Here is a 53526-nt window from a genome sequence, read left to right as displayed (position 1 = left end):
GTAAAGAAATTAACCAATTCTAATAAATGTTTTAATTTAGTTTCCATGCTAAGTTAAAACTGTCAATTTAAAACTTTTTAAAAATGTAGTAACATCTGGTTGTAGGAAAATTTAGGAAGGGGGCCCCAGTCAAGCATCTTGCTTAGGGCCCAATCCAGCTCTCAGTTGCCCTGTGTGACAAGTGCACCACCAGAATAGGATTGCACTGTGAAGTTAGAAAGATCATCTGAAAGTTGATCTATTGAATCCTTATTTGACCAGTGAATCATTCGTTAGTTCCTACAGGTTCTGGTTTGTTCCTACTACATTGCAATGCAATGCAGCTGGTTTTAAGAAATTACAACCAGTAAGAACAAACAAATGATTCATTGGTCAAATAAGGATTAAACAGACCAACATTCAGATGATCTAGTTGTAGTAGTGGACAAAGAGCTTGAACAGTGTATACCCTTCTGGCGACAATTCCAACCCTTGTATATATTGATATCAATGAAGCAACTCTACAGACGTCAATACAGACGTCAGTCTATACTCTTTAATTTCTGTAAATGAATGGCAGCATGAATGCCAGGTAGGAAATTTTGTGCCTGTGCCAAAAACAGGGAAGGAGTGTTTATGTTTCTAATACTTGCTGTCCAAAGTCCTTTAGCAGCATTGTGACTGCTTACTTGCAGTATCGTGTAACTTTGCTAGGCGGAACTTTGTTACACCTTATTAAGAACCAAGCCAGAAAATCCAGACTCAGTAAACATCACAGAATAAGCATTTCATCAAGACTAGTTTTGTTACCATGGAGGAGGGGTGCAGAAATGTTTATAACTTTGCATCCAATGTAATGACATGTAGCAAGAGTTGCTAAGGCATTTGCAGAATGTGTGTCTTGAAACTCCTAAATAACATTTATAATTTATTATGAAGAATATGTCAAGGCAATTGAACCGGAAGATGGACAGTTAAATGAGTGCAGTCCTTAGCAGTTTGCACCCACTTTTCTTCTGTCTGCTTCACACTTTATACTGGGTAAACTGGGATTGCACTGACAACCAGTAGTCTTTGCTGCTACAAGCCACTGCTAGGACATCAGGCGGAAGGAGGCTGCCTTGGGAAAATGTCCCTCCCAGATTGCTAGAGAGCCCCAAAACCCATTAAGGCAGGTTAAATGGGAAAATAAAATAATTCTATTAAAAGGCAGAAAAGTCAAAGCAATATTTGCTGAGATAATGTGGTCATAGGAAATGAGCCTGCAAACCCAGAGCCAACCTGCAGGGATATCAAAACAAGGGAGGGGAAACTCCTACAGTCGTCCCCCCTCCCCACATTTGTTGTACAGGTATATGTGAAGATAACCACTGCAAAGGTGTTAGTGATTTCTGTTGACATAGATCATCTTCATTAAAAAGGATACCAAATAAACATCTTTTTCAGACTTAATTATTAGCAGGTTTTTTGTTTTAGTAATAATTGTTTAAACAATTGTACATAACACCAATCATAATTTCTGGTGCACACAGAGAAGCCTCCACCACTCCCTCCCTATCCCACCCCCTCCTTCTCCCCACCATACTTTATATTTCTTTATACCTTTGCTTCTGTCCCACCAGTACCCATCCTCAGGCTTGTACAGGCTTACACCTCATCCCCACAATGTGCAAAGAAATATAGAGCAAAGATGGGGTGGGGAGGGAGATGAACTTGCTCTCATTTTTGCATGTCTTGTCTTTTAGACTATGTCTTTTAGTTCCTTTTTTCTGTTCCTGGCAATCATCCAGCAGTCCATGGACAAGGGAGTGCTGCTCCCATTGAAACTAATGGCATTGTTGGGAAACAGAGATGTTCGAGCATACAGAGTTTTTGTTAGACTTTCTATATAGTGCACAGTTTGTTGGAATACGTCTGCCATTGATATCATGGGGTCAAGTTCCTCATATAGGAAGACCATCTAAAAATAATTACATTTGATGCAATACAATCCAGAGATGCTGACGTAAGAGGCCAATGTTATTTGCTTTGTTACAATATTCTGGATAAAAGGGAAAAGAGCAGTGAAGCGTTTTCCTGAAAGAACTCAGACTATTTTATTGAACTGCATGTTCTGAGGGTCAAGAAGACAATAAGGTTATATTGTCGTGACTGTCAAACAGACCTTACATGTGAGTGGAACACACCCCAGCTTGCTGAAAGTCCCTTTGTGGGGGAGGACTTTCTCAGTTTCTCCAGATGCTTTCCTTCATAGGGCAGTTGTCGTCCTGGCTGCACAGCTCTTGTGCTTTCCAAGCACCCACAGAGTGCTGCAAATCATGACTCAGGCTGGTTCTCAAGATGTTATCCATTCTTGCCAGCTGGCTTCTCCATATTCCTCTGCTCTTGCCACTGGCTTCCAGTCACCCACCCAAGTTGATCCTGCTTATATTTTCAGGCAAGGCAACAGCTCAACCTCCAGACCACACTCCTGCACCTCTCAGCCATCAGAGAATCTTTTAGATCGATAATCTTTTAGCCTAATCCTATCCACCCTGGTGCTGCTGGAACTTGGGTTTGGTCAGCCTAGATCGCCGTGACAGCACAATGGCTGGCAGCTGCAGGTTTGATACCAATTAACTTCAGAGCCCCCACTTGAAGAAGTAAGTTGGTGGAGAGGGCATTCTGGGGAGGATCAGGATGGGGATCAGGACTGGGTAGGGTGTGTCAGAGACATGGGCTGGGGGATGGATACTGGTGGCAGCAGTGGTGCTGATGTCCTATGCCCCCAACATGCTCCCCTTGGCCCATTTGAATTTATGCCAGGCAAAGATCTGGCACTGATCTGAGTAGACTAGTTGGAGTCAAGGCAGAAGAGAAGTAGGTAAGTAAAAATTTTACTTACTTCTTTGTTGCTGCCTGTTACTTGGCGCAGCATGCAGCTGAAGCTGTGCCAGCAGCACAGTGCACTTTGGGCCATCTCAGGATAGGATTGGGCTGTAAGGTTGCAATCCTATACACACTTACCTGGGAGTAAGCTCCACTGAACTCAATGAGAATTTCTCAGTAGACATGTATGGATGTGAAGATGGATACACTTGCCAATCATTTCTGGGACCACCCAGATGCGCTCCAGCACAATCTTGGGTTACCCAGAATTTTGGATGGAAAAGTGGTTTGGAAGGCAAATAGCAGCTTGGTGGTTATTTTCAGCAGGAAATCACACAGCAAGTGTCAAATATGCTTCCCTGCACCATGGTCCTGATCCAATTCAGCCGCCCTCCCCTTTGCAGCTGCTTTTGGCTGAAATGAACAAAAAGCAATGTGGGAATCCCAAGTACAAGATGCAAAGACTCTTCACAGAAATCTCTAGTTAGTGAGAAGAAGGCTGTAAGAAAGTTGCGAACTGCCCAGTTTCATCACTGAAGAATACAAAATTAAAATGAGTTGTTTCCCGTCCTGCCTGGCTTTACTGCCCTATTACTTATGTAATCACCTTAAACCAGTGTTTCTCAATGTTGCTCTTTGTCCTACTACTTCACATGGTCCATCTACTGGAAGGACCACGAGAAGTAACTGGTGATGACATCATCACTTCTGAGTTGGGAAGCCAGAGGCAATGCAACAAACAGCAGTAAGTCACTCAGGACAGGCAGGAGGGTTTTTTTTTGTGTGTAGCAGCATGCTTTGGAGCTCTGCCCACTGAGCAGAGCCTCCTACCACTATTTGTTGTGTCATGCTCCTAGTCTTGCTGCAAGGTGGCAGGTGTCCAGGGGTCCTGCGAGTACCACCAGACACCAATTCAACTACTACTGGTGGTATCTGTACCACTGTTGAGAAACACTGCCTAATGTTGATGAGATAGATAGATAGATAGATAGATAGATAGATAGATAGATAGATAGATAGATAGATAGATAGATAGCCTTTATTTGTTGGGAAAACATGTTCATAGGCTTGTTGGGAAAACATGTTCATAGGTCATAACTAAGGCTGTGGTCCACAAACTTCCCTCTGGCTACATTTTTATACCTTCATGATTCATTTTCTGTATGTAAGAAATGTTATCTGAACTACATTCTTAAAGCATGATATACTGCCACCCTGTGGCTGTATCATTACAGAACGGCTTGACAACCTATCATAGCACAACTTCAGAACTGATGTACCTGCCATGTTGACCAGAACTCATATGACAGGTCATGGCATAGGGCTATACCCCTCTGGTCTCTTGTCCATAGTCAGAGCACACAAAGGAAAACTTTGGTGATGGGAACTATGGAGAAAGGAAGCATACAAAGGGAGCACTTTGCACAACCTGTTGCCCCTCACAACATATCTGGCGAGGTATTAGCTTAGCTAGGCTGGGGTCACAGGGATCCTTGACCCCGGGCTGCACTCTGTGGGGGCCAGCAATGCCGCCACCACTGCAGCAAGGCTGCCTGCTTTCTTTCCAAAGGGGATGAAGCTGCAGGCTTCTCAGAGCAGCACGCAGTCACTTGGAGCAGTTGTGCACTGCTCTGAGAAGCCGGCCACTTTGTCCACTTTGGAAAAAAACTGGATGAAGCAGGCAGGCAGCTGGGTTGCTCAGAAAGGCATGCAACTGTGAGGGCCCCAGCCATGCAGGGCAGTTGCATACCACCCAGGGAGGCTGGTTGCTTTGTATGCTTTTGGAAAAAAGCAAACAAAGCGAGTGGCCTTGGCCCCCCGTGCAGCTAGCCATGCGCTAGGTCCAAATGGCTGCAAGGGGGTAGGAACCGGAATTAACTGCAGTGATGTAAGCACTGTCACTGCAATTACTTTCAGGTGGGTGATCTGGGGCAGCATGGTCCTAAACTATGCCACTGTTTGTTAACATTTGTTTTTTCAGAATTCTTATTGCAGGGACTTTGCCCCAGAACTCCACACAGAAACATCCAAGTGGAACCTCAATTTCACCACCCCAGTAGGGGAAGCAAGGATAATGTACTTTATGCAGGTAAGCAGGTATGCATTGAAGCTGCATTCCTCTCTTATGTCTCACCACCCCCAATACTGGACACTTCAGCATCCTTAAGCCATTTCTACTCAATGTTGCATATATGCAACAGGGACCAAATGTGTACACCTGTGGGTGGGCAAAAATGGGTTAAATGGGTCTTTGCTATATGGTGTTGCCTAACCATTCCTTCCTTTTGCAACAGCTAATAGCAGTGAATGTCTGCTCTTTCTTTTGAACGGCAATTGCTCCAACCATTGTTACTGCTAGCCAAATACTCAGCTGGAACCCTTACGGTTTTCAGGACTGCAACACTACTATATGAGCAGATCAGTCATTTCTCACAGTGGAAACCTATCTGGGGGGGAGGTAATGCTTCGAGCTATGATGTCTCATTCTCCACACGGCCTGTGCCCTCCAATGACATCTCTTCCACAAATATGAAGTACAATCTTGATCTAGAACAGTGCTTCTCAACTGGTGGTACTCAAGTGCCAGTACCAAGTACCATTGACTAGTGGTATTTGCAAGATCCTTGGACACCTGACACCCAGTAGCAGACCAGGAACGCCCAGAAGTAGACCAGGAACAAACAGTGGTTAGGAGGCTCGGCAAGCATAGCTCCAAAGCATGCTTTTCCATGCTCAAAAAAGCCCTCCCATCTACCCTGAGCCTCTTATGGTTGTTTGTTGTGTTGCATCTGGCCTCCCAACCCAGAAGTAAGTGGTGATGAAGTCATTGCCAGTTACTTCTGGTGGTATTTTGAATAGGTGGAGCATGTGAAACAGTACAGGGGAGGACAAACCTTGAGAAACACTGACTTACAGAACATGCATTACTGTGAGGGCTATGTGTGTGTGTGTGTGGGGGGGTTGTTGTCACCAGCTTGTGTCCTATTGTCCTTCCCTTCCCTCTGTTTCCTTATCACAGCAAGTTTCAACCACTGTGCCATGGCACCTTGTCCGCAGGAGTTTGAGGGAGGTTCATTTATCAGTAGGGCCAATATGGGATGTGAACCCCACACTGGAAGTGCATTGTGCCTTATCAATTGTCAAAAAACCGATGGTGCACGTTAACAATTTTAGCACCTTTCAAGTGCTCTGTGAGATGAAAAAGGTTGAAAATCACTGCAGGACACTTGCAAGCCACATCTGTCTGACCCGAAAGGGCCAAACTCAGCCAAAGCCTCAGAGACACCACAGGAGGGGACTATCCACACCCCATGTCCTCCATATCTTCCTCCACTTCAGGACATTAAGGCCCAAATCCTTACCAATTTTCCAGTGCTGGCATAGCTGTGCCAATGTTTCTCAACCGGAGGTAGTCAAGTACCACCAGTGGTACTTGAGGCAGTGTCTAGTGGAACTCGCACGACCCCAGTTGGGTAGCACTCACAGAGCCCTCCTCAAAGTGAATGTTTGTTCCCTTACTGCTGAGCTGCATTGCCCTTTTGTAGGTGCTGGAAAGTGGGTTAGGATTGTACCCTAAGGCTCACAAGAACAGCGTGCAGCAACTTGGAGCCATCACATCTCAGAGCTGCTCAGTGGCACCCCCCTCCAAATGGTGCCCAGGGCATGTACCGCGACTGCCAAACCTCAGACATACCACAGTGTAAATGATGCAGACTGTGACGCCTATCTGAGCTCTGTGGAGAAAGGGTGGTGTGTGAATGAGGCCTGATTCCAAACACCAGAGAGTGAAAGGTGGGGGGAGTAACATCCGCTTGAAGCAGCCTCATTAAAAGGCTCATCATTCAGTTCCAAATGAAACTTTGAAAAGAGGGTGAAATACACGTGTAGAAGAATGGCTCCGTTTTGCTCCCTCCGCCGGGAATGGCTCTGAAGGGAGGGGCCGCTTGCCCGCCTCGCTGAGGTTCCCTGCCAGCCTGAGTGCTCCGCCCCCTCCAGCTATGCCACCTGATGTGGGACTAACGGTCTGCAGTGGGAACAGCGCCTCCCCCCTCAGCTAGGACTCTGACCGGGTTGATGTCCCAGAATGGTGGAGCTGACCAGGGACGGTCCTGCCACACCCCACATCCTCCTCAGCCAGCGCAATGAAGCTTTGGATGGAACACTCCTGGCACATGGAGGTTTCAGCACCATCCTATCGCGGGGGACCCTGGTCGGAACGCCTACAGTGCTGGACGCGTCACCCAGCACAGGGTCTTTTCTCCTGGCAGTTTGCTGGTGGTGCTCTGCAGTTTTGAAGGCTGCGAGCCCTTTAGGGACTGGGGGCCATTTAGGGTCCATTCCTATTCAACTACAACTGCAATGCAGCCCCAAGGTGAGGGAAGAAAACGCTCTTGAGCTTCAGGAGGCCTCCCTGACTCCCAACCCTTTCACAGGATGCAGCGCATGCCCCCTTGGAGCAGCTCTAGCAGTGCTGAGGGCTGGGCAGGATCCGGCCCAAAGTCCTTCTGATTTGGTTCTCTGAAAACCACTTTGTGGATGTTTTGTTGATAAAGAATATTAAATAACATTAATGTTATTAATTTACAATTAATCTTCATATTATATAAACACATTGCATAAATATTAAGTAATATTAACATCACTAATGAATGATTAATAACTAATAATAATATTACATACATAATATTAACATCATTTAATAATATTAATAACATCATTTAATAATGGGTAATAACCAATGTTTATACTATTAAATAATATTAACATCATTAATATTGATTAATAATTAATATTAATATCAAATAAATATTACATAAAATTATATAAACAATATTAATAATATAATTAATAGTCATTACTATTAATAATATTTAATAAATAAATTTATTGCTTGAGTATTATATAAATAATGATCATAATATAATTAATGAATAGTATTAATGTTGAATAAATATTATTATATATTATATAAATTATGATCATATTAATTAATAATGCTTGATAATTAATACTGATAACACCAAACAAATTTAATGTAGTCTATTAATTATTAATGAATAATTAATACTACTAATATTGAATAACTAATTAAATTTGTTGCATAGAATTATGGACAATATTCATAACTTTATTATTAATTATTTAATATTGATACTGTATTATTATATTAATGATTGTTAATGTATTATTAATTAATATATATTTATATTAATTATATATTATATTATTATATAATATATATTAATTATATATTATATATAATTAATTAATATATTATTAATATTGTTAATGTTGATTTTAATAAATATAAATTTTTAATTTATTCTTAATTGTCTGTTTATTAGTTGACGGTGATGATTAATGATGGGTTATGAGCAGCGCAGCTTCTTCGACGCCTGTTCTGTGCCTGCTGCTGCTGCCGCCACTGGGGGTCGCCGGCTAGCCCCGCCCCGCGACCGTTGCTCTCTGACGGTTAGGCGCGCGCTCCCCGCCCCACTGCGCATGCGCGTGCTGCGCGCCCGTGAGCACCGCCCCTCGGGGAGGGGGGAGCCGGAGGACCTTCCCGGCATGCCCCTGGGCGGCGGGGGGGGCGGTGCTCCCCGTCTCGTTGGCGGGTGACGCGTCGGCTCCCTGTCGGCGATTGGCCGGGGCCGCTGTGCGGCCTTGCCTGCGGAGGGAGGGGGAGCAGCGGCGCAGCTACGGTTGCCGAGGAGGGACATGCGACTGGAGCGGGCCGAGAGCGGAGAACGGCCTGCTTCCTCCTCCCCCTGTTGCTGCTACTGCGCGAGGGAGGCCCGGCGCCCCCTGCTCGGGCCGCGCTGACCGCTGCTGCCCACGCCCACAGGTGCGGAGGCCGGGAGGGCGTCCGCGGGAGACAAAGGGAAGGCGGCGCGCGCCGCGCTCGGGCCTGCTGGGGAGGCGGGCTGCAGCCGCCGTCCGCGAGGGCGTCGCCGCGTGGCTTCGGCCGGCCCTCGGGGTCCGCTGACGCTGGCTGTGGGGAGGGTAGGACGGATAGCAGGAAGTGTCTCTTCGCCCGGCGTCTGCTCGGCCCGTGGAACTCCCTGCCACGGGACGCGGCGGCGGCGTGTTCCTGGTCTGTGGAGCTCCTTGCCACTCGATGCGACGGCAGTGTGTTCGCGATCTGTGGAACTCCTTGCCAAAGGATGTGATGGCGATGTGTGGTTACTCTTATAATAAGGAATAAGGAACGCCTCGCCACAGGATGTGGTGGTGCTGTGTGTGATTAGTCAGTGGAACCCCTTGCCACTGGATGGGATCGCAGCGTGTGAGTGGTCTGCAGAACCCCTTGCCACTTGATGCAACTGCAGTGTGTTCGTAGACTGTGGGACCCCTTGCCACAGGATGTGGGGATGGCAATGTGTGGTTTCTCTTCGGAACTCCTTGCCACAGGATGCGGTGATGGTGACTGATTTGGATGCCTTTGAAAGAGGGTTGGACAGGTTTCTGGAGGAAAAGCCTGTGGAATTCCTTGCCACAGGTTGTAATGCCAACGTGTGAATAATCTCAGGAACTCCTTACCACTGGATGTGGTGGTGGCAGTGTGTGATTAGTCCGTGAAACTCCTTGCTACTGGATGGGATCGCAGTGTGTTCGTAGTCTGTGGAACTCCTTGCCACGTGACGTGACGGCGGTGTGTTCGTAGTCTGTGGAATTGCTTGCCGCAGGATGTGAGGGTGACAGTGTGTGGGTAGTCTTTGGAACTCCTCGCCACATGATGTGGTGATGGCGACTAACTTGGATGCCTTTAAAAGGGGGTTGGGCGGATTTCTGGAGGAAATATCTGTGGAACTCCTTGCCTCAGGTTGTAATGGCAGTGTGTGGTTAGTCACAGGTAACAAGCTGTGATGGGTTTGTGCACCCTGCTGGTTTTAGAAATAGTCTACTTCAGGAGGCCAGATGTAAGGGAGTGGCAACAGGATGCAGGTCTCTTGTTGCCTTGTATGTCTCTGAGGCATCTGGTGGGCCATCCTGAGATACAGGAAGCTGGGCTGGATGGGCCTTTGCCCTGATCCAGCGGGGCTCTTCTTGCTTTCTTATGTGTGGCAAAGCTGTGGGCAGGAGCCTGGAGAGGCTGTGAGGTTCTTCTGGCCTCTCTTTCCATGCAGGAGTAATTGTGCAGGAGCAAAGCCACAGTAGTGAAACATTAACCCGATTCTGGTTGTTGCTGTTGTTTGTGTTATTATGATGCGTATGCACCCTTTTCCTCACTGTGGAGCCATGATCTTATGCAGTTATAATTGCAACTTCTTGGTCCCTGCTTGGAAAACAGGTTCCATCTGCAGATCTTCTGAAGGAATGTTGGCAAATAGTTATTAAGCTGCATGTTTAACTTAGCCCAGTGGTTCTCAAACTGTGTATTGGGACCCACTTGTGGGTCACGACCTGATTTTTTTGGTGGGTCATCAAAGGGTGATGGAAAGATCAGATAATAAATTGCCTCAAGACCTAAGACTATTGAAACATCAGATACTGTAAGCTGGTAATTACTCTGAATAGAATTTAGCACTCTGCAAAGCTGTTTATTCTAACCAACTGTTGAGTTGTCTGCATTGTCCCTTTTTAACTGACTTCACAAAGTATTTAGAAAGGAATAACTGAAAAGGCCTGGGAAGGAAGCTAATTAACTCTTTATTGTAGTGCAATTAGGTTAATGAGAAAACTTTCACTTTCTCAAAGCACAAGAGATAGAACATTGGTACTCATTTGATTGTTTCTTTGTTTATGTGAATTGTTGAAAGTCAGATGTTAAGGATGCCTGGAAGCAACCAAAACCTGAGCCCAGATTCTGTGTAACATACTGTTTAGTATGACTTGCTTGGTTTTGGTAGTGGAAGGGGTAAGCATGTGATTATAGTTGTGGTCTTCCTCTGTCCATTGGTGCAGATTGGGTAGGTAACTAAAGTATCCATTAGTTAGGATACTTTTGTGTGTGTAAAGAATTGTAACTTTCTATCGGTGGAGTGTTGTGGCGTGCTGAATGAACCGGTCATTTTGTACTTCAGCAATAGTATCGAAGCATTGTTTACTTTCCTTGTCATGGCACAGCTTGATGTTTGCATGTGTAGTAGCTTAAGGGGTTTTGTATGAGCAAGGATACATTTGAACAAGTAAGACCAGTAAATTAAAATTCAGCAATCATCAACTGTATTAAGATACTGGGCATTTGGGCCTAGTTTGTGCTTTCACACACTCTTCTTGCTTTATTCTTGTGGTTTCTAACTTGATCAGTTTGCCATTGTGTTCAACATGGCAAATTATGGTTTGAGTGAAACTTGTTCAGATTAATAAGAACTAGAATCACGATAGCTCACAACAATGTGTAAGTAAGGCAGCTAGCAGGATTGGTGCTACCTGTACATTTTGATTTTAATCTATAAACAAGTATTCAATTTTTTGTATAAAGCAGCTCAAGCTTTATAGCAGTGACCACTTCAGTTTAAGATCATCTTGCTATATAGTTCTGTTGAATTGCTTTATGAAGTAATTTAATATCAAGCAAACATTCTCTTGACAAAAGTTTCAAATTAACCCATTTCAGGAACACTAAACCTGGCAGCTGTTCTTTACACAGGGCTTGCTCAAACTGTAGTTTGCAAAGAGAAACTAGTTTGAGCAAGAAAGGGCACTTTCCACTAAACCAGACACTGAACTCATTTGTAATCTTCCAAACCCATGCTTCCCAAATTGTGGGTTGGACTGATTCTGGGTGGGTCATGAAACTGACCACATGATAGCTGACAAGGAAAATGTATTGAGTCCTATGGAAAGTGAAACTGAGCTGCATATGCTCATTTACTTTTTAGGAAACTGTGTCTCAGTCCTTTGGAGGGCAGACCAAGAAGAATGCAACACCACCAAAATGGTCCCAATCTATTTAACACAAGCCACCAAAAAAAAGACACTCAAGAAGGAAGTCCCCCTTTCCAAGCTGATGAAGAAATATATATTGAGCCCTATGGAAAATGAAACTGAGCCGCTCGGGGATGTTTACTTGCAAATAGTGAAAGAACACAAGCCCACCTGAATGATTCTGATCCAATGTATATTGAGCTCAACAAATGATCCAGACAGTGAACCCCTCCCCCGTCCCCTGTAAAAAGGATAAAAACAGAGACTTGAGCTGCTGGTAAAGTGAAACTTTTTAGTCTCAAAAAGCTATATGGTCTCAATAGTGTCATTTAAAAAAGTGAGTCCTGGCACTAAAACATTTGGTAAGCTCCGTTCCAGACCATAGTGTAGATAATTTGAAATATTCAGCCATTATGAACTATCTTGTTACAGGTTATTTGGTCTGTGGAAGCCACATGGTATCTATGACAAGGAGCAGCATCAAAATATGAAGATCGGAAAAATGTTTGATTTGTTACACATTAGGCTTGTTTTTTCTGATTCATGGCAATGATATTACATTAAGTATTAACTATCCTCTTGGATTATAAAAACTGCTGTGTGTGTAAAAGCAAAAGGCGTTTATGAAATGTCCGGACTTTTTTCTGAAATGCAATCGTATTTGATTGCCAGCAAAGCGTTGGTTAAGAATAACTGGTGGGGTATCAAATTACTTTACTAAGGTGTAAACAAATCAAGCTTTTCAGACAACCTTGCTATGATATTCTCATGGAAAGCAGAGTTTGTAAGGAAAGAGAAAGTCTGTGTGTAATTGAGATGTTTAAGCTAGAAGAAATTGTAGGTAACGAGTAACTAGGGAATGGGAACCTTGATTTTTCAAGGTGCCATTACTTTCTTTTTTCAAGCCTGATAGCTGTTGGTAGACAAAGTGTTTATGTCCAAAAAAAGTTAGCCATGATTAACCTGCCTCATTTATTTCAACGGTGTGCAGTCATAATTAATCTTATTTGGCTACAGCCTATTGTATATTTAACTTGTTGTTGCCTGACACAGAAGTTTGCATGATCTTGGTTAAACATGTTTGCATACCGATGATTGTCAGGTTCATGCGGGGGGGGGGGGGGATGCGAAAGAGAATTGATGAGAGAGGAGGGTGTTTAATACTTCCCACACCTGCAGATTCTTCCCTGCAAGTGCCTCTCCCCCTCCATCCCCAGCTTATTGAAGCCTTAGTGTGCTTTATATTTTTGAGCTCATCTGAGGGGAAGAATGACATAAATGGCATTTTCAGGAAAGAATAGGCTGGTACAGAAAATGTTAAGCATTTTCTTTCTACCCACCAATATTTCTGTGCATTCATGCTAAGAGGAAAACTCTGGATTGGAATTCTATGTTACCCTTGTAATCTGCCATTCTGTTTTTTCTTAGATTGTAGCTGAAATGGATTATTTGTGTACAGGAGGATGGCATTTCTGCAGTTTCTCTGTGCTTAGAACTGGATTCTTAAATCCCAAGGCATGGTCGGAGGGCACATGATACAGCTGTCATGTTGAAGCTAAGCATGTCCAGGACTGATCAGTGCCTTGCAACCAGATGAAAACAGCCTTGCATTGAAGGTGGCAAGATATAAACAGTTTTTTCTTAAAGAGCAAATTGTACAAGTAGGTGTTTGGGGCTGCTTATTGAGAATCTAGACTACTACCAGACTGTGGCATGTGAGTTTCTGTGTTTGTGTTCATTGGAAAGTTGCATGTGACTTCTTAAAAATGTTGACTGGAATGTAGGGGCCTACTCAGCATCTTGAGTTGACCAACTGGGATTTTTGATTTTGAGCAGTGCTGTTCCCTTTCTCCCCATTGTGGTTGGAAAGTTTGGAAGCCGTAGCTTGAGGAAGAAATTTCTCAGTTTTTGCCCTTCAGGCATTGCTTGCAATAGCCAGATGTGCCCTGTTGCTTGTCAAAAGTGAAAGTGCAAAGGTGAGAGGGAGAGTAGCATTGATGCTAAAAATGTTAACATGCTGCTGTCTGCATGGTAAATGTCTGTATGTGCATGAAAATGACACATTCACCTGTCAAATAAGCTATTGGCACATAGTGTTTTCGAAACCACAGAGTAAATCTAGGCGCTTCTACATTGCAGATTCTCTTTTGCAGATGTCCTTGGTTTCAAGGCCACTTTTTCCTAGACATGACAGGCTTCTTGATTTTTTTTTTAAGAATACATTTTTAACCAGTGTAAATTTTGAAGGGTGAACCAAAATGGGGGGGGGGGAGTGTGGGAACTACTGTTTTAGCTAGGTTTTGGTCAATTGACAAAAGACTTTTCCAGGTTCCCCCCTCCTGATTAGTGAGTGGTTGTTCCTTTGCCATTCCTCAGTGAAAACATCCTGTGTTAAATTTGCTATTGCAGTCCTGAATATCCATACATTTAAGAAAATCTGAGGTGTTGTTATGTCTTGGTTCATGAATTGTGAAACTGTATTCTGTTAGTAGAATGTAGAAAAAAAGAAATGTTTTAATGTATTAAAAGTCCTCAAAGAACTTACAACATTGGGTGCACAACTGAACTTAGGAGTCAGTGTTATTGGGTAGTTGCCAAGGGCCCACAGCTGGTTCTTAACACTACCTCTGTGCCCATAGTTGTCGTGTGGTCATGGTGGGAGAGCAACTCTTTTGGGGATTACTCAGGTAGGGGTTCCATGTCATCAGTTCACTGATGGCCCCTGGAAAGCTGGAGCTGACTGTATTTGTCTAGGTATTATTTTGTTTTAAATACTCAAGGTTATGTGAAAATAACTAATATGAGATATTGGGCTACCGACTTACTAATTATTTATGTAAATATTTTTCAGGTTGTGTTTCTTCAGCAGAAATGAAGAATAAAAAGCAGTATACAAATGCTAAAGATGAAAAATATGAAGATGCAGAAGGTAGCTTAAATGACTGAATATTTTGACAAATTGTTAAAAAACAGAGCATAACTTCATGTTCCTTCACTTTGCTTTTTCTCTCCAGAATATTTCTGTAGTTAAGCCTTGTGGAATTGTCATATGCTTTCTTCAGCACAAGAGAAAATTTACTTCAAGACTGCTGTAGTGTCTTGAAGAGATTGTAGTGTAATTAGAGATTGTACCTACATTTCATAGGTTCATGTGCTTTGTTTCTGATACTTTTCTTTCTTTATGCATACTTAATCTGTTCCTGTAAACAGTCCTTAAGGTGAAAATCTGAATAACAATTGCATTAATTTCAGTGGGAAAATTCTGACTCATTCCAAACCATTCCAATTTGCTTCCAAAATCACCCTTAATGTCTAATAGGAAACAGTTGTGTGGTGTGATAAAATAGAATAAATAACATTATACAGCATGTGTTAAATGTTAAAGCTGACAATGAAACTGTGTCAGAAGTTCTAGCATCCCATAATGAGGTTTAGCACTTCATTCTTTAGTTGCAAACTGTGAACAATTCCTATGTTTCATCTGTTTTTTTCCTATTTCCATTTTTTCCCCATTTCCTGTGACCCATATTCACAGTAATTTGTACCAACACAGCACAAAAATGGATACACCTTAAAAGGCGTGTGTAATGCATGTGCCTTGAGAACACACTACCCATTACAGTGCATATTGCATAGAGCAGGGGTGTCCAAGCAATTTGGCAAGAGGGCCACATCATCTCTCTGACACTGTTGGGGGGCCGGGGAAAAAGAATGAATTTACATTTAAAATTTGAATAAATTTATATAAATTTACATAAATGAATAGAGATTGAATTTATATGAATGAGTGAAGGTCTCACAATAGCTCAAGGCCTATAAAAGACCTTATGCAAAGCAAGGCTGGCCTTTGCTGCCACTACTTCTTCACAAACGTGAAACAGCAAGCAGTGGAAGGAGCCCTCAGACCACAGCTCATGCAAGAGGTCAAACAGTCAGTCCTTGTGCTGAGAATAGTCATGTTGGACCAGTGCGGGCTCCAGCAAGTCCCTAGAGCAGTCATTTTCAACTGGTGTGCCACAAATGGTCCCCAGGTGTGCTGCGGGATTTTGGGAGAAGATCATTTATTAGTAGGGCCAATGGGGGATGTGAGCCTCCATTGACAGCATGGTATGCCTTGTCAGTTTGTTAAAAAAAACTGATGATGTGCCTTGACCATTTTAGTGCCTTGTCAGTGTGCCGTGAGATGAAAAAGGTTGAAAATCACTGCTCTAGTCTAGAGGACCAGAGGATCATTGGAGACTGGAGGCTCCCCTTGGGCTGGATTGGGGGTCCCTGAGGGATGCAAATGGCCCCCAGGCTGGGGTTTGGGCACCCCTGGCATAGAGGATGCCTCTTCCCCAGCCATACTCAGACCTCCTGGTAAAGGATCCCTTGTGGACCTCTGTCCTGCAAGGAGGAGAAATCCAAAATTTGATCTGAATTTCTGGAACTTCTCCAGAAATTCACCCCCTTCTCTGTTTCTGGAGCTTGAAATGGAGCTTAAAGTGAAGGGGGGGGGATGTATGCACTGGATGAAATAGGAGGTAGATCTTACCTTTGCAAGAGACCTGGTCTCTCTCTCCCCCCTTCCCATTTCCAGACCTTATATTGAAAATCTTGGTATGGATAAAGAGGAATGGTTTTAATATTTGTAGCATGTATGTAAAAATCTTTATAGCAAGAGTACTTATAAAGGGGGAAGAGTGTAGTTGCCTCTGAAGGGGACACTGAGGCAATTTTCCTAAAGGTTTCCTAAAGGTTTCCTAAAGAGTTGTTTTCTTCCTACATCAGGAAACTGCAGTGAGCCCTCTAAATCTGCAAATCTGAATATACATGGGTGCTGAGCCCGTGACTGGAGGGCCTTCGAGATCTCTTGGACATGACTAGAAATGTCTTCTAGTCAAGTCTGGGAAGCCTTCTGAGGCTCAGGGATGTCACATGTGGCCTCCTCCCAGCTTAGGAGGCCTCCTGGAGGCTTCTGAAAAGCACTTCTGGTTTGTCAGCGCTGCCCCCTGCAGATTCCACTGTCTGTGGAATTTGATATCCACAGAGGGTCCTGGAACTATCTGCACAGGTGGTGGTGTCTCCTTAGGATTATAATATCTGAACTCTTGGTTTATATAAAGTCACAGAAGAATGTTGTAATTAAAAATACTTACTGCTTTTCAACAAAAGTAGTTCACAAAGTGGTTTACATAGCAAAATGAATAAATTTACTAAATCAAAATTTATTTAATAAATGTTATATATTTTTATGTATTGTTTTAATCATTTTATGTTTTCGTATTTAATCTTTCATTTTGTATTGTGTTTTTTATCTTGTAAGCTGCCTTGGGCTTGCCTATTGTGTGGGAGAAAGGCAAAATATATTAAATAAATATACTAACTGGAAAATGTATGACTCATTTTGTAATTTTCATTCTGATTATCTGGAATTTGATTAAATTTTCTTTAAATTTAAATGATTACCTTTGCCTTCATTTTTACTGACTATCAACTGGTTTGAAATCTTTTGTTATAATCATAGGAGCATTGTTGCTATATTGATGCTGAGATAGCTTGCAAAGATAAAATTGCATGCATCTGAATGGATAGGAAGCAGTTAAATTAAGGAATTTGTTAAATTAGCATGTTGTGATTACCATTCAATTCTTTTAAAAGAGATTCAGTAAGTTCACTTAAGATGTGCCTCTCCAAGGCCACTACCAACAATAGCAGACTTCTATTCACATTTGACTGCTGGATGCTAGAACTGAGCAGGTAAAGACTATAGATATCGTCAACCTGCCCTGCTTTTAAACTTTCCAGTGTCATTTGATGCTCATTGGTAAAGAAAATACATTGAGCCATAGGTCTGAGCATGACATTTTCTGTATTTCACAGTCCCATTAAGCCCTTTTGTTTCTTTTGATATCTGTGCCACTTGATATAATGGTGTTGGAGACCAAACTGAAGGTTTTGAGATGAAAGAATCCTGTCTGGTTTAACTACTCAATTCACTTGTTTTAAACATACATGTTTGAATACAGTGGCAGACAAGCATAATACTTTGAATCAACGGTATCTTTTGCACTTCATGACAGGTGGAGAGAATGAAGAACATAGTTCCTGTTCTTCTAGCATTTTATCTGATGAAGATGACAGGTGCCCTATCTGTTTAAACTGTCTGGCAGAGCAGGAAGTTGGCTTTCCTGAGAATTGCTGTCACATCTTCTGCATGGCCTGCATCCTTAAATGGGCTGAAGTAAGTACTGGTAGTTGTTAGCAAATTTGCCATGCCACATGATAAACTGTTTTTGAAACAGAGAGACTTTCAAAAGCTGTATGTGATGGAATTGGACAAGTTCCGCACCAGTGCACTTTGAAGTTCACCTTAGCATCTGTATGCAGTGACAATCACTGCTAGAGGGGCAGAGTCTCCCTGTCATTAGGGGCTCAGAGTCACTAATTATGGGGAGGATCTCAGAGTGCAGCATTTGTTGTTGCAAACATTGACTTGGGGGCGAGGTTTGCTGATGCACTCATGATCCTCCCTCCACAGTGTTCCTCTTATTTATTTGTCCTGATTAACTAACCTGTCTGTGTCAGGGCTTGGTGCAGTTGATTGCTGGTTCAGCACCAGCATTATACTTGAGATGCCACCCATTATGTTTAGAGTTGCATTTAGAGAAGGAGGGAGAGTCAGACAATTCCTCTTTCTGGTCTTTTTTTCAACCCTAGGACTACAGGTGGCTTTAGTGGCAGCCCAGGTGACCTGAAGCTGCTGCTTTTAAATACCAGTTCTGTGAATGATAAGGTTAGTCCGCTCCAGGATTTAATCCCCATCTAGATGCTGAGCTGGCATGCATCATAGAGACCTAATTGGAAGACATGGGGGACTTAGTGTCTTCTAGTTGTCCTCCAGGTTTCCATGTGCTTCAGCAGCTATAGGGATGAGGAAGTAGAGTCCTGCTGGTATGTCAGAAAACCATCTCCCTTGCCAGGTACTCTGTCCAGTGGTGTGCCTGTGTGATGCTGAGTGGGCATGAGAGGATGGAGATTCTGCTGGTGTACTGTCTGCCTTGCTGCCCAGCAGACTTTCGGCCTGAGCTGAGGGTACTCTTGGCTGTCAGGAGTACCCTTGGCTATTTGTCCTGGGAGGGCTGCAATGTCCATGCCATAGCCCCTGGTGTAGGTGTGGCTCAGGATTTCACAGCCACCATGGCAGCCATGGGCCTATCTCAGCTGATTACATCCCTGACGCATGTGACTGGGCTCACACTGGACTTGGTTTTCACTGCTGGACAGGGAAATGGTGATGTGGTGGTGGAGGAGATTAATGTCACTCCTTTGGACAGATCACTTCATAGTAGGGTGTAGGTTAGTGGCAGCTTCTTGCTTCTGCTACTGTGGACTGTATGGTCCACCTCTGAAAGCTGAGTTGTGAGTGTTTCCTGAAGGATTTGGGCAAGTTGCCCACTGCTAGGGTCAGTGACATCCAAAGTGGTAAAAGCGGAAGTAAAGAAGAAGGTTCAGTGACTCATCTACTGTTTTGGTCGACCTCTGGAATGTGAAAATAGCCAGAGCGTTAGATCAGATTAGTCCTGTGCAACCTGTACCACATTGCAGAGCCAAGGTAGCTCCCTGGTTTACCAAGGAGCTGGGGGCAGTGAAACAACTGGTTAGATGTCTTTGAGTGATGGTGGAGGAAAACTTGTGATGAGTCCAACTGAACATGGGATAGAGCACATAGTAAAGCCTATTCTGTTGTGGTGATTTCAGCGAAGACTTTTCTATGTCATCATCATGCTCACGGAGTGCCATCCAGCTGAGTTGTTTTGTGTGGTGGGGCCCTGTTACATCTGGTGGCACAGGGAGACTGCTCTGTCTGCCTGTGATAATTTTGCTAGGTGATTTGTAGATAAAATTGCTTTTATTTGTCATGACTTGGACTCCTCATTGACCGTGTCTGGTGATGTCCCTCAGGCATCTGTTTGTCTCGTGATGTGGAATTCTTTTCGATTTATACAACCTGAATGTAGACAGGAATCTTAGGAGTATGAGATCTCCTACTTGCTCCCTAGACTTTACAAAATTAGCCCAGGGAGGTCTGGCCAAGTGGTGGGGAGGGCGGTTAATACATCTTTAACAGAGAGGCTGCCTAGTGCTTTGAAGGTGGTGGTGATTTTCCCCTTCCTAAAGAAGCCCTTCCTTGATCCCACCTTTTTGCATAATTTCCATCCAGTATCAAACCTCCCCTTTCTGGGCAAGGCGATCGAGCTGTTGGTAATGTCCTGGCTCCAGAGGGTCCAAGATGAAGTGGATTATCTGAATCATTTTCAATCTGGCTTCAACCCAGGCTTTGTTACACAGGCAGCACTGGTCACTTTTGTGAATGACCTTCAGCATCCCTGATGATCCTACTTCGACTTCTCGGTGGCTTTCAGTACCATTGACCATGGGGTTCTCCTGGGCCAGTCGACTGAGCTGAGGCTTGGAGCTACTGGTTTGAAGTAGTTCTGCCTCTTCTTGGCTGATCAGGCTCAGAAAGTGGTGCTGGAGGACACCTGTTCAACACTGATCGACACAGCGGGTTCCACAAGGGTCTATATTGTCCCCCATGCTTTTTAGCATCTACATGAAACTGCTGGCAGAGGTCATCTGGGGATTTGGAGTGGATCACCAATTGCTGATGATACTCAGCTGTAGCTATCCTTTCCACAAGTTACCAAGGGGGCTGTTAAGGTATTGGAGCAGTGCCTGGAAGTGGAAAGAGTCTAGATAGGAATTAATATGCTGAAATTAAATATGGATGAAACAGGTTCTCCTTATCTGGAAAACCACAATGCACGTACTAGACTATCAACCTGTTCTGGATGGGATTACCGCCCTCTGAAGGAACAGGTGTGTCGCTTGGGGGTCCTACTGTATGGATTGCTTCTGAAGACAGTCTGGAAACTGCAATTAAAGCAGAATGCAGTGGCCTGGGTGGGCATCAGGACTTGATGGTTTGTGGCTACACTGGCTACTGACTTGTTTCTGGGTGCTGGTGCTAATCTTTAAAGTCCTGTACAGCCTGGGACTAGGGTGTTTTATGAACTGTATAGTCCAGCCTGTTCCTTTAGGTCATTGTATTGTATTCCTTGCTGAGAATTCTGCCACCATTGAAAATGGTGATAGCAAGAAGCCGGACTATTCAGGCTGCAATTTAGTGTCTTTGCTGTGGGGTGTGAGGGTGAATAGGATGCTAGATGCAGGGAGGTGGTGGCAAAATGCAAGTATCTTGTGGTCCTGTGTGTGCTCCCTGAGGAGCCGCTCAGGGTGGGCCACTGTGAGATATAGGAAGCTGGACTAGATGGGCTCTGGGCCTGATCCAGCAGGGCTCTTAGGTTCATTTATGACACAGGCTCTGGAATACCCTTAAGGAGACTTTAAGGACATCCTCTTTACTGGAAAGTTTCCAGGAAAGGTTCATTTACTGGAAAGGCTTACTGGAAAGGCCTGAAGACTTGTTTGTTTTAGTTGACTTTGGGGGAGGGTTTATGGTTCTTGGCTTCTTCTTTGCTTACTGTTTTTACTTTGTTTTGCTGTTGTCTTATTGTCGCTGTTGCTTTGCCTGCCTTTATGCTTTAATGTTTTTTGTCAGCTATTGTGTTACTTTGGCATGGATTTTTTAATATGCCATCTAGATCATGCCATGTTTATTGAAATTTTGTTTAGTTTATTAACCACCTTGTGGAGTTCTTTAAGAACTGGGAAGGCGGGATATAAATTTTTAAAATACATAAATATGAAACTAATGGCAGAGCTGGGAGCTTATTTATTTATTTAAGAGATTTATATCCTGCCTTTCCACCCCACTTAAGGGCTCTCAAGGCAGTTTACAACAATATTTCAATACAATAAAAACAGTACTAAAAACATTAAAACACTTAAAGCCACACAAGCAATAAAATGCTTTTGTTTAATGCAAAATGCTTAGCTTAATGCTAAGGTTCAGAGGTCAGTGTGTGCTTAGATGCACACAGTATTCTAGGTTTATTATTATTATACTTTATTTTTACCCCGGCTTTCTCCCCGAAGGGACTCAAGGTGGCTTACAAAACAAGGTTAAAACAAATTAAAAACATAGTTTAAAACAGATAAAAAATAACATATTGTAAAAACAGTAATCAGATAAAAACTAGTCAGATAAGAGCATTGCGCAGCAAATTAAAAAAGGATCAGGCCTGTAAACAGTTGTTAAAAAATATTAAGAGATGTTAAAAAGGCCAGGAACTCAGAAGGTTTATAGATGTTGCTATTCATGTTAATTAAGATAAAAGACTTTTTAGTTGATCAGTTAGTCTTGGCAATTTGGTTGATTTGATTAAATTCGCTTTTTGTTTTTTAAAAAAGGCCAGCTGAAGTGTGTGAACATTTAAAATAAAGCATGCTATTCATTGTTAGCTGGAAAAGCTATCATCAATAGCTCCAGAAATATCATCCCTCCAGAAACTGAAAGTTGCGTTTTTCGGCCATTCAGAAGCCGAAACACTTGGCATTGGCTGCGCAGCTCTGGTCACCTTTGGAATCTTTAAAGGGGCTGAAACCACAGTTTTTGGTATTTGGAGTTTTCTGTATTGGTAGGGAATCCAAAAATGGATCCCTCATGGTTACCAAGACCCCACCTGTATTATTTTTAATCCATTCAAACACATCAAATCAAAATAGCCTAAACAAATAGTGTGCTATTGCTTTCTAGTCCTGTGGATTAATCAGCAAATGTTTTCGTATATCTACTGATGAAGCCAGTTAATGCCTACAGCTGGAAGTTAATTGAGCAGATAGTATAGGAATATGCATGCAGGTTGACTTGAAGCATGCCAACATTTGTTTTGATCCGTATGATATGAAGATGGCGTACATATTCTGTAACTTTAAAACCACAAAACAAAATAGTGAACGCTTAATTTTCTTTCAGACTAGGGCTTCATGTCCAGTTGACCGCAAACAGTTCCAAGCTGTGTATAAACTCTGTGCTTTGGAAGACTGTATTAAGGTAAGTTGGTAGCTTTGTTAACTGGGCTTACAAATTATTGGTACACACAATCCATTTTTGGAGGCTGAAAGATATGAATAGATGTTCAGTTATTAAGGCAAGCTGGTGATGAATAGAAACCAGATTTTTCTTCTTTCTAGAGTCTTTAAAAATATTAGCAGATAATTATACAGCCTCCATATTTATCTACTAATTAAAAAATTCAATTGAATCCAGATAGTTGATAACGTTTTGTTTTGTGTTCTGACAAATTAAATTCAATGGAATAAAATGAATTTAAAATATATTTATTCAGTTTATACCCTGATTCTCCCAAATGGGCACCTAGAGGGGCTGCACATCATGGTCAGAGTTAACTGCAATGAAATCCATAAAGTAACCATAAAAACTTAGTGGACTTTGGTGGAATTTAAGAAATCTATCTTTCTTGTCTTGCACTTAAAAACAGTGATGAGAGGTGAGAGATTGGGCTGTTGGAGGAAAAATCCATTATGGGGTACAAGCCATGATGTGTATGCGCAACCTCCTGATTTTAGGAATGGGTTAAGTCAGAATGCCAGATGTAGGGGAGAGCACCAGGACGAGGTCTCTTGTTATCTGGTGTGCTCCCTGGGGCATTTGGTGGGCCGCTGTGAGATACAGGAAGCTGGACTAGATGGGCCTATGGCCTGATCCAGTGGGGCTGTTCTTATGTTCTTATGTTCTGTTAATTCTTTCATTGTCTCTGCCCATCTTCTAATTCTACTGTGATTCATACATGAGGTGCCTGTAAATCTCTGTACAAATAGCCCTCAACTTAAAGATGTCCAGCTTACAGGCAGCAGCACCTGTGCTCGTGCAGGCACAGTCTGTCTAGTCTTGTGCAGGAAACACCCACATGTATAGCATAGCAGTGCCCTGAGTGGAAAAAATAAAAACAGCAAGTAGGTTGGCTTCTCATTTTCCTAAATTGATTTTTGCTTTTCTCGTTCATTATAATGAACTAAGAAAACCTTGAGATTTCTGAAGTGCATTTTTTAAAGGATTTTTATTTGGTTCATAGTGAGATCTAATCAATTTTATAGCATGTCTGTAACAAAGGTTGAGTAGAACAAAAAATCAAAGAACATACACAGGTTTTGCAGGGCAAATGCTTTTAAACAAGACTTTTTATTCTGTTTAGCCTGTTTTCATTGAATGAAAACTGTTTGCTGTCTTGGTCAAAAGTTCCTTTGGAATAATATACAATAGTACTAATGGATTTCTGTTGGTGTGGTCTAAGCAATTAAGTTTGTAACTTCAATAATTTGATTTCTGGACCATAAATATTAGAGCAAATCATTTGGACAAATGCTGCACTAATTATAACATTAACATTCCTTACAGGTTCAGATAAAGCAACCACTAAGCAAAGCAGATGACCTACTTAACTGTAATGAGGGCAAGTATTGCCCTATGAATATGAAAAACTGCATAAGGTTAGCAATCCATGATGTGTGTGTTACAATATATTAAGACCGCGTCTGCATTTGCAATGCATTTTAAAGTTTTGTCTGCTATTGTACATAGGGCTGAAATGCAGAATATTCTCTTCCATCAGTTTAGTCCTGTACTGTACTGTTGATGTCATGTGTTTTTCACTGCATGAATTTCAAATAGCGATGGTCTTTGATATATTTATCAGCATGGTATCATTTATCAATCTGATTGTTAAAGAACCCTTAAATGACTCTAGTGTAGCCTTGTTCTGATAAATACCATGTTTTTTGGTGCCAAGGAGAAGCATTTTTTAACTGAAAAGACACTCTTTATGCAAATGATTAAAATGTCATAAATGTTAAATTTGTTACATGCTTTATTATTAATAATAATAATAACAGTATTTATAAACCGCTTTTCAATGGAGAGTTCACAATGCAATTTACAGAGAAAATCAAACAAACAACTAATGGCTATATGCTGAAGGTGTTTAGATATTTTTTTTTTCACTAATTGGAGCCTGGATGTGCAGTTAGCATAGACAGAATTGTTTCATTGCAAATAACTGGTATTTGTTGTTGCAGAAGACCTTTAACAGCAAATTTCTATAAAAACTGGAACCAAAAACACAGTAAGTTTGTGTCTCTCTGGTTATCTTTGAAATTTTTTAAAAAATCTGTGTTAATGCTTCATTAGAGGTATGATATTTACTGTATTTTAGTCTAATATATTTGAGTTGATTTTCAGCAGTTCTGGAGACTCTGAGGCTGATTTTGGAGTGAATGGACAGGGAAGCCATAGTAATTTGAAATATATACTTCTGTCTAAAGCAGTGATTTTCAACCTTTTTCATCTTGCGGCACACTGGCAAGGCACTAAAATGGTCAAGGCACACCATCAGCTTTTTGACAATTGACAAGGCACACTGTGCTGTCAGTGGGGGCTCACATCTCCTAATGGTCCCATTGATAATTGACCCTCTTCCAAATTCCCACGGCACACTAGTGTACAACGGCACAGTGGTTGAAAATGGCTGGTCTAAAGATTTGCAGGAGTTCTTGTATTTGCAAAAGTTGCCTGCTTGCAGGTATAGGCTTCCTCCAGGATTTCAAAGTTGGAGGCACTTCCTGCACATGCACAGGTGACCTATACTTTCAGAGTGAATGGGTGAACTCTAGTGTATGAATTCTAGTCCTCTCTTCATGCACACCAGAGTTCCCACTTGTTTTTAGACCATTGGATCAGGGTCTGTATTTGTGCTTCTTAAAATATAGCAAATCGAAGAACTTCTTAGGTGTCATGCAAGTTTGGGGTTTATTCATGACTGACACTTGAATTGTGTTACAGAGGTACCCTGAGGCTTGGAAACAGCTTGTATGGTGAAGGGATTTTTTTAGCATGATTGTTTCAGGAGCCTTCCTATTTACAGTCAGTTCTCTTTATACTTGAGTTCGCAGGTAGCAAATCTGCATATCTACTGGGGCAGAATTGCTACCTACCTCACATTTTCCATGCCTCCATTCTCAGCTATCTGCAATCTGAAAATTCTGGCTGCCTTTCAGAGGTCTCTGCTGGCTACCTATATGCATCAGAGATGTTCAAAATGGTGCCATAACTAGTACAGAGCACTTTGAAATGCCTGTGGGCAGGTTCCCACAGGCATTTCAAAGGGCGCTGTGCTAGTTGAGGGTGCCATTTTGAATGTGTCAGCTACCTTCCAAAGCTGGCACCTTATTTCCTTCTGAATGTCTCTGCTGGATTTGGAGGGTCTCTACTATAGGTAAGCTGCCCCTCCTCCCCCAACCCCATTGATCTCAATGGTTCCCTACTCACAATTTTGTTAACTGCTAGATTTTGCACTAACCTAATGCTTGCAGATACCAAGAATGGACTATATAAAGAAGCACACTGGTAGCCCTTTGATCTTTAGCAGTTCTACTCATATATTGATACACTTAAAAACTTGGAAATGTGGAAAATTCTAGGATAATTTTTGAAAAATGAGGTTCTGAGTACCATAAACCAACAACTTGCAAGGGAGGGCACCAGGATGAGGTCTCTAGTTATCTGGTGTGCTCCCTGGGGCATTTGGTGGGCTGCTGTGAGATACAGGAAGCTGGACTAGATGGGCCTATGGCCTGATCCAGTGGGGCTTGTTCTTATGTTCTTAACTTCAGTGTGAGTTTGTTGTCAGGGGTGTATAACAGATGCATTGGCTTGTATTGTGATATTAGAAGTGCCATAAGAACAGGAAAGGCCTCTGTAGATGTACAGAACCTGTTGTATAGTTTGCTGGATTGTGTCCTGTGTTGTGAATTTATATTAAGGATTAACAAAAAAATGGTGTTCCCTTCTGGCTAACTTGTGTATATGCTAGTGACTATCAAGTCTGTTTCTAGTGTTTTTCTTTCAAAAATTGAATTTCTACTTTTTTAAGCTATTGTCATAGTAAACTATTTGCAAAATGATTTGTAACTAATTGCCTTAATACTTACTATCAGATTTTAGTGATAGTTTATATCTTTTTAATTATGCAGGTTCTTCAAATAAAGAAGATAAAAATTCTGTTTCTCTGAAGAAAAAGGTTTGTTCAGCTACCTTTTTATAATTAAAGAACTCTATAAATCTTATTTTAGAATATTGTTATTCTCTTTAATATATTTACCATACTATTTTGGTAACAGTATGTATCTGTTTACTATCCTGCATTTTTTTTATGTTGGCTACAAAATGTCTATGATTAGTTTGCAGGATTTATAATGTTCCAAGTTTTGAAATTGCATATGGGAGAATCTAGAAATATTTTTGCTTAAAATGAAGTACTGATACAACTGAAATGGATACAAAAGTCTAGATAGCTAAAAGGGGAAGATACTCAATGACTCTGATGCGTGGGAACAGTTTAGCCCAGGGGTCGGCAACCTTAAACACTCAAAGAACCATTTGGACCCGTTTTCCGGAGGAAAAAAAACCTTAGGAGCCACAAAACCCTTTTGACATCTAAAATGAAGATAATACTGCATATAGTTTTTTTTACCTTTATGCTCTTATAGGTCCCATTTTTATAATGTAGCCCCCTCTTGTAGCTTTTAGTTAGTTTTGTCATACATTCTTGTCCTGTGCTTTCAGACACCTGTTCCTCTATGGTGTTTTGCCTGATTCCAAGGCCATTCTCTGCCTGGAGGATTATGCCCACTTTAAGCAAATTAGCTCCCCTTCTTTCCCCCAACAAATGACCCTGGTTCTGCCCTGCACTCCTGCTGGACCCCACCTCCAGGGTAGCTCGCCTGTTCAACCTGCAGAGGTCCTCTCTCCTGCCAGCAGCCTCCCACCACTACAGCAGACGCTGGGTCATCAGCAGGTCTTGGGCACAGCAGCCACACTTCAAACTCCAGTGTGTCCAGCAGTCCATTAAGTCACAAAGTCAGTCAGAGTATCCAGGGCAGAGTCCAAAGTCAATAAGCCAAATCACAGTCCAAGATCAGATTCCAAAGTAAGTCAGTCAAATCAGTCAGAGTGTCAAAGTCAATAAGCCAAGTCAGTCAGTCTCCTCTCCTACCTCCAACCTGCACTCCTTCTACAACCCACACCCCCTTCCTCAGGTGGTCCTTATATCCCTGAGGGCCCTATTGCCTTCAAGTGGCTGCAGCACACTCTGCTGGATGCCCAGGCCTTACCCTTAAAGGGGCCACTGCTGACACCACATCTACCTCCTCACCAGATCTTCCAGGATTCCAATACATATGTCGGTTATGACATCTGCTTACCTTACATGGATACTAAAGAACTCCCCCCACCTTCCAGAGGCACCCTGCTGGAAGGAAAAAAGGACACAGACTCCAGAGGTGGGAAAGAGAAGAAGCCACATGTGGGGGGGGGGGCAGCCACAGGCCAGCTTCCGCCCTGCCTGCCTGCCCTGCCTCACTCAGGCTACAACCCTCTCCACACTATCCTGGGAGTAAGCCCCATTGACTACAATGGGACTTCTGAGCAGACAAGTTGGTTGGAGCTCTCAGGTTGCAGTCCTCTCCACACTTTCCTGGGAGGAAGCCTCACTGACTACTTGTGAGTAGACCTGCACAGGAGGGGGCTGAGGCTGCAGCCTTCCACACCTTCCTGGGAGTAGCCCAGAGACTACAGCAGGGCTTACTCTTGAACAGACCTGCGCGGGCTCCCACTCACCTGTCCTTGCGCTTGGCCTTGAGCAGGCTCCAAGGCTGTGATCCCAGGCATCCTTTCCTGGGAGTAAGCTTCATCCGCTGTAATGGGGCTTACTACTGAGTAGATACGCATAGGAGCAGGCTCCAAGGCTGCCATCCCAGGCACCCTTTCCAGGGAGTAAGCTTCATCCGCTGTAATGGGGCTTACTACTGAGTAGACACACAGGATGTCTCCTCTGCTGTGGAGGAAAAGCCTCTCCTTGCACTGAGTGGGAACCTGCTCAGGGAAAGGCGGGCTGCAAGGGCTGGCAATGGCTGAGGAGGAGAGCGGCGGCGTCCTGCTGGAGAGTTGGGGAAGGGAAAAACAGGGAGCTTAAGCCTGCAGAGCGGGCAAAATTGAAAAGGGAAACCAATGCAGGGCAGGTGGGGGTGAAGGGAGAGGAGGGCAGTGAGCTGAGGGGGCAGAGGGAAGCAGCCTGCCCTCCCAACACAGGTGCCTCCTGTTACCCCCTTTGCCACTTTCACCGGGAGGAGCCGCAGCAGACAGCTGAAAGAGCCACATGCGGCTCTAGAGCCGCAGGTTGCCGACCCCTGGTTTAGCCCAGAGAACACACCGGCCTACAATGGTAGTATAGACCTGTGCCTACTTCTTGATTGTCCTAGAAGGGACAGTGTGGAGGAACTTGATTATATACTTGGGGTAGTTAAACTTGCCTAATGTAAGAACCACATGTGATAAACTTCAGATGTTTGAGAGTTGCAGCATTTAAAGAGCATTTAAATTCTTAAATATATTTACTCACCATGAACATTAAACTTGCGTTTTAATCCAGTGGACAATAAGCAAAGTTTGAAATTTTCTTATTTACCTTTTATATTTATTGTGATGCAAAAAGGAGTTCAGCCACCATATTTCTAAAAGCTGTACATTAACTGTCAGAGAACCGCATGTGGCTCAGGAGCTGTGGTTTGGCCACCCCGGCCATGTACCTTTCTTGGGGAAATGAAAGTACTATTTGATTATTTTCTCAAACATATTGGACAACTTAAACAGCAAAACATCACTATTTGGAAGAGGCACGGTATTTAATTTGCATTTTAGAGTAATAATGGTCTCCTGGTAGTGGTGATGCTTTTTCTCCTCCATCTGCTTCTGCTGTTTTGAAAATATTGGATGAATATTGAATAAATTGCAATATTTTTAATAATTGAAATCGTCGGGGAAAATAGGCTCTGTAAGCACAAACAGTGGAGGAGAAAATCTAGAAGAAGCAGTGCGGTTCATTTGTTTAAACTTAAAATGAAATTGCAAGATATTATATTACAGATCTGTAACATCAAGATCTCTAAAAAACCCAATCTTGTTCATTGAGTTCAGGGGGGCCTACTCCAAGTTAAGCGTGTGTAAGATTCTATTAAAGAACAAACCATTCGGGGGATATAAGTACCCTGCACTTGAATTTTTTATGTGGTAGCCATACACAAGTATTTGGATTTAAAGAATACTATTGAAAGAATACTGTTTAAAAATTACTAATACTATTAAAAGAATTACAAACTCCTAATGTTAATGTTGTTTATACTCTTAAGTCAGTCTGTTTCCAGTTTTTCCTTAACTCAGTGGTTCTCAAACTCGTGGGTCACAATCCACCAGCTTGTGTAAAGCCACCTCAGTGCCTTTAAGGGGAGGGGGAGAGGGCAAGGTCAGTGATGTGATCCCCAGAATTGCATCACTAATGGGGGTGGAAGGGGGGGTGCTTTTACTTACAGGAGGCTGTAGTACATTTGATATTAATCATTACTTTTCATTTTAAAACTTTAAAAGTTTACATTCATTTTTAATTCCAGTTCAGTTAGAAGATTAACATGTAGCTCTAGAAGATCATGTCACTTGATTATGGCTCATGTTGTATGATTATTAACTTCTCTGTTTTAGTATACTGCAGTGTCTAGGTGGCTGTCATGTGTTATCCCATATGTAGAAAGAAATTGCTCTTTCATTTAATGTGTGCGTTTGGAAAGTTTTTTTCTTTGTATTGTGGATATTAGTTGCAGCAGTGAACCATATAGTATTGTTAAATTGGATCTTTTTTTTTTGTAGCCCAGAAGGCAAACCTGCTCGAACAGATTTTTCAGAAGTAATTTGTGTGACAGATTTTCTTCAAGTAGCAGTTTTGTTGGAGAATCTCCGAGTTACCATAATGACTGGTCAGTATACATTTGTTGTTTCCCCTGTTATATTATGGTCAGTGCTAATATGGCTTCCTTGACTTTATGAAGATATATTGAATTTAGATATATTAATTTTCTCTCACAGACCAGCCACTATAAGAATTACTCCAGTAAAAGTAAAAACAAAGGTCTGGGTTTTCCTAACAGTAGTGTCCAAACTTGCAACTGGATCCTAATATCCGAATAACATCGTTTAGAAGTGCTAATATACCTGTATGAATATGGGGGTTTCTCTTGGTGCAGAGTTCAGGTTATCACATCACTTTTTCAAAAATGCTTTCATAGAATGTAAACAAGTTATTCTGTCTGAGGAGTTTCTGAGTTTTAAGAGAACATTAATTTTTGACTGGAACACTGAAGATGTGGGTGTGTGCCCCAGATCTGCCTGTGTTTGGTAGTTTATCCAGAATTTTAAAATATGCATGGGCAACATTCTCTGTTCTAGTGAAGCATTAATACTTAGTGTGGTCTGTGAATCAAAAATTCCTCAGTTGAAATCTCACTTCTGCCATCTGTGTGGTCTCGAGCAAGCTATTATATCTGTTTGAGCACCTTAGGTTCTGAATAGAGATTAATATATTGGCCTGCCCTGCAGTGCTGTCATAAGGGTTATTGAGAATGCAATGTGTTGTTGTTATATACTTAATAAGAATATTAATATACTGCTTTTCAACATGAGTAGTTTACAAAGTGGTTTGCATAGTAAAATGAGTCATTAAATGGGTTCCCTGACCCAAAGGGCCCACAATCTTAAAAAAAAAATGCAAAAGAGACCCCAGGAGCAGCCACTGCAAAGACGCCATATTGGGGTGAAGAGAGGCAGTTGCTCTCCCACTGCTAAATATACGAGGACACCAGTTTGAAAGGTGCCTCTGCCTGATTATATAGATGCTGATTTAGTCGTGCTGTGATATACTTTATACTCGTGCTGTGATATACTTTATACTCAAAACACATAGACGAACAGGCCTTGCTGAGGGAGAGTCAGCATGGCTTCTGTAAGGGTAAGTCTTGCCTCACGAACCTTATAGAATTCTTTGAAAAGGTCAACAGGCATGTGGATGCGGGAGAACCCGTGGACATTATATATCTGGACTTTCAGAAGGCGTTTGACACGGTCCCTCACCAAAGGCTACTGAAAAAACTCCACAGTCAGGGAATTAGAGGACAGGTCCTCTCGTGGATTGAGAACTGGTTGGAGGCCAGGAAGCAGAGAGTGGGTGTCAATGGGCAATTTTCACAATGGAGAGAGGTGAAAAGCGGTGTGCCCCAAGGATCTGTCCTGGGACCGGTGCTTTTCAACCTCTTCATAAATGACCTGGAGACAGGGTTGAGCAGTGAAGTGGCTAAGTTTGCAGACGACACCAAACTTTTCCGAGTGGTAAAGACCAGAAGTGATTGTGAGGAGCTCCAGAAGGATCTCTCCAGACTGGCAGAATGGGCAGCAAAATGGCAGATGCGCTTCAATGTCAGTAAGTGTAAAGTCATGCACATTGGGGCAAAAAATCAAAGCTTCACATATAGGCTGATGGGTTCTGAGCTGTCTGTGACAGATCAGGAGAGAGATCTTGGGGTGGTGGTGGACAGGTCGATGAAAGTGTCGACCCAATGTGCGGTGGCAGTGAAGAAGGCCAATTCTATGCTTGGGATCATTAGGAAGGGTATTGAGAACAAAACGGCTAATATTATAATGCCGTTGTACAAATCGATGGTAAGGCCACACCTGGAGTATTGTGTCCAGTTCTGGTCGCCGCATCTCAAAAAAGACATAGTGGAAATGGAAAAGGTGCAAAAGAGAGCGACTAAGATGATTACGGGGCTGGGGCACCTTCCTTATGAGGAAAGGCTACGGCGTTTGGGCCTCTTCAGCCTAGAAAAGAGACGCTTGAGGGGGGACATGATTGAGACATACAAAATTATGCAGGGGATGGACAGAGTGGACAGGGAGATGCTCTTTACACTCTCACATAATACCAGAACCAGGGGACATCCACTAAAATTGAGTGTTGGGCGGGTTAGGACAGACAAAAGAAAATATTTCTTTACTCAGCGCGTGGTCGGTCTGTGGAACTCCTTGCCACAGGATGTGGTGCTGGCGTCTAGCCTAGACGCCTTTAAAAGGGGATTGGACAAGTTTCTGGAGGAAAAATCCATTATGGGGTACAAGCCATGATGTGTATGCGCAACCTCCTGATTTTAGGAATGGGTTAAGTCAGAATGCCAGATGTAGGGGAGCGCACCAGGATGAGGTCTCTTGTTATCTGGTGTGCTCCCTGGGGCATTTGGTGGGCCGCTGTGAGATACAGGAAGCTGGACTAGATGGGCCTATGGCCTGATCCAGTGGGGCTGTTCTTATGTTCTTATGTTCTTATATTCTTATTGCACCTTTATCTGTTAATCTTTTCAAAGGAAAATTGTTGTAAAGATGTGCACTTAAGGTTACAATGTTTTTAATAATTATATTCCAGTATAGAGATTGACAAAATTGACCCAATTATTGGACGCAAGAGAAGAGAGCTGGAGCTGTCATGTTCTGTGCTAGCAAGAATGGCAAGGTAAAACAATCAATTAAGGACAAATGAAAAAAATTAAATGAAAGCAGCAAAACTATATTGCCTTGTTACAGTATATAAAAGCATTTATCAAGTATTATAATCACATTTTTCCTGCAATCCTAAAACTGTACTGTCTTTTCTGACTTGACCTCACTTTACATATGATTAGTATATAAAATAAATTCCTTGTACTAAATCTACTTTTAGTACAGAAAAGTGTCTTTCATTAAGTAAGTAAATCGTTGATGCAGGGCTTTGGGTTTTGTTTTGTCCTGACTTTGGAATAATTAAAACTTTAGAACCAGCAAATTATGGAGAACAAAAGCTGGTTGTAATTCTTGTCTTTGTTTTGAGATGACATACATAAAACAAGCACTAGGAATCTTGTGGGATCAGGTAACAGTTACAAGGAGAAAAGATGTTTACAGTCCAAGCTTGGTCACAAACAAGTAGCACTTTATATCTATCTGCTACAGTAAAAAGTTTGCTTTCCTGCTCTGGACTCCAGAACTTTCAGATGTGTTCAAATCCTCTAAACCAGCATGGCAGCGGTTTTCAAACTCTCAGAGTTTGAACCGCAGTAAGTTCTTATGGGGGGGGGGGAGGCAGCGATGTGATCCCCAGGATCACATCTCTAAGGGAGCTGTAGGGACTGGGATGCACTCACCAGTCCCTGCAGCAGCCTGTTGGGGTGCAGGGAGTCCTGCGTGACCCTCTGCAGGGCTCCCCGCAGCTTAAAAAGTGAAAGTAGAGCTATTGTGCTCTGCCTCCGCAGAACCAGGAGTGCAATTGCTGCACTTTCACATTTTAAGCTGCAGGGAGCCCTGCAGACACTCACGCAAGGCTCCCCGCACCCCTGACAGGCTGCTGCAGGGACTGGTGAGTGCATCCCAGTCCCTGCAGCCCCCTTAGCAACGCGAACCTGGGGATCGCATTGCTGCCTCCCCTCTGCCTCCACCCCTTAAGGAGAAAGTGGCCAGGGCTCTCTGGCTGGGGCATCGCAACACCCCAGTATGAAAAGCCCTGCAGTATGGCATTTTGCTATGATGAATTCGAAATCCAAGAGCATCTCTAGTTTGTGCTTTTCATTATTACTTCTCAAATTAATGTCTTCTTGTGTGGCATAACAGGGTGTCTTTTTTCCCCTAGAACTCTTCATTTAATTCTTGTTTTTATATCGGTTGTTCATACAGAATCCCTTCCATATGCCATGAAACACAAACGGACCCCTGTGCTTTAGTTTCCACTACTTTGGGAACTCTCTTTCCAATGAGTACTGCGCCTTTGGAAAACTTTGGTAATTTTTTTTTGTAAGTTTTATTTATAGTTTATATAAAGCAATGTTTACCTGTAAACATTAAAAGTATATTTTGCTACAAATGCAGAATTATTATAGAATAATTTCTGTTTAATTATACTTTTATTCTGTCTTCCTATGGAAAGAGGTAAGTGAAGAATCCACATTGACTTACAGTAATGTGAAATTTTCTAGACCGCAATTAGATACAACATTTTTATCAAAATGGGGTGAGGTGGAACAAGGTAGAATGTTTGGCTTTTGAAGAGGATCCACATTTGTAAGGTTCTGTTGTATTGTCTTCCATCATTTCACATCTTTTTCCAATGTGCAAGGTATTGAATATAATGAGCAGAGTGACCTATGGTTGAATAAGCTCCAAGCTAATGTCATTCTGAGCATCCATATGAGCCATCTTCACTGCACAAACTGATACATAATGCCAAAGGAAGCTGAACCATCTCCTTTTCATTAGTCCTTTCAGTTACCTTGCTTATTGTCATAAAACTGCCTCAAGACTGCTTATAATAAAATACAGTAAATAGAATACTATGGGCTTCTATTTTAGCCTCAGTTTATTGTTGGATCTCTTGGAATGTGCGCACACAAAGGATGGAGGAAAGTCATTTACTTGGAGCATCTATTATTTGAGGTGGTGTGTCCATACTATCAAATACTTAGTATGTTTCTTCCCTAACTCTGCATCTTTTCCTGTTCATGGAGAGTCTGTGAGAGTGTCTTCTCAAGAATAGGAAGACTGTCTTGTGGGACCACTCCATTAGGTTGACAAAGGCAATAGTGAGGCCTGTGCTGTCCTTCCTCTGTGTACCAGAAAGGGATAGTTTTTACATGCACATGACATTGCTTTTAAGCCTCTAATATATGCTTCGGTGAGGAAAATTCCTTTGTAAATGTTATTGGTTACATTACAGTAAAAAACTTTGATATTGACAAGACATTTTAAAGAATTTGTCATTCTCAGCTCTATCAATGAGAACCAGTTGTGGGCTGTGGGTTATACAGATAAAAATTTTTTAATTTCCATCTTAAAATTTCTCCAGAGCTTTTCAGTAAACAATGATGCCTTTGGTGCACTGCAGAACAGCATAAGTAGAAGAGGGGCCTTTGCCACATGCGGTTTGTAGTCTGAATTGAGATTGGGAGGAATGGGGAGATTATAAGGTACAAAGGGGTAAATGTGAGCCAAATGCACTTGCATATATTTGGGCTTTGTTTCATTTGTTGTTAATGGGTTTAATGGCTTAATGGAGGAAGTGGGTTTTCGGTTTAAAGTCTGGGAGACATCTATCATGGTGGTAAGTTTAGATGTGGAGAATACGCAGAGTCTTAAGAGAGCAGGGGACAGAATCTAACATAGAACTGTATGTGGGCATTTTTCAAGTAAAAAAGTCATGTTTGTGTTCTCCTTGTTTCAAATATATTTTCATTTTTTAAATATCAGGGTCTTTTAAAAAAGGACATGTTGTTACATATGTCCAGGAAGGAGAGGAGAAAAAGCAAACTTCTGGAACCGCTGGCACAAGAGGATCAAGAAGGAAGATTTCAGATACTACTCCTAGAAGAAGATCTGCCCGAAATGTTAAAACAGAATCTTCGAGTCAATCTCAGAATTCTCCAAGGTCTAGCAGTTCTGGATGTGAGGCCAGCGGTGATGGTAGTTCATTTGTAAATGCTACTTGTGCGGAATCTGAGAAGGTGCCTACAAAACGGAAGGGTAAACGAGGAGTTAAACAGCAGGAACCAGTTGTTAAAAAAAGACTGAGAAGTTCTGGAAGTTATGAAAAATCTAGCGACATAGTAGAAAAAGGTGAATCTGAAACAGACAAAACTCTGCTGGTGGACCCAGACAATATGCCAGATATTGAAAATAGCAGCTCTGGCTTTAGTCACAAAAATGATTTAGAAACACAATCTACTAATGGCCTGGAAACCTCTGAGAATCTTGTAGAAAGTGAGGAACCTACAAAAGACTTTGATAAAGGGCAAGATACTTTAGACATCCTAGACACTGGTTCCTATCTTCAAGAACCTCCCTTGCTCACCCCAGAGGAAGACACTGAGACATGTGGAATAAAAGATGATACTCAGTTTGAAAATCTGAGCTGTTGTAAAAATGCTGTTGAAGAAACGGACAACCCTGAAAGTGCGTTTAGAGAAGAACTGTGTGATGATACAGTAATACATGCACTTGAGCTTCAGGAACTAAGTAGCACTGGGGATGAATTACCAGGGAAACTGGCAGTAGCAGATAGGCCATTGGATAGACCTGGAATTGAATTGCTGGAAAAAACAGAGGATGTGGCAATGGCAGATGAGATGTTGATGGGTCCTGGAAAAGAACTGTTGGTAGGGATGGGATCTGTCATAGAGAAACCATTGTCTAGCCCCCAAAGTGAATTTTTGGGAGAACTTGAATCTGTGTCTGTGGCAGAAGAATCATTGCCTGATCCTAGAAATGAATTGTTACAGGAACCAGAGGCTGTGACTACAGTAAATGAAATTTTGGAGATGCCTAGGAATGAGATTCCAGAGGTACTATTGGCTGGCCATTCCTCTGAGAATGAACTGTCTCAGCAAACAGAATTGGTGTCAATAGAAAATGAGCCACTAGATAGTCCCAGAAGCCAATTACAGGAGATTCCCATGTCACTGGACATGGAAGAGGCTAAACCTGAAGAAAAAGGAGCAAATAGGAATACAGATGATGAAAAAGGTCCTGATATGTTAATGGATAACAATTTTAACCAATCTTTAGAGCAGACCAGAGACGAATCTAGAACTAATACATCACGCAAGGTACCAGATACAGAAGTGGTTAAATATTTTAGTGAAGACAATAATGAGATAGTAGCTATGGAGTGTGACTCCTTTAGCAGTGACCAGAATGAATCTCGAATAGACCAGCCACTAGTGAGTGGTAAAGTAGAACAAGAGGCAGATTCCTTACGCCAGGATACTGAACATTCTTTGTCCTTTCCAAGTTCTTCTGACAAGAAAGAAGAAATGCAATGCTCTTCAGAGCTCAAAAAAGATAAAAAGACTCGAACTAGAAGATCAAGATTTCATTCTCCATCAACAACTTGGTCCCCATCCAAAAGAGAAGGGAGAAGATCTCAATCTCCATCTCCCAAAAGGGAGATTGTGACTGAAGGCAGGATTTCTCGCTCTCCTAAAAGGGATACTTCAAAAGAAGTGCAGCGATCTCTATCTCATTCTCCAAAAAGAGATCCTCCAAGTGAAGTGAGATCTCCATCCTGCTCTCCAAAGAGGGATCATCTGAAAGAAGGGCAGAGATCTCCATCCTGTTCTCCAAAAAGGGATTCACCTAGAGAAGGGAGGAAGTCTTCTCGGACTCGTGCTAAGGAATCTTCTCCAAGGCGCAAAGGTAGATCTCAAAGCAGGGATAGAGATAGTGATAGAGACTGTCCAAGAAGAGACCATGTCAGAGAGAGAAGTAGGAGAAGATGGTCACAATCACGGTCAAGGTCTAGGTCCAGATCCAGGCCAAGAAGCAAAGGCCCTTCATTCCCTAGAAATGAGAGGGATGGCTATTCGCCTCCTAGATGGAAAGAACGGTGGACAAATGACAGCTGGAGAAGTCCCAAAGGAAATGACAGATATAAAAGAAATGACCAGGAGAAACCAAACGAAAGCATGAAAAGAGAGAGAGAGAGTGCAAACAAAGATGCTGACAAGCAATGTTTTTCTGATCATTATAGAAAAGACTACCCAGACTGGGTAATGGAAAGGATAAATTCTGTTCCAGAAACAAGGAACATAGAGAGAGAGAGAATGAAAAATCAACACTGGGAAGAAAATAGGCACAATAATTCAGGTCCTCCTTGGAACAGAAACTTTGGGTCAGGTTGGAGTTCAAATCGTGGCAGAGGTGGCCGTGGCAGAGGTGGCCGTGGCAGGGGTGGCTTTATGTATGGAGAGCAGAGTGAAAATCGTTGGCAAACCAGGAAGCCCCATTCAGGAAATGCAAATAATTCTGGAAATGAGAGTTCAAGATTTTCTGAGCATCAGCCATATAAACGTAAGACAGAACAAGACTTCTCTTTTGATTCACCTGCTGATAGGTCTGGGTGGACATCTGCATCTAGCTGGGCTGTAAGAAAGACTTTACCAGCAGATGTGCAGAATTACTATTCAAGAAGAGGCAGAAATTCTTCAAGTCCACAGTCTGCATGGACAAGACAAGAAGAAGCAGCACCTGAGCAAGGTATTGGTTTCTTGCATATAGACCTAAAGTACACAGGCCTACCAAAACAACAACAACAAAAAAAAAACAACTTTTTTGTAAGTTGCCAAGGATGTTTGAATGAATTTAGGATACTTTGGCTGAATAAGAAAAATGGCACCAGTTTTGCCTGATAGGCTCTAGTTTTGGGGCTATGGCATAGCCACCTTATATGCTGATTCAAGCAAGTGACACCATGGCTTCCTCTTGAAGAAGATGCTTGAATTGGCGTAAAAGGTGGCTATGCTGTACCCCAAAACTAAAGCCAGTTGGGCAAAACCAGTGCCATTTTTTTATTCAGCACTCCAAATAAACCCAAGAATACATCTAACTTATACGACAACAAAATGAGTGTAGGCCTGTTACTGTCTTTGCAAAGGGAGTGCAATATTTTTCATTAGCTTTAAACGTTTTCTGTCTAAAAATTCTAGAAATTTCTGGCTAATGCTACTTCCTGTGCAACCTCTCCCCCAAAACCTAACTATCATCTTACTCATTTGGGAAAACTGTAAAGAGAGTAGTTTTCTGCTTTTTTCTTTATCATATCACACATGCTTCACATTGCATGCTAACTAAAAACTGAATTCTTGTGTCTCTAAAGCTTCAGTGATCTTATTTAAGCATCTGTTTCATCATGAAACACTATCAATATTTGCACTGTACAGTTGAAAATCTAGTTCCTTAGGCTGAATTGAGCTGACATAATTCCAGTTTACGTAGTTCTGTGGAAAAAACAGTTACTAGAAGTGGAGTATACTGTAATATAGCAATTTTCTGAGAATTGTTTGTAGCCTTCAGAGTGCGTGCTTGCCTTTGAAGATGTTGTTAATGGCTAAAAGATTGAACTGCAAGTCAAGACTTCCCAGGTTCAAATGTCACCTCCGACCTGAACTTACTAGGTAGCCTCAGGCAAGCCACTGCCTCTCAGTCTCAACTCCGTAGTTGCCATATGGGAATAATATTTTCTTTAGAGTTGTTTTAAGGAGTACATCAGATTAATACATGCAAAGCACTTGTTCCACTTAGTAAGTGCTGTATAAATGTTGTGTCATATCTACTAAGAAAACTAAATCATGGTAGCTGAGAAAGCACAATACTGAACTCGGGTTCAAGATTTTACAAACAGATGTTGGGTGTTTTTATAATACCTTATAGAACCACATTTTTAAAATGTCTTTTTCTTTCTGGTAGATCCAAACTTCAAAGACCAAACCAACCAACAAGGTGATAGTTCTCAACTGTCGATGAACATGCTGCAGCCACAGATGAATGTCATGACACCAGTAAATACGCAACCTCAGCCAATGAATATCTTCCCCTATCCTATGGGTGTTCCTGCTCCTATTATGAACATTCAGCACAATCCATTTAGTCTTCCTCCACCGGTGCCCATGCATCTTCATACGGGAGTGCCTCTTGTCCAGGTGGCAGCTCCCGTGTCTCAGGGACCACCTCCTCCCCCACCGCCTCCACCGCCATCCCAGCAGGTTAACTATGTTGCCTCCCAGTTGGATGGAAAGCAGTTGCAGGTATATTCTTCAGTTAAAAAAAAAAGTCATAAAACTTAGCAGTGGGGTTCAGGTTACCTTGTCTTATGCTAATTGTGTATGTTTGCCTGGATTATAATATTAGCAGTTCTTTTTTCTTACATAATTTAATACTCCACAAATAGTCGGAAGCTCACTGGAAAATATGACACTTAATGAATGGACATAATACTCAGTGGAGGCAAATGGAAATTTCTTATCTGGGAATTCCTGTTCTGGGGAGAGGAGGGAGGGGCATTTGTGCTTTTTTTAGAGATGCCCCTCTCACACTAGGAGGCAGGGCTAATCCAAAGCATTGTCTTCTCTTGTTGGCATCCCACCCTCAGACCATCCTGGAAAGCTCTCCCTAAGCCTAATTCATTAGCATTAGATGTAACTACATATATCTTGGTTTCTTTATGTAGTTTGGGTTTTTTTATAGGAAAGAATATAGCCCTTTGAATCCAAATGTTTATTGAATTTGATACTTACTGAAAGTTCTAGACAGCCTTGCATGTAAATAGTAGCATATTGATTTTTTTTTTTTCTCAGACTGCTTCTGGAACTTCCCATGTTGCCAACAACATGAGCACACCCCTTGTGCCTGCTCCATCAGCAGCTCTGGGAAGCATGGAAGCCATTCAGGGACCAAGTTCTGGTAATGCAACCTCGTCAAGTAACGTCAAAACCTCTAATGCTGCTGTAAAATTGGCTGAAAGCAAAGTAAGTGTAACGGTGGAAGCCAGCGCTGATAGCTCGAAGAAAGACCAGGCAAGTTGACAGCCAAGCGCAACATGCATAATTCTGTAGTGCTAAGAATTGACAAAAAGAATCGCACACCTTAAATGTTGGAGAGAGAATAGCAGTGTGCATAGCTTTTCGTATTTGTCATCCTTTATGCTTTCTAAGAAATTGAACCTGAGCTAGTACAGGTTGAGTCTTGTTACTCATGAAGGTTCCTTTCGCAGAACTCACATGGATGGCAAAAATTGAACAAAAGCAAATCCATTTAAAAAACAATGTCCCTTTGCTAGGGAATTTAAAAATAGCCTTGCTGACCTTTAGTAATGCACACAGAGGCAATTGGTTTCTCTCCAGGCACTTAGAAAGGCTTTGCTCTCTTTTCCAGGAGCCCAGCACAGGGAAAGAATGGAGGAGGGGATAATGACTTGCATTCTTTCAGGAAGAATGAAAGAAGGGGGGGAGGGAGGGGTCACTTGCCTGGGACTGAGGCTGTTCTAAGTGCCTGTAGAGAGGATTATTGATGGATTGTCTACCAACTGCCCTCTCCCCCGTTAACGAGGCTATTGTTAAACATCTTTTTTCCTTTGATCTAAAGGACCCTTCTCATCGCATCATTAGGTTATACCTGTATTGAAACAGTCATAAATGTGAAAAACTGAAATGTTTCTAGATCTGTCTTGTGAACAAGCCTGCACTTCACTAGTGCATTCAGCTGTGCATGCTGTTTTCGTTGGTTGTGGCCTAAAACCTTGGAGGCAGGGGAAAAGGCCAAGTTGTGTAAAGCTTCCTGCCTGGTTGCCTGGAGGTAGTTATTGCTTACCACAAGCAAACAGGGGGGTAACACACTTTAGACCACTTACAGTACTTTTACTGAAGTCCATTCTGGTCTGTAGTATTAATAGTCAGTGGAATAGACTGGATTTCAGTAATAATGTTTATCCTAAATGATCATACAAATTGTAATATCTTTGTGTTCCTTATTTTAAATAGCTTTAAAGAAGTTGGGATACGTGCTCCTTTTTCTAAGTAATGTGTGCTTTTTTATTTCTAGAAATTACTAATTCAGGAAAAAGCTGCACAAGAGGTGAAACTGGCTATTAAGCCTTTCTACCAGAATAAAGACATTACTAAAGAAGAATACAAAGAGATTGTGAGAAAAGCAGTTGATAAAGTGAGTCTTTGCATATCGAACAATATTTATTCGAACAGTTTAAAAATCTGGTTTCTGTAATTCTGTAGAATGCAGAGCATAGAAAGCTGGAGGAAAAGTAGTAAACCTTGGAGATGAAGCTATTTAAAGTAGCCTTGCCCTAAACAGAATATATATATCTTGCATCACAGCATGTGTTTGTTTACTCATTTTGTATCCTTTTCTTCCCAAAGAACAGGCTTACAGAGCCATCAAAGTTACTACATTCTAAACCAGGGGTGTCAAACTCATTTCATATGGAGGGCCACATAGCATTCATGGTGCCTGCTGAGGGCCAGAAGTGATGTCATTAGGCAAGAAGTGATGTCATTAAAAAGGTCGTAACCAAAAATAAACACTTAGGAATTCATTAGCTGCAAATAACAAAAGAGAAAATATACAAATCTGGATCATATTTCAAGATAGGGGAGAGCTCAATTTTCAAGTGAACTTCCCTTTCAGCAGTAACAGCATTGTTCAGCAGCTAAGTGCCTGAGGGCCATATAAAAAGCTTTTGCGGGCCGCACCCAGCCCCCAGGCCTTATGTTTGACACCCCTGTTCTAAACTGTAAATCACAATGCAAACTTTAAAACATCCTTAAAAAGTCAAAATGCAAACTGTTAGCGTAAAAAACATCCCTATAAAAACCAGCATTAAAATTGATGTGCAATATTAAATGAACCACATTTTCAGAAGGCAAGACTGAAGAGAAACAACTTTAGATCTTGCTGGAGAGCCTCTTAGAAGGGTTGGGGGGAAGTAATTGATTTGGGCTATTTGTACCTTGAAGTTCTTCACCTTTGTTGGGACTACAGTGGCTTTCCTCCCTACTGTCATGCTGGAGCCTTTATCAGGCTGTTTCTCCTTTTATGTTGCTCTTGCTACTAGGTGACTATTTATGGTAAGGATACAGTTTTCCTAGGAACTGGGCAAAGCATTAATAAAGCTTATTTTTCACTAAATATTTCTTAATTGGAAATCATTTTGTTGTGAGATTGTATGTTAAATGGTATGGTCTCTCTTGATTAAAAACGTTAATGGTGACCTGTTCTCTTAAATTCTTATTTTAGGTTTGTCACAGCAAGAGTGGAGAAGTGAATTCTGCAAAAGTGGCAAATTTGGTAAAAGCTTATGTGGACAAATACAAACATTCTCGGAAGAAAAATCCAGAAGAAGTCATGTCTGTGGAAAGGAAATAAGCATAGACTGAAAAAAAAACCATCAAGATGTCTGTAAAGTGCAATTTTGACATGGACTATAAACTAAAAATAGTGGTTGAAATCTGATTTTGATAAAATTATTTTTCAATATAGTGTATAATGTTTTGTTATAAATAAATATAGATTAATGCTGTAACTTCTTTATCCTTTTGTGAAAGGATATGTAAAGAGAAACTAAAAGGAATAAAGGAGAGTGCCCCTCTAGTAATATACAACTGTGTGAATGCCACAAGTGTACAGCATTTTGGTTCAGACAGTAGTGCATTAGACACAGATGTTTGTCAGAATACCATGATTTTGACACAGGTATGTACATTATATGTAAATCAGACCAGGAAAAAATTCAAGGCAGATTTTTTTTTAACCTCCTGCCACCATGCACCCCCCATTTCAAATTCTGTAATAAAGTGTTTTGCCTCAGTATATTGGCTGAAAATGTGTGTTTAAAGAGCGCACTGTCTGAATAGTACTCTTTAAACAAAAAAAATCCTGCAGAAGTAAATTTCGTTGCTCAGAGTGATGGGCATAGATTTCCTAGTGTAACACCAAATAAAGGCTATGCTGCTTGGTTTTTTTTTTTGTGGCTTTTCAGTTCTTGTTTGAGTTGTTGGATTTAATCTAAATTTAGTTCCCAGATGCATGGTGCAGACAACTACAGTTAGCACAACTTCCATCGTAGTTTGTAAGAATACCTTATGTGTATCCCAATGCATTGGAAAGATATTCTGTGCTTAGTTTTTATAGTGGGGCATTAACTGCCCACCTGCAGCTGTCTGGTATTATTCAATACAGCGCATTCTGGTTTTATCTTCAGCACAACGAGAGAACCTTCTACTCCACATTCAAGGTAAACTGCTTAATAGCCATAGTTATATTATCTCTGGCAAACCTTCTGTTTTGATCTAGTATAAGCAGTTCTCTGTAGTATGTGTATGAAGTAAAAGTGTAGTACAGTGTAACAAGGATTCAACCACGCTGACAACATAATTTATGAAGTTCATTTAACTGTGAGCTTGTATTATAACACACACAGTCTTATCTTTGAGATTATCCCAAGCATTATGCAATGGACAGCAGTGAAGGTCGTGCAGTTTCTAGATTAGAGAATCAGCAAGCATATCTTAGTTGTACTGTCTTGGGTGATTTTGCACAGATTCTTTCTGGGTATAGGTAAGTTGTCATGTTTCCTTTTTAGACAAAGAAATAAGAGGGACTTGGCTTAATGGTCCTTTTGTATTATTGCAGTGCAGGTCATCTACCCAGTGTGTTACTGTGGCAGCTGTACTGGATTCTATGCTTTGTACACAGATTAGTCTCCTGTTTAAAGCAGAGGAGACATCATTTGGTCGCATTTTCCTGGGAGTACTCACCCTAGCATCAGGTGACACTGAAGATCCAAGACTTGGGATAAAATAGGGATACGGAACATGACAGATGTCAAAATAATGATTTATTTCAGAGATAGTGAATTGTTTGACTGCATTTTATTTGTAATTAATGATGTATATTACAGAATCTTTTTTTGTAAAGATACATTTTTTTACTGTTGCACCAGGTTTCGGCCTTCTGAAAAGAGTTTGAGATTCAATTACCTTCCAGCCCAAACTGCCTAGCATTGAGGGAGGGGGAGATTCTATTGCAGATTTGCTATGCCAATCTTAATTGCACATAGAGAGGATTTCATTGCATCCTCCTAATTATTGAACTTGAAATTTTTACACACACTAGTGGTAGCACTTGATATATGTAGAGCTCAGAAGTGTTTCTTAGTCTTGTGCTTCTTCCTGCTCCCTCTCAAACTTGAACACTACTTCCCTTTTCAGTTCTTGTTTTGGCTGTTAAATCTGCACCAAGTTGAGTACAAATCTCAAATCTTAGCTTTAGAGCAGTGTTTGAAACCCACTTCTGATTATGGGTTCTAACTGTGATTAGTTTCAGTTTAATGCAGATGCAACCTGAAACCAGGGGTAGCCAACCTTTCAACTTCAGAGCTCTTGGACCTTTAACAATTGTATAGAAGAGGGAATGTCAGCATAAGCAGCTTGCTATCTTGCAAATGATAAGTTGCACTGGCTGAAATTCCCTCCTCTACACAATAGTTAAAGGTCCATGAGCCCTAAAGTTGAAAGGTTGGCCACCTCTGCCTTAGGCAGTACTGCTGAAGCTGGAACAGATGGGGAGAGTTCAAGGAGGAGGGTATGAGCCTATGGGCCAATTTCACAACCTTGCCTGTGGTTAAGACACCAAAAACTCTGCCCTAAGCTACAACTAATCTTTTGCTGTTACACTTTCAGGAACTAGATAAAGCCTTTTTTTCAAAAAGAAACTGCATGGTGCACCATACTGAGATATTCCTACTAAACACTTAGGAGGTCTGTTTAATATTGTTGCTCGTGTTCCTACAGTGTGACAGTGGCAGAGATGTATAGTGAACTATCCTAATTAAGAATATTGACTAGAATGCAGAAATCTGATATTTAAAAATTTAATCTCTAAATATGCAGCCCTTAAAATGGTCAAAAATGTTTTGCCCTCATCAGAAAGTGTTTAGTCTAAGTGCTAATTGCTTATTTAGTGATAGACTAATAGCACATCCCCCTTTCTCCTACTGCTAGTGGATCAGCAATGGTAATGCCAGCCACCTTACTGTGCACCTACTCACTGATGTAAGATACATATATACCTGGACTGGCCTAGCCTGTTCTGTCTTTCTGTGAAAACTAGTAAGGCTGCAGTCCCATGCACACATACATGGGAGTTAATCCCATTGAATTTAATATGACTTCTGAGTAAACGTGTACAGGATCAGTCTGTAAGAGTTCTATATTTCTATGGCTATTGATGAAATTTTTTTTAAGTCTCCTGGCATCGCCATTTTTTGACAGACGTAATGCAAGCTACCAAATGGCAGGAACACACCCAAAGACTGATTAAATTACAATGAGAAGATGGATAAATTGGCATTTGATGAAATTGTAGGGTTGTTTTTTTTAGAGCATTCCTTTCAGTCTTTCACTGTGCATGTGGCTTAAATATTGCAACTTTAAAAAAAGTTCTTAGCACAGTGACTTATCTAACTTTGGGTGTCTGTCACATCAGGCTGAAATAAAGTCTGCTGAAACAATATTCTAGAGTTCTATGTAGTTTAGAACATTTTCTAATAAATTTTTTGACTAAGCTAGAAGGAGTCTTGTCTCAATCTTATATTTGCATTTTTTCTGAACTTTGTCCCTTGTTGGTTTTTCTCTCACTAGGCTATACCTGAGTGCTCTCTGGCCAGTGAAGGCAAGATAGTTGGGCTGCCCTGGGTCAACAGCTGTGGGTGGTGAGCTTAATGCAGTAAATATGCCTAGGCTGTAGTTGCTAAGAATGATCTTTCAGTGGGTTTAACCAAGGAAAAGATATAGCCTGCTGTGATGTGTCAAACCCTCTTATTTTCCATAGGTTTGAGAGGTTCCCTTCATAACCTCAGTTGTATTTCCCCCTTGGTGGAGATAGAGCTCCTATAAAAATGGAATTTCAGTACTTGAGGAGTACAGTTAGATTTGGGAAGGGTCTACCAGGGCCAGTACAGCAAGCCTCAGTTTTCACTATGTTCTTCCTTTGTTCCCCAGATAAGGAGACTGTAGGAGTCTCCAACCCCCAGCCTGCGAGCTACCTACAGTTCTCTGGAGAATTTTATCTGGCCCATGAGGTTCCCCAGCCTTGTGGGGCTAAAAATAGCTCAAAGGATGCACTTCCTGGTCTCCAAGCATGGGTATGTACCGAATTCAGCCACTAGCAGGGCTGAATGAAATGGAATGGAATGAAATATATTCCATTACAGTCAACACTCTAGTGGCTGAATGCGGTACTTAGCATGATTTTTTCAATTCTTTTACAGAATTCATTCCCTCCTCTTCCTGTGCAGGTCAATTTTGCCTTCTGATCTCCATTCACTTACTGTATTCAATCAAACTCAGCATATCTTTTCTCCATGTTTTGTTATTTATTTTCCAGCCTTTGATGCCATGTCAGATATATGATGCAGCCCTTGTGCCAAAAAGCTTGGAGACCCCTGTACTAGAACATGTTATGAAAAAATTGGCATCATAGAAAACAATATCTGAAGAAACTATGGCAAATGTATGGCCAGGAATGTGTAACTACACTGTTCCTCTACTCGATGTATATTTAATTGGATTTTTGCACCACACAAGACCATTCTTATTCTCACTATACAGTCTATGGTCCAAGACAAAAGGAATTAAATAAAGCAATAGCACCTCCTGTTGGCAAATAAGAGAAACAGCACATGCTTTCTGAATATCAGTTGAATGGAGCTGCTAACTTGATGCATTGATCTGCAACATTCTCTAATTTCACTCCTACATGTCCACAGAGCATGGCTAAGTGAGGCTATACATACATACATATACAGAGCACTCTCCTTGTTGGCACTCTTGACAGCAGCTTCCTCTTTGGTCTTGCAGGAGAAGCCAACAGAGTGCTGTGAGGAAGGGCAATGGGAGAGGGCACCAATACCTAAAGCCCATCCATGCTGGAGTGTGCAGCAGTTTTCAGCTCTGCAGGGCTTCTGCTACAGCTGTAGGCAGCAAAGCTTCCTGGGAAGGCTGCTCTGAGAAATGGCTGTCTGAGGCACACTGCTTGATGGGTTTAACATGTCCAGTAAAACTGACATTGTCAGCACTGGCCTGCACCATGACAAAGTCACCAGCACACTTCCACTGTAATTTTTGCTGATCCAAAATTTCTTTAATCCTCTAGTATTAAAATTAGCATTTACATTCTTATAGTTACCATTAAACTTATGTTTTAATCTACTGGAGATCAGTTTATACCCAGTAAATATAAAGAGTGAAAAAAAATTATTTACAGTACCTGTTTATATTAAGTCATTTCTGCCCAATTTTGCATATGTGCATCAAATGTGTACACCTGTGGGATGGGCAGAAATAGGTTAATTTTGATGCAAAGAGGAGCTCGGCCAACAGACTTCTTCAAGCTGCACATTATATGTGATACAGTTGCATGTGGCTCACAAGCTGTGGTGTCACTACCCCTGAACTATGGGAAGGTTGATGAGTGTGGCAGCTTTTAGGAACCTCTGGAAATATGAGAACTCCAGGGCTCTTGAACCTGGTTGGATAGCACTGGCTAAGGCTGGCACTTGCCTGCAGAGAAAGGTTGTTGCAAGACTGTTTAAAAGGCCCACCTGAAAGAATTTTAGGACCTGTGAAACTCCTATTGAAATCTGGTCATCTTTCATTTTTTTTTAAAAAAGGCTTACCACATGTATGGTTGATGGTTATTTGTATGACATACTCTGCATTTGAAGATCAAAGATAGGTTGGATAACTTGACACTATTAGAGAATAATCTCTACTCCCTGTTCTCTGATCTTTTAGAGAACCCTTAGGATTGCGATTTTCAAACTCTCCGGGAGTTTGAAACCTGCAGTAAGTCTGAGCGGGAGCGGGGGGGGGGAGGGATGGCAGTGACACGATTGCTCAGGGGGCTGCAGGGACTGGGAGCAGCCAGCCCTGTGTGTGTGGAACCTTGCACGAGCGCCTGCAGGGAAAGGGAGAGTGGAGCAATCTGGTCTGCCTCCGATCTGTTCTGGCATCTTGCTGGCAGAAAGACATCCTGTGGCATTACTGCACCCCTAAATAGGTATAAAAGACCTATAGGAAGAAAGGGACAGTGGCTAATAGGGAGGTGCCCATCTGACAGCAGTCCAAATCACTGAGGAGACTGAAGTGAACCAAAGCATTCTTTTATTCCAGTCTCAGAAGTGGCACCTATGTGCACAGAAGGAGCTATGTGACTGCACCCTGAATCATTATATGTCTCAGTAAAGAAGCTGAGACAAGAATCTGACAGGAAAACAACACTGAAGCTGATGAAGAGGAACACCTGTGGGCTGATAGTACAAGGAAATTCCCTCACACTCTTACTTCTACTTATAGTCTTTTAAGTTCTCCTTTGGTTTTTATTAAGGAAAAGGGCTTGCCCCCACAAGTGGGAGTCTAGTAAAGTGTGTTTATCTGGAATGAAGGCAAGCAGTTGTCCAGGAAATTTATTTAAAAGGTTTATACCCTACCTTACCTATGCTGCAGTAAATGCCCAAGGTGGCTTACAATTCCAGACTAAAATATACAATGTATAAAAACAAATAAAATCATAGTATGAGGGCACAATGAGACCCTCACACTCTGCATGTGGAAAATGAACAACTACCTCTGGCTACTGGGGAGGGTCATTCCCCAGGTTAGCTATCATCCTCTCCCAAGGGGAGAACCATGTAAAATTACATCATTTCACAGTTTTATCTATAATGTGCATTCTGAACCTGGCCCATGACAAAGTTCAGTGATACTGCTACCAAATTCACATAGCCCACTGACCACTTCGAATTGAAATCTCATACAATTGGGCAGTAATTGATTTACTTTTCATAATTTTTTAAAATCATTTAAAAAATTGTTTATTCATAATTGTTGCAACTTGCTTTGGTAATCCTATGAAAAGTGGGACAGAAATCTTGTAGACAAAGAAATCAACAGAGAGGCAAATGTAGATTTGTCCTTATCAAATATCAGTTGTCATGCCCCCACACACCCCAGGTGTTTTCTCCAGTTAAAACTGACTAACATTTCTCCTTTAGCATATCATGCTGTATAAACTAGATTTACAGCCAGTTGCCTTTATATGTGAATTTGCTATCTGCAAATGGCAGAATTGCCACCTTTTCCTCATTATCTATGGTTCTGTTCTCATTATCCACAAATACCGTGCCAGTGCAAGCTGAACCTTGCCTGGATTGGGTCAATTTTCCACATCAAATGGGCATTGGCCCATGGAGAAGTGTTAGACACATTTGTGTCCACTTCCAGACTTGCCTCACCATCTTGGACACCACCTCAGGACTTCAGCGGAACCTTCACAACCCCAGTGATGATGAGGTCTCTGGAAGGCTACCTGAGGGCTGCTCTGGGACTGAGAGAAGCCCAGGGAAAGAGCCAAGAGACAGGTGGAAGAGGAGGACTGGTGAAGCAACCTCCTCCCCCACTGCTGAACTCAGGCCTCATTGCTTGGTCAGCAACCTTCAATAAGGATAGCCAGCATGGAGAAATTGCGATCACCATTGCTACAACCTTCAACACATTGAGAGGTATCCAGGAAAGAGAAGGAAGCATCAGATGTAGAAATGCATCAGACATAGAGAGATGTAGAGCATCAGATGTAGAGGTTGAGCCCTTGCTAGGTTGAGCCCTTTTAGGTTGAGCCTAGAAGTTAAGCCCTCGCCCCATAGACTTCAACTTAAGATTCAGTTTCATAAAGTTCATAGAGTATATGGTGAAGAGGGTCCCCTGGAACCTAACCCTCTTTTCCCCATTGGCTCAACGATTCAGTATCCGCTAATTCGGTATCAACTAGGTTTTCCAGGAATCTAACCCTAGCAGATAACAGGAACTTATTGTATATAAAAATATTCTAGCTAACGGAATTTTTTTTACATATATTAAATATACTGCCAGCGATTCAGTACGTTATTGAAGCATGACTTCTTGCAAAATTAAAACTAAAATTTCCAAAGCCGTATACAATCTTGGATAAATGAAATGGTATCTATGTGTTATTCAGATTTATAAAAATACTAGAGGGAACTTGTGAAAAACTTTGTGGTTTATTTTGCACCTACCTTTTTTGTTACACTTCCCCCACATGCCCTATTAAACTGGAAATATAATGTTCTTTATATTTTAAACATTAAGTTTAGTACAGATTATTCTTTGAATGTTTATTTTAAAAATGCAACTCTGCTTTTCAAAAGAAACCGGAATGGATTACAAGGTGAAACAATCACAACAATATGAAATCCAATCAAAAACCAAAACAGTACTCAAATAAAAAAACCAACTGAATTAACCATAGAACACATTTTTTGGTAAAACAAACAAACAAACAAACAAACAAAAAGAAACAGCCCCCAGCTCCACAAACAAGATAACAAAACCGAAGAGCTTTCTAAAAGTGCCTGGCATCTAAAATCCCAGTGTGGAAGCAAAACAGGCCTCTCTGGGGAAAGCATACACGAAGGCTAGTGTCACAATTGAAGAGCTTTGCTCTGGTGGGCACCATGTGTATGTCAGTTGCTGTGGCATACTGCTTTAAAGACACAACTGCTTTAGGTAACAAAAGTGGATTTCTTTAACTCAAAACTGACCAATGAGGCTGATTGTTCCAAGAGCTGATGAGGTTTTGTTATGGTACAGTAGGGAACCAATAAGGTGTACGTACAAGTCAGCTCTCATATCCATGTACCAGAGCTAATACTAGAATTCTTACTCAGTTTTGTGAATGTCATCAAGTTGGCCACTGATTTATTGTTGGTTACTGATTTATTGAGTGACCTGTACTGTTATATATTGAAATAAATAAATAAAGTGAATGGGGGTTACACCAACCTTAGAGATGCCAATGCATTTAGGTTGTGTATATGATATTTTAATTTATTCTGTTGTTTTTGGGGGCATGCGTTCATCAGATTGGGACCATTCTCACGGCATTGGTTTTCTCTTGGCTTGCCCTTTGAAGAAGACTGAGGCATGGTCATCTACTTACAAGTAAACATGCATGTGTGGTGGGCAGCACAATGCTAACGTGCTGGAACGGGGAGGCCAGCTGGCCTGCCCCGTATTTAGCATGAGTCTGGAGTGGCTCAGCCCAGGGCAAGGGGAATCGCTTCCCCTTACCTTAAGGAGAGACCTACAGCAATGGATCTATTCAGATCTGCCCCACCTAAAGAGGTGGTGCAGATCCGAGCAGCTCAGAGCTGAGGATCTGGCACAAATGCCAGGCCCTGGCCCCACCCCCACTCTCCCGCTGCCCACCCATGGGCCCACCCACCCTAAAACACCTCCTTTCTCCACCCTAAAACACCCTGCTCCCTGCCTCCCCACAGCCCCCTCAGACCTCTGTGCCAGCATGAACCTAGCTCAGTTCATCGTCATGGAGACCACGCCAGCCTGGCTAACACTCAAGGAGGCGCAAATATCCTTTAAGGCACATTTGCAACCCTCCCAGGCCAACACAAGGAACTAGCGCTGGCCCAGTACAATCTTAGGATTGCGCTCTCATTTTCACTTTCTAAAGGGCTCAACACATTTTCCTTGTCAGCTGTCAGTTTGTCAGTTTCATGACCCACCAACAATCAGGTTGCAATCTATTTTTCATTCTTCATAGGGAAGAACTTGTAATCTGCTGTGGTTAAGTTCCTGGAAACCACAATGGATACTGAATCCGCAGATAGGGGGTCATTGATCCTATGGGCTCAATGGGTTGTGGGGAGGGGTAGCTAACCTGCTAGCAGTGAAGACCCTCAGAATGCCAACACAGAGCTTCAAAGTGGTGCCATGAATAGTGCAGATAATGGCTGAGGGTTCAGAATGGTTTCAAAATGGCACAGATAGCTTTAGAATAACAACTTCTGAAGCCATTCCAAATCTCTGCTGCAATCTGAAGGTCTCTGCTTGCATTCAAAATGCAGTGGAGATCTTCAAAATGTTGCAGATAGTTTAAAATGGTGCTTGCAAATAACATGGAGACCTGTAAAATGGTGCCCGCAAATAGCTTCAGGATGCTGCAGATACCTTCAGGATGGCTGCAAACACCAGGGAGTCCTTCAGAATGCTGTGGGTCTCCAAGAATAAACTGCAAATGGAGGAGGCATATGCCTGTTCCACAGGGATAAGCAAATCCATGAGAATGGAGTGCATATATAGCAAAGATTGACAGTACATTGTTTTTTCTAGCTTGCCTGACCTACGGTTTTGCTGGTGACTTGCCAATGTTCCAGACTTAGTAAGCAGGAAACTGCTAAGTGGGGCTCTGCAACAAAATGTGGCAACTTATTCCCACTCCATAGATAATGATGTTTAAAACATGGGAGTAAAGAGAAAGGAAGACAACCCCTTTCTTCCCTCCTGAAAACTCCTCATACTGTATAGTGTACGAATGTTTTTAAAACTCATGATGTGCATCTCCTTGACCTTCAGGATACTATAAGCTTTCAAAGGCTTGAGCAGGCCGGTGTTCTTTTTCTCTAGTTACTTCAGCAGATGTTCAGTTGCTTTAACATTTTGGAAGTCCTGGAACCC

At 41.9% G+C, this 53526-nt stretch overlaps 1 protein-coding gene across 1 annotated transcript; it reads left to right on the top strand.

Moving 5' to 3' along the window:
* Positions 1 to 8567: 8567 nt before the first annotated feature.
* Positions 8568 to 43938, top strand: SCAF11 (SR-related CTD associated factor 11). The gene is made up of 15 exons (XM_066634118.1): positions 8568 to 8692; positions 14570 to 14647; positions 17781 to 17941; positions 22640 to 22717; positions 24083 to 24174; positions 24760 to 24806; positions 26713 to 26759; positions 30437 to 30543; positions 33036 to 33122; positions 34316 to 34419; positions 35882 to 38665; positions 39875 to 40212; positions 40762 to 40980; positions 42005 to 42124; positions 43214 to 43938. The coding sequence occupies exons 2-15, from the start codon at positions 14590 to 14592 to the stop codon at positions 43340 to 43342; spliced, it is 4371 nt and encodes a 1456-aa protein (XP_066490215.1). The 5' UTR covers positions 8568 to 8692; positions 14570 to 14589; the 3' UTR covers positions 43343 to 43938.
* Positions 43939 to 53526: the final 9588 nt, after the last annotated feature.

The sequence above is a fragment of the Tiliqua scincoides genome, chromosome 7 (assembly GCF_035046505.1).
Source record: "Tiliqua scincoides isolate rTilSci1 chromosome 7, rTilSci1.hap2, whole genome shotgun sequence".
Lineage (NCBI taxonomy): Eukaryota > Metazoa > Chordata > Lepidosauria > Squamata > Scincidae > Tiliqua > Tiliqua scincoides.
The sequence above is the reverse complement of the archived record's forward strand: the minus strand, read 5'-3'. Positions and strand labels throughout refer to the sequence as shown.

Excerpts from the sequence above, each read along its gene's own strand:
- SCAF11 (XM_066634118.1), top strand. The coding sequence starts at position 14,590 with ATGAAGAATAAAAAGCAGTATACAAATGCTAAAGATGAAAAATATGAA. Across the intron at positions 17,942-22,639 it reads GCATCCTTAAATGGGCTGAA|ACTAGGGCTTCATGTCCAGT; the intron begins GTAAGTACTGGT and ends ATTTTCTTTCAG. Across the intron at positions 40,981-42,004 it reads ATAGCTCGAAGAAAGACCAG|AAATTACTAATTCAGGAAAA; the intron begins GCAAGTTGACAG and ends TTTTATTTCTAG.